This window comes from Pinus tabuliformis, chromosome 9 (genome assembly GCF_031772625.1).
Source record: "Pinus tabuliformis cultivar Carrire ecotype Pingquan chromosome 9, CPIR1, whole genome shotgun sequence".
Taxonomy (NCBI): domain Eukaryota; kingdom Viridiplantae; phylum Streptophyta; class Pinopsida; order Pinales; family Pinaceae; genus Pinus; species Pinus tabuliformis.
The window spans coordinates 1,473,539,149-1,473,611,237 of NC_142307.1; positions in this window are offsets into that span (position 1 = coordinate 1,473,539,149).

Below are 72,089 nucleotides of genomic sequence, written 5' to 3' on the forward strand. Positions count from 1 at the left end.
AACCAACAAGCGTGCATAACAATGACACGGGCTTAAAAAGAAGCCAAAAATAATGTTCGTCGTCACATATGACATGCCAACCAACAAGCATAAGCTTCTATACCAACTAAAAACATAAGGTGATACAAGAAAATTGCATTCAAGGCTCACATCAAAAGCCACATATAAGTTGTTAGAGCCTAGATTTACCTCAGGCTGAAAAGGTAAGATTCTAGGTCCACATCAAACCATGCTCAACCTCGTAGCTAGCCCTACGAGCACAGGAGAGGGCTCTCTCCGGGTCAATATCAGCGAAAGATAATCGATGGGGCTCGAGATGACTGAAATACAAACTAATTTTAGACTAGGTATGAAGTGCAAGGATTTGATTTGATTTTTTGGGAGTTTTGTTGGAAAAAGGGAAAGGCAAATTTGGGTCCGGGGATGAGGCCAAATTTTTGCAGAGTTCCAGTTGGGGAAAGGTAGGCAGTAGTTTTGATGCTTTAGATTAAATGAAATGGATAGAAAAGACCGCTGAGGAGTTGAAGAGGGCAAGAGGCTGCAAGAATCCTCTCCAAACAGATGAAAACATGTAAAACTAAACAAAGTTTAAGGCAAAGCACAACAAATTCATGAATTCTACCTTTATCACTCAATTTGTTTAATTTCTGAAGCAAAGAGAAGGGAAATAGCATACATAAAACATCAATGAACTTACAATTACATGAAGAAAAACACCATCAAAACACAAAAGCACAAGGATCCCAACAAGTGCTGCAAAACCCTGGTCTTTCCTTTGCCCAAAAATGCAGAAATCAGATGTACAATGGAGTGCCAAGCAATCCCAAGTTTCCAACCCTGAAAATGACTAAGAAATTACATGATATAGGCAAGCTTAACTCATTCCCATGCCTCTAGGGGTCGAGCTCATCATTCTAGGAGCTGTTTCAACCATATCTAAACAAGGAACTGAAAAATAGGCAATGAAACAACTTGATTCTATATGTTAAGAAATTGATTCATTCAGTTGTTTTTCACTTTTTAGTGAATGAATCTACTAAAACAAGTAAATATGTGCCAAAATTACATCATGTTCATGAAATTACATCAAGGTAGATCAAGAGTTACATGAAAAAGTGAAACTAGTCAAAACTGGGCGAAATTCTGAGCTGGAGAGTGAAAGTATGCAAAGTGAGTACTCATTGGATGCAGAAATTAATTCCACATCCAATTTCGATTATACCTATAAGGATATAAGTAAAACATATACTTAAAAATAATATTTTTCTTTCTTTCCCTTTGAAAATTCATAACACTTATTTCATTATTTTAACTCTAATTCTATTATTTTCCTTACGAAGCTTATTGTAGACTTCAAATTCCCCTGTGACGTTTCTTTGATAGTGTTGATATTTCGAAATAGACCGCTCCTGACACCAACACCTCAACCTTCTTGGAAGCTAGCGAGAAGTAATGAGAGCGGTATCCCAAGGTTTCTAGCCACACGAGTAGGAATTGAATCCACAACAATATTGGCACATACTCAACCCTCTCACTTATAAAAAAGGTTACAATTGGCTAGGAACAATCCTGCAACTTGCAACCCTGACAAAAGGGATAAAAGTAAAACAACTAACTACCCTAACCCTAAACACCATATAAGAAAATAAACTACAATGTTTCTTAGGCAAGAAAAATTAAAATAATTACACCCCTCCTATTTAAAGGTGAAATACTCTAGATACTTAAATTAATTGATGAAATAAATGGAGGCATCTTTTAAATATTACTTATTTCTTCTATAGTTTAATTGTTAATTTGTGTATTTATCTCATAGGATTAAAATGTTAATAAATTATATGGAATATATAATTAGATTTTAGTGAATAAGATTTCTTTAAAATTAACAATAATAATAAAAAAATGTTAAGTAACATTAAGAAATATATATATATATATATATATTAAATTAAAACATAAATAAATTATGTACAAAAGTGTTGATATTTCGAAATAGACCGTTCCTGACACCAACACCTCAACCTTCTTGGAAGCTAGCGAGAAGTAATGAGAGCGGTATCCCAAGGTTTCTAGCCACACGAGTAGGAATTGAATCCACAACAATATTGGCACATACTCAACCCTCTCACTTATAAAAAAGGTTACAATTGTCTAGGAACAATCCTGCAACTTGCAACCCTGACAAAAGGGATAAAAGTAAAACAACTAACTACCCTAACCCTAAACACCATATAAGAAAATAAACTACAATATTTCTTAGGCAAGAAAAATTAAAATAATTACACCCCTCCTATTTAAAGGTGAAATACTCTAGATACTTAAATTAATTGATGAAATAAATGGAAGCATCTTTTAAATATTACTTATTTCTTCTATAGTTTAATTGTTAATTTGTGTATTTATCTCATAGGATTAAAATGTTAATAAATTATATGGAATATATAATTAGATTTTAGTGAATAAGATCTCTTTAAAATTAACAATAATAATAAAAAAATGTTAAGTAACATTAAGAAATATATATATATATATATATATATATATATATATATATATAAAATTAAAACATAAATAAATTATGTACAAAATATAATACTATATTAAAAGAAATAAGGCTACAGATGAAATTTAAAATAAAATAAAAGAAAATATCATACAAAATCTAAAAGTTAGTTGTAATGATTAACAAATTATATACAAGCACATAAAAAAAAAAGTAAAACAAGATTAATAGCTGCCATGCAGTATCACATAGTCCCTGTCTCTATCGCTAATTAATTGATTCTCCCTACACAAAGCTTTTTGCACAGTTTAAGCTCTCATCATAAACATTTTTTCCCACATAACTTCAACTTCCTCATGACTCTGTCAGTCATTAACAATGGGATTGTGAACATTGGAAACGGATTTATAATTGTGACCATCAATTTCTTTGAGTCGTACTAAAATCATGCCACATGTCATGATGTTTGTGGTTGCGGGAGAATATTTGTTAGACAACTACGTATGCTGCATGGTAAGATGTTGCATGGTAAGTGAAGAGCTTTGCTTGTGCAGAGCTTTCACTATGCGGAAAGTTCCACATAAGCAAAGATTTGCACATCCATCACTGGTTGATCTGGAATAGCTATGCCTCGGCAAAAGGAGTATATCAACTTCATCGATCACTAAAGCTAGAAAAGAGGCTTAGGAGCATCGACTACACGTCCTGATATGCCCTTACTCATTGGAACATCCACTTCTTTTGTTCAGTCAACTAGATCGATCTCAATGAGTTATGCTTTTCGAATCAACTTTTAATTTCAATTGATAATCATTCTTACGCGAGAGTTTTCCACTGTCAGTTTGCTAGCGCCCATTCCATTCAAAAGGTTTCAATCTAGGGAGTGAAATAAGAATGAATAAACTTCCCTATATGGTTCTTTCCAGTCAAACAGATATGGAGTTGTTACAACAGTATCTTCGTGAGCAATGAGAGATGTTGAATGTTGTCATAGAAAGACGCACACTAGAATTGGGCAAAGTCAACCCTCAACTTCATTGTGTGTCTATCTCATGCCCAATGATCACGCTCTGTTAAGATTTGCTTGATCTACTGGTTCATGAATTAGTTCAATGGTAGACAACGCCCAATATTAGTTGCAACAATTTGAAAGTTTTCAATGAATATACGAGAGAGACAATATAGTTGTCCATGGAATGTGTATGAGAGAGAGACAATATAATCAAGTAATAACATAAAAAAAGTCATCCTACATGACATATTTATAATCTTTTGCAAGGTTGTAAGTCGTTACACTTATTACTTATATTGTTGTTGACTCTACCATCGCCCACTTTGAAAAGTCAGGTTCCTAATCTTTGTTCTATGAGGCTAACCACTACTCCCCTACATACGAACCTATTAAGCTACAGTCATTCTCCGGGTGTAGGAGCAGAGAAATTAGGTTACCTTGTTAATCTAGTAGTAGATGATCTATGAAACAATATTGTATCATTTATATCATAGCTACCAAGTTCAAATTCAGATTCAGATTCAAAACGATACGATAAAAATTTGAATGAAAAATTTTCAATTCGAAAAAAATTCGGCATTATACATTATAAATATTTAGAAATATATAGCTTTCCTTCTATCACACTAAGATATTTTGTTCATTTTCTTTCCATTAATTTTGAATTTTAAATCATTTCTATCAATTTTGACTAATACAAACAATTAAAAAATGACAATTCACCAAAGAAAACCACACTTTACTCTTCCTTCCAAAATTTATCTTATTTTCAAAACTCAAAAGTTCAATCCAAATCCTTCCCTATTTTTAAAATCTATCTAAATTCATTTAGAAATTAATACATATTTAAAAATTAAATATTAAAAACTTATATAAGATTTCTCTTTTAGTATAAACAAATTTAATGTTCATACATCCGATTCGCTGACGGCACAACTAAAATTCATTCTTTCTTGCCTTAACTTTCTTAACCCTTGAAGGAAACAATGAAATTGAAAAATAAAAAAAATTAGGAAGTTTATGCACTTGCCATCCTCCCGCAATTTATTTTGGGTTTAGAGCATATCGCTCTACTCATTTCATGTAGATATGAACAAATCCAAACCTGAATTTCTTTCATGCAAACAATTAACTACTTATACCATAAATCGAACCGAATATTTTCTGGATTATTCGATATACGAATCCAATTGTCGAATTATCGTATTTTTTTCTCAAATTCAAGCGAATTTGGTAACTATGCTTTATATCATGATTCACTTTGATTACTTTTATGTGCCAGTTCCATCTTTCCTGCCATCACTTTGACCAACATTTTTACTAGAAAGAATGGCCTCCACTAACCCCGAAACCAACAAAATTTTTGTTCTCAAGAGCCTGCCAATCCTCAAATTGATTGATTATGCGCTTGTATCGGTACATCAACACCCTGCCACAACAAAGTTCCCATCTCACACTTTCCAATTTTAATCTCATGGTCATTCTTGCAAATTATGCAATTTTTTTTAAATTACAAATAAATAAATAAATAATCAATCAAACAATGACTCGACTTGAAAATATACAAAAACTTGGGATCACAAATGATCTGAGCATTGAATGGAGTGAAAATCATATGATTGTGTGTTGGCGGTGTTGGACCCACCAACATTCAAGGGATCTCCGCGATATGAAGTTCCAACTAGACCTCACATTGTTTGGAATAGGAGTCCCAACAGTGGTGGTAATGTTATGCCTTGAATGCGAAAACACATAGAGTGAAGTATGGTAACTTTGGGTGAGAGTAAGTGTATGACCCTGCAGAGAGTCAAGTAAGATGCATGAAGGTTCCAAGACACGAATGGAAAAGGAAGTGCACCCCTTGAAATCTTGTAATAGTACGCAACTTGAAAGGAACACATGAGGATAATGACATCACAGGCTAAGATGTGTAAATAGTCTACAAGTTAAAGTGATGAGTTAATACAACAACACACATTCAACAAGATTTACAAATGCAAACGAAATAGTTCATAAGCATAAGCGTAAGTTAAATAACATACATTGCAAATACAACAAGAATAGTCTTTCTATATTCACAACATATGCATGAAAGCATGTTGGCTCTGATTTTATTATTATAAGTGAAAGTTCCATTCATACATACACCATTGACAGACCACTAGCCCTAATAGTGGAACATTAAAGTCAAGAACACTTGATCCTCCAATGAAGTATACTCTTTCTATGCTACAGAGAAGCCTAAACTCTTCACAATACTCCCAAGCTCCTTCTAAACATAAGCCTAGCCAAAATCTTGGCTCCCAAAAAGCCTTTACATGAGTTATGAGATTCTATTTATAACAAGAGGGGGTGACTCTTCAACTCCCCTTGGTGACCTTTGGACTACCCTCATGACTCCTTAACTTCTTTAAAAAATTGACTTATTACATTACATCATGACTCTTCATATTCCAATATTACATTTTACACTTGTACCCATATAAGACAAAATAGGGTAGAGATAACTTGACAGCCTAACAAGACACAATGCTATGATGTTTGAGTTTGGTAGAACTATAGCTCAACAACCTCCACTTGCTCCTTCTCGGTCACATATTGGTGCTAAGACTGATACTGTGTGATGATGTCCCCAAACTGCGTGATGGTGTTTGGATGGAAGTAGAATAGCCTCCATGGCATCCAGGTACAATGTCTTGGAACCAGTTTCAATTTCGTTATGAAGCATGAGAAACATTGTTCTGTTTTGAACAGGATCACTGATGTACTTATACATGTTCTGTTTGTTCAGCTCTAAATCCTCCTTAGTGGCAATTTGTCTCAGCTACTCCAAGTATTCTTCTATCTCCTGCTAGAATTGGTTCCTGGATTTATCTTTGGTGAGTGAACCGACTGATGGGATCTGGTGTGTTTTCACCAAGAAATCCTACATATGAGTCTTGAATGCTACCAATAAATGAGGTGAGCTACCTGTTGTTTTGAATCAACATCCGAACTTTCTCTTTCTCCAGCTTTTCCTGTGGCTTCATCTTCTTCACTAAGTCAAGTGATGCCCCTTTATATCCCATTGTCCACTCTTTCACATAGGTAATGGCAACTTGTATGTTCTTGAAACTTTTAACAAAATCTTTACTCTGCTAATGTAAGCCATGCAAATGAACAATTTCTTTATGTACGGTGACAAACCCCTCATAAAGCTTCTGCATGGTTTCTTTGAGTGTTAATACTTCAACAAGTATTGTTGCTTTCATCTCCTCTAAGTAAACCTGTACAGAAACTGCATTTTGTGCTGCTACGTGGATTTGTTCTACCTCTTGCCTAGCAGCATGGGTTCTGTGCCAATTTCTCATTCTCAACCGTGAAATACTAAATGTTTGATCTTGTTTCTCCTGCATAGGCCAAGTTGGCTTCGACAATGGCATTTGGATGTTTTCTTTTGTTCGACACTATCACCCTTTCTCTAACAAATGTAGGTGATGCATGATCATCTAGAAAATGATTTCTCCCTACTTGCACAATCCTCTTTTGGAACTCATCGAATGGTAGATTGTACACATCCATCACCGAATCATCATCAATGGAAACAACGCCCCCTTCCTCGCTCAGGGCTGTCTATACTGTTGGAGGTGGTGGAGAATGAGTGATGACCTATGGTGCGCTTGGGATTAGATCAACATCTTTATTCTACAGCTCCTATTCCATCTCCATGTAGGTCACTTCAATCAAGTGCTCAATCTGATGAGAAAGCTACCGGTCTTGTATCTTTTCACCTTCCTCCTCAGCTTCTGGTTGGTTCTGCTCCTTCTCTTCAACTTCTATCAACGTTGTTTGCTATGTCATTGCACCTTGCCTTTTTTCTTCCTCCCGCTTCTGCTTCTCTTCTTATTCTCTCCTCCTCAACTCATGTTCTTCCTTCAACTTCTGCTCTGTCTCCTGCAACTTCAGTTCTTCTTCTTGCAACGTCTATTTTTCTCTCTTCCTCTTCTCTGCTCTATGTATCCTTTACTTCCTCTTTGCTTCTACTGCCAAAGTTGATTTCATGATAATGGGATTTACTTTCATCTTGCAGCTTTGTTCTTCCTCTGGATTGTTGACAATCTTCCTCTTTCCCTTGTCCTGCATGGGATTGTTGCCTTCTACTGCTGTTTCTTCTGGAGTTGCTTCTATTTGTGGAGCAACCTATGAATTCCCTGCTAAAATGACTGACTCATGAATTTTGGAGGCATTGTAGCAATACCTCCATGGATCCTCCCATGGCCAATGGAATGCCTCGTCGATCCATGGAAAGTAAACTCTCACACAATGGTCTTTAGAAATACCACGGGGACCATACGGATTAAAGTCCTGTATACTGAATGAAAACTTCATTATCTACTTTCCCTTGGCATCCACGAATTTCAAGTTCTTTATCTCGTATAATCCGATTTGCAAAGGAAGAGCAGATGATGGTTCTTTCTTCTTCCCATGCAACACTGATGATAACCCTGTGGCGAGATGATACGACACTTCTTGCATGAAAAGCTTGTCGGTGGCATACCTTGGTAAAACATGTGGAGGTTTCTCTCCGCCAAACACTCTAAGGTAGGTGCCACCTACTGAGGCATACCAATCTTCAATGTTTTTTATCGCCTCCATTGTGCCTCGTGAAATGCAAGGTGGATCTTCCTCAAAGATGAGCTTGTACAATGGGATGATGAAGTGGTCAGTGAGTTGTGCCATTAATCATTGATAACTTCAATCCGAAATCAACTTGTAATAGATATGTATGACATGTTACCGTGGCGTCCATGTCTAGTTCATGCCAAGGAACTGCCGTTGTGCATAAATTTCATCTAGTAAATATGCAAACATATCAAACCTTCCTCTCTCACCATCGGGAGGAATCCGAGCCTATTCTACAAGAGCCTTCAACTATTGAGCCAATAGATCTAACCAATTGAACGCCTTCCCCTCATTCACTACCTGGTCCAATAATAATTCCCACCCTTCAGGAAAGATTTTCGTTTTCTACTGGCGATGGATCCTGCAAGCTAAGATAGCCAAGAGATGGTAGGCATTTTTGAGGGATTTGTCTTGTATACATGGGTGGGTGTTTGTCAAAACTTCGATGGCTCTTTCACCTAGCCTTTGAAAATGTATCTTATGTTCACATAGCTGTGGGTGGACTAGAAAAGTGAGTCCATGCGCTCTACTGGCTCGAGAAAGTGATACATGCGTTGATAGTCTTCTGCCCGGAAGGTGGCAAGCTTCTGTTTGGTGGCACTGCTCAATGTCATCATCTTCCCATTAATGTGTGAGACAATCCAATGGATGACATATGCATACGGGAATCCTGGATACCTGCATGCAACCTTGTATAATCCTGATTTCCAGATGCTGAGATACACCCGCTGATCCTCTAATCTACAACAAAGTCCTTTGAAAAAGCATATTTATCCTACTTCCATGTCAGTGGCGATCCCTTTTCTATAAACAACTAAGTATTTTCATACACTGGAAAGTCTATTGGCACTTGCTCAAATGCTTCCCTAGTACTTCTTTCAGTGGTTTCTTTTGAAGAAACTCTCTTAGGTGTCATGGAAACAGTGACTGCTGGAGAGGTTCTTAGCAACTATTGTACTTATGAGACAGAAAAAACATTCATGGAAAACAAACATCAATCTTTACCAAATCTACTTTCAAGGAATGTTCAAGTAACAAACCAAGCATCTGATGGGGAGGATTGCACAATTCTCATGGACAAGAGGGACTGGATTCCTGTGGGAAATGTGCACTATGCAGTCCCAGCAGCCAGGGTTGAAGCTTGTGGCTTGAAACTATGCAATGCATAGTTCATCTCGGGCAGTGGTCTAGGAGAGATTGCACATTGCGCAGTCTCAGTGGTCAAGGTGACAGGCTGGCTCCTAGAACTGCACATTGTGCAGTTGGAGCTAGCTTGTACTATACACTACGCAATTCCAGAGGCCAACCTTGTGGCTTGAGCCTTAGGATTGTGTTGTGCTTAGTTGGGAAAAGTGAAAACCGGCCAAGGAAAGTGCAAATCTGCCTAAGGGAAGTGTGGAAAATGAGCAAATCTTATATATAGTGTGAGCTTGAGTGAAAATCTAACTAAGTATGATTAAATCCATGTATATCAAGGACATAAATTAATCAAACAGAATGAAAATCAAGTATGTGAGGGGAATACCGCAATGACGACCATTAGTACAAAAACAGGAAAACAAATGCGACACTTGTGCAAGGCAAACTAAAACTTAAAAAACACTTATACAAGTTAAAACAATTTGAAACAACAACAACTATGAAGATAAATAAGTAAAACAATACTCACACAAGCAAAACAATGGAAAACAATAGAAAAAATGGCAAAAGACGACAAAAGAGAAACTCACACATAAAAGTGATGACGAATGCACCGAAGGTTCCTCGATATCCTCAGGAATGCTAGAGATCCAAGATAGAATGTGAACATGAGCTCTAGAAGAGTCGATTAAATAGATTTGAGTGAATTAGGATTTATGACACACATGCCTAAAATCAAGGAAAAAGCTACACTTGGCAAAAATTTCTAAAAATAATGAAAGTGCCTCCTTCGGGATACTAAAAATAGATCCCTATTTTTAGGGATGTTTTTTTAGGTTTTTAGGTTTTTTTTTTTTTTTGGGAAACTTGCCATGCACACTGCCAATAAATATTGCACAGTTATGGGGAACTGGGAAACTTTCCGGCTCAATGCACTGTGTAGTTTCTGAGATCAGTGATGGATTGCACAGTTTTTGGGCTTAATGTTAGGCTTCCTTCCATGACTATGCAATTTCTGAACTCAAGGCTGACTCTCAGTCAAAACTGCGCAATTCCCATCATCAAGGTTACTTTCCCTCAAGCATTGCATATTTTATGGAGGTAAGCCCAAAACTGCTGTGAGACCAAGTTGGGAGATCAACTTGTGACTTACAAGGATCAACTAAGTGTGAAATCAAGAAAGCACAAGAACAAATGAAGGGATAAGTCTCAGTTGAAGCATGAATACCTGGATCAGTGTAAGATGAAATCACGTGGATAAAAAGGAAGGCTCCAAAATCGAATCATATGCAAAATTTTGGAGGGTGCTTGTAGCTACTATAACATTGTTAAACAACTACACAAATCCGTACCAATGCAACTGTCCAATTGTCATTTAAACAATTTGCTCTCCGTTATTACCTTAAAAAAAATTACAACAATACCACCCGTGGTTAAAATTTAAAAACAAAGTGGCCTTATATCATTGTTTTGACAATATTAATTATAATCAAAATGTCTTTACAATATTATAATGCATACATAGTTAATATTATATTTAGTCCTTGACTGCACATGCATATAGTTATTAATGTTATAACTATGTAATGAAAGCCTGGTATGCATACATATTTATTAATATTAAAGACTTAATAGTTATAACTAATATTAAGATATATTTAGTTAATATTATCCATCAACATAATATTGATAGAACTATGCCATTTTCGAATAGAAAAAGAGTAAGTACCACCACGCTGAACTGGAACTAGAACACATAAAATTAATATTATATTATAGTTATTATAGTTATTATGTGTAGTTATATGTCACTTTTTTTCATTATAATTGATGAAAATGCTCCATAACAATACCTAGTAATACCTTTGTGTACGGAGGAGTCAATGTGTAGAGGTAATATTTGTGTGCAGAAGAGCCCATGTGCGGAGGCGCGAATGTGTTAAGGCAGAAACTAGGGGTGGGGCCTCCTCTGCACTCCATACACATAGTTATATAAATTATATAAAATAGAATAATTACAATAATATTCATATGATGTAAAAGATAGTAATATTTGTGTGTGCATAGATGCGGAGCTCAAAGGTAGAAATGAGTGGGTGGGGCCTCCTCTACACATGAGTACTCCATGATTGTACCTCCCTTCTCCAGGGAGGAAGGCTGGGAGTTATTTAGAAAAGGAGATTTTACACCTCGGGTTGGTTAGGAGAGTAACATAGATGAGGTTACAACTAGAGAAGTTGCCTTGAAGTGCAAAGCCTTGTAGTTGGCTATAACTATAGTAGATGCAACGATGAGTTGCAAAAAGAAAAATGATGAGTGGAGACATGCTTTGGCTATAATGAAAAATGTAGAGCCTTCCTTCTTAACCAATCACATAGGATCATTGATGTAGAGCTTTATCACTTGTTAAGATAGAGTTATAACGATTTGTCTGATCCTAAGCTACATATTTTCTTCCTATATTGTGTTGCATTTCTTGAGGATACATACATTCCTATGAACGATCTCATGGAAATGTGGAGTGAAGAAGGGTTGATCATTCAAAAAGAAAAAACCAATTTCATGGATATTTGGCGCAAGTACATAGATGTACTATTAAGCAGGTATTTGGTTTAGTGTAATGAAAACTTGGGTAATAAGTATAGGTTTTTACATGTAGATGATGTTCTTCGTGATATGGTAATTCATATCGGTCAAAGGGAGGCACAATGGTTACTTGAAGCAGGGCACAAATTGAAAAATTTCCCTAGTGGAGGAAACATTGGGGATTGCAAAAGAATATCACTGCATAGCAACTATGTTTGTGATCTACCTACCAACTGATTTTAAATGCTCACATATTCTTAGTTTGATATTAGCCTACAATGAAAATTTGAGACAGGTTCTAAATGGAGAGAACATCACATCCCTCAGTGTTCTTGATCTGTCATGGACCTCCATAAGTTCATTGCCAACATCAGCAGGGTAGCGATAATCAATCTTGGTGGACCAGTGAAATCCAGTAAATTGCAAATGTCACTTCCAAAATGAAAAAAAATAATTATTTTAATGGATTTTTTTTGGAAAAAGGTTGCTTCCTCTGCATATCAACATGTTCATTGTGTGGAAGTCCTTGTGCGGAGGTTCTCTGCATAATAAACCTCCACACAATGAACATGTTGATGTGCAGAAGAACCATTTTTTTTTTCAAAAAAAAGTAATTTATAGAGGAAGCAACCTTTTTCCAAAAAAATAATCCATTAAAATATTTGTTTTCTGTTTTGTCACGACCAATGCCAATTTTTGTTTTTTTGCTTTTTCACGGAGAAATGAGGCCCGACTTTAAGATGGAAACTCATTTAAACAATGGATATTTTTTGTTTCAAATAAATTGCAATCGATTTTTTTTCTCTACAAATGAAATATATTTTTTTGCGTATAATATATTAAAGTTTCCTCCCCCTTGCCCCCGTGTTAGAGCACTCAACAATGGAATGACCACTCACAAAATTAGTTTTTTTTTTTTAAATGAATTGTCAAGCACTGAAAAATACAAAAAATAAAAATGCCCTCCACCAGGGGAATCATGTCCCATAATAGCTCTCTAATCTAATAAAAAACTAGAAATAATTTTTTTAGGAAATTAGAAAATTAATTTTGAATTTACGGAAAATAGAAATATTCAGCATTTTCATGAAACTTTGGTTAAAATTGCAAAAAAATAGTGAAATAATGCAGAATCAACGTATTTTGACCACGAGGCGAATGCTATAGTCCCTAATGAGGCAGTGACTAATAAAGTAAAAATTATTTAACATACAAACTTAAACATATATGCATATGTAAAAACTCGAGACTGTACAAGGTAACAAATATATAAAAAGAGATACAATTCAAATTCGAATATATATATATATATATATATATATATATATATATATATAGAAACCAAAATGCCAGAAGAAATATCGAGGTAGGGTATGACCAACAAAGCAATTCTTTTTATTATGCTTCGAATTCTCAATACATTGCTCTACGAGATGGTATATGTGTGTATGAGAGAAAGTGATATAGATTCAAGTTTAAACTAATCAATAACATGAATAAAGATCACATCCCTGCAAAACCATCACATAGTTAATACCAGTTTAATGATACAAACAATGGAAATAATGAAAAAAAAAGATTTGCATCTTCATTCAGATATTAATTAATATAACTCTGCATTCACATCCTAGGAAGCACTCGAAAAGAACACTTGCAAACCAACAATTGATGTCATACACGCATATATCAATGCACACAAAATGGACTTAGAAAATAAAAGGGGAAAACCTCACTAATTGGTTAGGCCCTCTCTCAGAAAAAGGGCAACATTTGGATATGTAGGCTAGGAATCCTTTCTTCAAAGTGACTGCTTTCTTTAATAGATTTTTAAAAATTGATGGATGGCTTCGATCCTTATTGAGAAATTGGCTCAAAGAATAGATGAACTAGATTAATTGCACCAATTAATGTCTTTGGTAACTATTTGGGATTTTTACTAAACTTTACTTGATTCCTCATTATTACACAAAGTATGCATATATATATTTATTTATTATGCTACTGCTTAATGTGCTTAATGTGGTAATCAACATTCCTTTTCCAGTTTGTTATAAAGAGTTATTGTTTTAACTTGTGATGCATTTGAATTATCTCCTCTTGAACCAAGCTATTTCCAAATATACATTTTTAGAATTGCACATATCAAATTCATTCCAATTTATATTACTTTTCATATTTCTGAATTTCCCATTTAAATACCCCTCATCATTTTGCTGAGACTTCCTGGTGAAGTAATGAATCTTCCCATAAAACATGATACATATTGATGTGTTGGAGTCTCGTTAAATTACCAAAGGATTCATGTGTTGATTTTCTCAATGTAGTGATGAGAAGTAAATTCATTCAAGGTGCTTTAGTTTTCCTATGGACTTTGAAATCCTTGAAAGGGGAGCAAAGGAGCATGAGCCTGAGATTTTTCATGCCATAATGTTGTTAATGCCATCCCTTGCACATGCAAAACCTTTAGATTCTTCATTGGGGAAATGTAGCCGGGCACTTGGAATAGTGAATCCATATGAGATTTTGGTAAGTGAATCCTTCTCAAAAAAATCTTCTAAGAGATTTTCTTCAGTATTAAGAGCTTGCAACTTTCTAGTATGAATACCACGAGAAAGAGTATTATGCAGTCTATCACAAAAATTCATCACACCGTTTCCCAATAACTCATGAATATACCTATTTTCATGAGGAGCCTAAACGCAACATTATCTGCTTGTAAAAGAAAATTTAAAATCGAAACCATACAAACCACATGTCACACGGGTGACTACAACATATAAATACTGGTGCAACCATCTTTTGATGATGACAACATTCTATTGGTGCACTAGGCTTTGATAGTAATAGAGTTATAAAATAATTACAACACCAAAAGGTCCGAGAACTTGACAAGAGAGACAATATTTTACCACGTAAATTGTATTTCGATAACCAATACCTTGAATACATTTCCCAATTTGAACTAAGAAGCTCATTTCTTTTCAAATTAAGCATATTTTTCTTTTCTTTTGATAAAGAATTTGTGATATGCATCTTTGCTTCAACTAAGAAGACATTTTTCTTGTTTTGCCAGACTTAAATATATACTCTTTTTTTCTTTTTTCTTTTTTCTTTTAAAAATAAAATTAGGTGCCAGCTTCTTTTTTTCCATCTCTCGTAAATCACATGAAAATATATTTGTCAAGCTAGGCCATGATTATGATAACGGGGTTGGGACATAGTGGATGTAAGAGCTATGAGGTGAAGAGGGTAGATTGCGAAATTGAAGTGAAAATTTTAGATCATATGAGTTGAGAGATGTTAGTCGAGCTTAGGTACATAATTTCGATGGAAATAGTCATTAACAACTTTCCAACCAACATAGCACATCACTTATAGTAGCGTGCAAGCAAATATTTCAAAGAAACCGAGGTGTGAAAAACCAAGAACATGGAAAGGATGAAGCAAGATGGTCAAAGTATAAAACATCACGAATGAGGACAAAGGTCATCAGTGCGGCAGAAGACAAGTCTTTAGGGGTCTGCACATGCGCAAGCCAATATGCTTAGAATGAAAGAAATAAGGAGGAGGTAGAAAAATCCATCAGTTTGACAAGGATTACTTTTAAGCGATGGCCTCCACATGAGAGAATCAAAATCAGTTCTAGCAGGCTTTGTAAGGATGAGAACATGAGGTATTTAAAGTTTTGTTGTTCTCTTGTTCTCATTAAAAACTAGTGTGTCAATGATAAGTAATGCATAAATATGTCTTCCTTTTCACCTATGACTCATCTAAACTTGACTGATGTTTCCACTTCTTTGTGATGACAGGGAATGAGGTTGAAGATAATGGAAAAGGCGTGCTAAAAGGAAAAATAAAGGTGATGATAACTGCAAGGATTAAAAAAAAATCAAAACATGTGACTAAAGAATGACAAAACCAAAAATAAATAAGGCTCAAAATCATGTCAAAGCAAAGGAAAACAAAACTTAAAAGGTAAAAAAAGCATATTTTTTAATGTGGTTTTTAAGGATTTTTATTTATTTATAATTTTTTAATTTTAATAAGGTTTTATTTATGTACATGATTAAGACTCAAGACATACTCATGTTTAAACGGGACGAAATTTAGCATAAAGGAAAAAATCTCGAGTCTTACATGCAATGATCGTGGCTTGATGAGCACTAATTAATCAAGGAAAATCATCCTACCAACCAACAAGCGTGTATAACAATGACACGGGCTTAAAAAGAAGCCAAAAATAATGTTTGTCATCACATATGACATGCCAACCAACAAGCATAAGCTTCTATACCAACTAAAAACATAAGGTGATACAAGAAAATTGCATTCAAGGCTCACATCAAAAGCCACATCTAAGCCATGTCGAACATTCCTCCTATCATGAAAAAAATAAGATCCACATGCATGAGATGTTTCAAACCCGAACACTTCATATTCAACACACACGACTGTTGAAACTTCTCTAAAGTCAAAAGTATAGTTTTCATTCTCAAGTCCATCAAATAATGTTTTGTCTTCCATTTCAAGAAAACGTTTCTTAAAATTAAGGTGCAACCTTTCATAAGAAAGGACCTCCTTCTCGAGTTTGTAAAATAAAAACTCATCATTCATATCAAGGAGGCATTTCCCATATTCATGATTTGACCATTCATCACTACAATCATTATACAAGACATCAAACATAAGGTAGAAGAGGTTGGAAACAATCTGGGAATGAACATCATGGCATGAACATTGCATGACAGGTGATGGGAAAATCACAATCTTGAGATTGAATTTGATCACCTTTGAATGTAAAATAATCTAGGTTAGGAAAAACAAAATGGTTGTCATGTGCGATGATTCGATTGTGATCATCATTCAACTCGCACTTTTGATAATAAAAAAATGGCATAAGAATCATAATCATGTTTCAAATGAAATGGTTCATTGAAGGACTTAGGCAGAGACTGGCTAGAAACACCATGCTCAATACGACATATGTGATCCTTGATATCTTGAATGATAAGCATTAAATAATAGAGATCAGGATACACGCCACTAAGATTAAGAGAGGACCTAGTTCTATAGATATACTATTTGTAATCAATGAAAGTGATCAAGGATTGTTCAAGGTTTTGAATGTTCTTTTCCTCCAGCTACCATTGGTAAAGAGGAGGTATGAGATCATAATAATGTAGATAGGAAACCAAATTGGTTGATCGAATAAACTCAGGGATAAGAATGTGAAGCTTGACAAACTTGAAATTGAAAGCACAAACACTTTCACCCTTTTCCATGCATAACTCATTAAAGTTTCTAAGATGATCATAGGGATCCTCTAGCTTACCAAAGGCCCAGGTAAACCAATAGGAAATTTCATGCCAGGTGGAAAAACATTCATTAGGTAGGCCAACAAACAAGGAAGAAACATGTCCTTGAAGGTAGTTCAAAAACAAAAGCATACAATTGTCATTTTCATTGACCCTAAGTATTATACATGCATTGGAGAATGCGCAAAAATGCTCATTCACGGTAATATTTCCATCACCATAAAACAAGGGTAGATGTTGTTTGAAGTTGTGAAGTAAAGTCTTAACCGAATGTGAAAGCTTTAAAGGTGAAGGTGTAAGCCAAGGGTACATGTTTTTATCTTCCTCCCAAGTAAAGGTTCCATGGCAGTGAACAATATTGTCAGGATTAGAAGAATAAGTGGTTGATAAGGCACGACAAGGTAAAAATTAGTTAATGACAATCATACTTGACTAAAGAAAATGAAATGAAAACCAAAAGGGAGCGAAACTAAACACTCCCCAGTATGGTCACCAAGAGGATGTTGATGTCTCAAAAGGGACCGCTCTAGACACCAACACCTTGAACTTCTCAATGGCTAGTGAGAAGTAATGGGAACGATATCCAAGGGTTTATATCCAACCGAGTAGTGACTAAATCCACACCAAGACTAGTGTGGACTCAACCCTCTCGTTTGTCAAAAAAGTTACAGTTGGCTAGGAACAGTCATGTAGCTTGCAACCCTAACAAAAGGGAGAAAAGTAAAACAAATAACTAACCTAACCCTAAACACCATATAATAAAATAGACTACAATGTTTCTTATGCAATAAAAATTAAATAAATTATACCCCTCCTATTTAAAAGTAAAATATTCTAGGTACTTGAATTAATTGATCAAATAGGTGGAGGAATCTTTTAAATATTAATTATTTCTTGTATAGTTTAATTGCTGCTTTGTGTTTTTATATTGTGAAATTAAAATCTTAAATCAATTATATTGAATATATAATTAAATTTTAGTGAGTAATATTTCTTTAAAAGCAATAATAAAACATTAAAAAATATGATAGCAATACAAATGTTTTAAAATTAAAACATAAATAAATTATGTACAAAAGATAAAACTAGATTAAAAGAAATAAGGCTATGGATGAAATTTAAAATAGAATAAAACAAAATATCATACAAAGCCTAAAATTTAGTTGTAATGATTTAGCAAATTATATAAAAAAACAAAAAAATGGTAAAATAAAATAAAATTGATTTAACATCACAACTTAAACATATATACATATGTAAAAACTCAAGAATTTACAAGGTAACACATTTATACAAAGATTAAAATAAAATTTGAATATTATTATTATTATTTAAATAAACCAAAATTCTAGAAGAAATATCGAGGTGGGTATGACTAAAAAGGGAATTTTTTTTATTATGCTTCAAAATCTCTATGCATTGCTCTACATAATGGTATATGCATGTATGAGAGAAAGTGATATAAATTCAAGTTTAAATTAATCAACAACATGAAGGAAGACCAAATCTCTACAAAACCATCACATAATTAATACCGGTTTAATAATAAAAACAATGGAAATAATGCAAAAAAATGGATCTATACCTTCATCTGGCTATTAATCAATAGAACTCTGCATTCATGTCCTAGGAAGAACTCAAAAGGACCACTTGCAAACGAAAAATTTGTCATACAAGCACATATCAATGCACGAAAAATGAATTTAGAAAATAAAAAGGGAAAACTCACTCTCTGGTCGGGTCCTCACTCAAAAAAGGGGCAACATTTGGGTTGGAGGCTAGGAATCCTTTCTTCAAAGTGGCTGCTTTTTTTATGGATTTTTTGAGATGAATGGAGGGCTTCGATCCTTCTTGAGAAATTGGCTCAATGGATGGATGAACTTGGTTAGTTGCACCAATTAACATCTTTGGAAACTATATGGGATTTTTACTAAACTTTACTTGATTCCTCATTATTATACAAAGTATGCATATATATTTATTTATTACGCTGCTACTTAATGTGGTAATCAATATTCCTTTCCTAATTTATTATAAAGAGTCCCTATTTTGACTTGTGATGTCTTTGTCTTATCTCCTCTTGAACCAAGATATTTCCAAATATACATTTGCAGAATTGTACAATATCAAATGCATTCCAATTTAGATGACCTGACATATTTATGAATTTCCCATTTAAATACCCCTCACGATTTTCTGAGAATTCCCAATGAAGTAATTAATCTTCCCATAAGATCAATCTTCTATGGATGCAGGAACATGTATTTGTTGCTCCAAACATGAGATAAATTGATGTGATGGAGGATTGTTAAATTACCGAAGGATTCATATAGTGACAACAAAATGACACCTTCCACGATTTTCCTGATGCAGTGGTGAGAAGTAAATATGTTCAAGGTGCTTTAGTTTCCTTATGAAATTTGGAATCCTTGAAAGGGGAGAAATAATTTCCAACTCCCGTAACTGCAAAGGAGCCTGATATTTTTCCTGTCTCAATGTTGATAATGTTGTCCCTTGCACATGCAAAACCTTTAGCTTCTTGATTGTGGAAATGTAAGGACACTTGGACTAACGAAGCCATATGAGATTCACTAAGTGCATCCTAAAGAGATTCTCTTCAGTATTGAGAGCTTGCACCTTCCTGGTATGAATACCATGGAAAAGGGTATCGTGCAGTCTATTGCAAAAATTCATCATGCCATTTCAAAACAGCTCATGAATCCTCCTTTGGAAATAAGTCAAATCTGACTATAAGGATGGATTATACTTCAAATCATTATTTTTCATAACACTAGGAAACATCCTAATTCCACCCACTTCACTGATGATTAGATGAATATTGCACCAATAAATAATCAATTTTCATATTTTTCGTGGGAGACCAAAGATAACGCATGAATCCTTAGCCCTGCACAACATATCTTCCCAAATATTGAAGGTGGTCATGCATAAGTATACAATTTTCATTGTTCACTTTGACAAGAAACTTGTTGTTTGTTGACGAGAGGATGAGTAACCACTTCTACTCAAATCTCAAGCCATGGTCAATTAAAACATGAAAACCAGTGTATTTTTGCACTAGAGACTAAACACAATTCTTTATACGAAATAAAATTAAAGATTATTTATATTAAATAACTTCAAGGGCCCATTAGATTCACAATATCTTGTTTTGATAAAAATAACCAACATCCCAATCCTCAGTGGGGGATGACAACGTCATGAGTACAACCATTATTGTTCTCATACTGGACCAGAGTGGAGGGTTCTCTTGAGTACAAGCTCTAGCAAGTTGCACCATCTTCCAATCTGAATCGAGCATATAATTGTTTCCAAGTATGGGAACAATTAGACTTCGAGCCATTTCACGTCCATTAGGATCCTTCAATTGAACCAAAATTTATTTTGTGGCCTACATATCCATTTTCTTTATGGTTGCCTTCAAATGTGCTTCTATCCTTTCAAGCATTTCATGTAGAATATCTCCATATGAGAGTGTTGAACTCCAAGATATAATTATTATTTCACAAGAGGATTCCTTTTGTTTCCTTCGAGTATTCCACCTTGTTAAACATATCCTCAAAAATTGAGTTAAATTTGAAAATCCAATGATGTTTACAAAGAGTGTGAAGAATGATATTGTATATAACCAAACTGCAGTTCACCCATTTGCAATCATCTAATTGAAAAGCATAGGAAATTCATCCACTCATCCTCTCATCTCTAACATACAAATAAGGATTGTATAGGTATATTCATCCAGCTTGCAGTGGCGCTTCTTCATTATCATGAGAAGCTTGAACACATTTTCAACTTGCACCCTCCCACAACATTACCTGCTTGTAAAACAAAATTTAAAATCGAAACCATACATCCCACATTTCATACGGGTGAATCAATATATTATATATATGTAATTACCGGTGCCAATAGATTTCGATGATGACAACACTCTCTTGGTGCACATTAGACTTTGGTAGTAATAGAGTTACAAAATAATTCTAACACCAAAATGTTTGAGAACTTGATGGGAGAGACAATATTTTGCCACTTAAATTGTATTTCGATAACCAAAACCGTGGATACATTTCCCAATCCAAACTAAGAAGGTCCTTTCTTTTTGAACTGAGCATCTTTTTCTTTTCTTTTGATATGGATTGAGCACATTTTTCTTTTCTTTTGATAAAGAACTTGTGATATGCATATTTGATTCAACTAAGAAGAACTTTTTTCATTTTGGAATACTTAAATATAGACTTTCATTTTTCTTTTTAAAAGAAAATTAGGTGCCAAGTTCTTTTTCCATCTCTTGTCAATAACATGAAAATCTATTTGACAAACTAGGCCATGATTATGAAAACAGGGTTGAGGGCCATAGTGGATGAAAACACTATGAGGTGAAGAGGGTATATTGTGAAATTGAGGCACAAAATTTAGAGGATATGAGGCAAGAGATGTTAGTTGAGTTCAAATACATAACGTTGACAAAAACAATCATCAAAAGATAGCATATGGCTAAATTCTAAATACGTTTCATGAATTCATGATTGACCTACGTCTTTGTGTACTCATGTATTGACATATCTTTAACAATAAAATTTTGAAAATCAATTCCATCGTTACAATCCTCTTTGAGAAAGGAAAAACCTTATTTAATTTCATGGTTAATTGTGCTTTACTAGAATTATCAATTATATGGGCTGCCAAATAACAAGGATAATAACCATTTTGTAATTTTGAAAATGTTAATGACAATGAAGATGATGATTACCATCCACTAAGACCAACTTTGGTTGATAGATACCTAAAGAAATGTAATGAATAATCTATTTTCTATAACAATTTATTTCTATGACGAAAAAATGTTATAGGAAAACTTTTGTAGCTCTCTTTGGTTTTCGTGACTTAATCATTTAAGAAGATCATTATTGTTCCAACTATTGTAGAATTGACCCTAATATGCAAATGAAGGAAATTATAAGATAAATTGTTTTTCATCCTCTACTTTCATAGTATCTTAAATGTTACAAATTCTTTCTTCACATGGTGTTCTAAGAGCACCTCCATTACACAATATGTTTCATCTTGTTAAATGGTTGGTCTTACAATTTTTTTCCCCTGGAGAAAAAACATATATTTCTATTAAAAAAATAGAGAGGTTATGTTTATAAATGCTTATAACATTGCAAAAATATCTAGAAAGATTCGATATAGGTTTGATCAACCATAATTATGCCTATATGAAAATATAAAAGTAGTACTCTACCATATTTTTCAAAATATATCCTCTAAAAGATATACCAATTCATCTGTTGGAACCAATATCACTATTGAGGGGGGGGGGGGGGGGTGAATCAGTAGTGATAACAGTTTCACAATAATAAAAAATTTCTCCAATGTATTAATCAATTCATTACTTAATAAATAAGCATTAGATATGAACATGCGATGTTAGGTCCCTATACTACTAGTGTAGCCCATTATTATTATTAGTGCAACCCCCTTATTGTATTGTTGTGCTCATGTAATCCCCATGTTGTTGTTATTGTGCCCCATAGAAGCCCACTATTGTTATTGTTGTGCCCCTACAATATTAGTGTTATGTAGGCTCTGATTATATTGGGACCACTTAGACTCCTATATATAGAAAGGAGGAATTATCATTTGTATCATCCAAGAATTGTTCATTTGTGTAATGTAAATAAGGTTTTCCCCTCGAAGAGTCTGATTTTGAAGTTGTTGGTCTATCTTTTCTATCTTTTTGTGAGTTAGTTTCATAACATTTGGTATCAAAGCTTTGGATTTTAGGGTTTCTCTTCTCCAAACAGGTCATCGTGGAATTTTCGCCATAACATTTTTTCTGCGATGTTTCAGAAGCTAAAAAAACCCCATTTGAGCCGAAATGTCGATGATTCTCGGACCCGAAATTCAAATCTTGTCTCGCTATATTTTAGGAGATATGATCTAAGGAATGTAGGGGCTACACCAGTATTAGAAAGAACAACGCGGTGTAATTTCACAATTATGTTCGCTAGAGGTTCCCATGTTGAAATCATCTATTTCTCTAGAACTCCAAAAAGCCTTGGACAATCATTCCAAGGTATTTGTGACTCCCAAAGGCCTCCCACCTATTCGTGATCATGATCATGCTATTCATTTTCCAGGAAGTGTTCCTCCAAACATCAGGCCTTACAAATATCCCTATGCACAAAAGAGTGAAAATGAACATATGGTTGCAGAAATGCTAGAGGCTGGTATAATTCAACCTAGTCAAAGTTATTCCTCTGCTCCAGTAATATTGGTGCACAAGAAGGATGGATCATGGTGAATGTGTTTGGATTATAGGGAGCTCAACAAGATCACTATTAAAGATAAATTTCCCATTCCTCTCATTGATGAATTATTGGATGAATTGCATGAAGCAATTTACTTCATCAAGTTGGACCTTCATGCAGGATACCATCAAATCGGAATGAAGAGTGAGGACATTCTGAAAACAACATTTATAACTCATGTGGGTCATTATGAATTTTTGGTCATGCCTTTTGGCCTTACCAATGCACCTTCTACATTTCAAGGTTTGATGAATTCCATTTTCAAACCCTTCCGTAGAAAATTTGTGTTGATATTTTTTGATGATATACTAATCTAAAGCAAGTCTTGGAAGGATCATGTTCAAGATGTTGATAGAGTTCTCAGACTATTGGAGGAGAAACAATTATATGCAAAAATCTCCAAATGTTTATTTGGGGTACAAGAGGTGGAATACTTAGGTCATATTGTATCTCATGAAGGTGTTAAGATAGACCCTCAACAACAACAAGTTCTCCAACTCTTAAATTTATAACCTCACTTTGGCATAGAATAGAATGAAAAAATAGGGAGATCAACATCGCAGCGAAAGAAGTTTAGATGTAGGCAACTGGGTATTTCTACGGCTACAACCATACAAACAAATGTCCCTCAAGCAAGCTAAGAAGGATGATAAATTATCACCAAAGTAATATGATACTTACAAGGTGTTGCAAACTATTGGTACTATGGCATATAGATTGGAGCTTCCTGCATCTTCCCGAGTGCCCCCAGCTCTCCATGTTTCATGCTTAAAGAAGGTTATAGGTGACAAGCTCCCAGTTCAAACAATATTGTTAGAACTTGACAAGGAAGGAAAAATCATATTGGAACCCGAAGTAGTCACAGAAACTAGAACCCGACATCTACGAAATCGATCAATTTCAGAGTATCTTATCAAGTGGAATAATTTACCCGCTGAAGATTTCACATGGGAGGACAAGAATTTTATACAGAAGCTTCCAGAACTACTCAAGCATTGAGGACAACACTTTTTGAAGGAAAGGGGCATGTTAGGTCCCTATAATACTGGTGTAGCCCCTTATTGTTATTAGTGAAACCCCCTTATTGTATTGTTGTGCCCATGTAGTCCCCATGTTGTTATTAGTGTGCCCAATAGAATCCCACTATTGTTATTGTTGTGCCCCTACAATATTACTGTTATGTAGGCTCTGATTATATTGGGACCACTTAGACTCATTTATATAGAAATGAGATATGGTCATTTGTATCATCCAAGAATTGTTCATTTTTGTAATGTAAAGGAGGCTTCCCCCTCGAAGAGGTTGATTTTGAAGTCATTGATCTATATTTTCTATCTTTTTGTGAGTTGGTTTCATAACATGCAACTTCAACTAGAATCAACACATGAGAGCCATAAAATATGAAATAAACATGCGTAATGAAACACAAATCATCACATCACATAGGAACATAGGATATCTTATGGAAAACCCCCTCCAGGTCAAAAACCACCTTTGTTGTTGTTGTTGTGTTGTTCAATATATTTTATTATTTGTCAAGAAAATCATTACATAGAGAATACAATATGGAAACTATTTGAAAGGAACTTTGATCTCCATCTCATGACTCTACATACACCCATCTGATCAACAATCCTTGCCCAACACCCATTGGAATTATGAAGAAATTTGTTCTCATTACTTTTTTTGTTGGAGCACCCACCCCATTTCTCTATGTGGTTCACATTTCATACATTTTCAAACTATAAACCTTGAGTTGCTCAACTTGAACATCACAACAAAAATATCTTCATAACACATAATAAAAAACTCTCAATACAAAACATGAATAATTGAATCAAACTCAAATCATATCCATCTCTCAATTTCATAGATCATCCTCAATTCACATAGCCTCAATACATTTTCTACAAATAAACTAGATGCAGAAACTCAATGATGCAATATATAACTACCATATAAAAACATGACACACTATTGTAGCCAATATATCACAATCATATGAGCAACATATATAAACTCAAACACAAATTCTTCCTTACAGTCACAAATGCATTAGCAAACTCCTTTGTAACCCTGCCACTTTTCTTCTGCATATAAATAGTCTTCAGCCATGCATACTTCCATCTCTGCTACAACTATACCTCCATGCATACTTCTGTCTTTGCTACAACTATACCTCCATGCACACTTTGCTACAAAAAATTCACATTCCTCACCACTAGCTCTCCAATACACTATGACAATTTTCTCACACAAGAAAACCAACCAAATGAGCAACCTTTCTCCATATATTTGTAATTTCTGAAGATGATTAAATCAAGTAATTCCAATTCAGTAGTGGAGCTTTTTTCATATTATGGAAGTGGTTTGGTTCATCACTTATTGACTTGATCTAGCCACCAACTTCATTTGCTAATTAATATTCTCCCTTAACCATATTCTAGATGTTCAATAACCCCTTCCGACCTTTACATGACGATCCCTGAACAAGACAAGCTAAAAAAACAAATAAACACCTAATGTGCATAAGTAATGCAGAGAAATTTTAGCTCTAAGTCTTTTCCACACACATAGCCTTATACAAACTCGACTTGAGATCCTCAGTGTCTCCCACAAGCCTTCCTGCCAACGATTGTAAATTTTCAATCGCTCTCATGAGCCTTCATCCAAGTGACTAGGGCAGAGGATGACCAAAATTAACTTTCCTTAGATCATAGTCTTCCCAAAATTCTTCCATAGATTTATTATCATCATTAAGTCCTCATGAAGCCACTATAACCTCTGCAACACTTCAGAAAACCAATGCCACATCACCACAACATTACAAGTCAAAATCGGTTGACTTGAATGTTATCCATAAGTTGTAATAACACCTAAGCCATCAAACTACTCCACAACTATTCCAACACCTGCATCAACTTCAAATCATCAATGATAGGCTGAACAAGACCCTACAATCATATAGTTCAAATACATGCACCAACATCTGCAACCACTTAACTGAGGTCTGCAATCAATGCAAAAACCAAGTACCTCTGCATCACATGAAATCAACAACTCATGCCATCAGGTTGACATGAATTCCAAGCATCAACACTGCATCACAACATCAATGCCAACAATATCCCCCTTTGGCATTGATGGAAACCCTAGCTAATTCATCCAAACAACCTTTGAAAATATGAACTCCTCATCTTCTCCCCCTTTGACATCAATGGAAAAGGGACAAACATCAAACAATAACATTCTAATGAAAAACCAAGGGATACATATCAGATCAACAACAAACACTCTCACTCCTTTGTGAGTGCATGATAAAAGGTAGCATCAATAACTCACTGTCTCCTGAAGCAGCAATAGCAATCTCAAGGAATAAGTCCATCTAGATCAACAACACTGTCAAGGCAACAATATTCTATGGCTCTCAGAAATAGTAATATAGAGTAAACAATAATAGTAAACTCCCCATCAATATCACTATCAACCAAGGCAACAATAACATGAGCAATACTTTCTCCATCAACATCACCATCAACAACAACAAAACAAATGATCACCATCATGCAACATGAATACACTACATCCATTAGTAATAACATAGTGCAGACAACAACAACAACATCCTCGCATGCAACAACATATCATAACCGATAACAGTCGTAGCAAGGCATATGATGACCATCATCAACAATATAGTGTGAGAAAAAACACATAATTTCCTCCATGTGACAAGTAGGAGGCTACTCCAAAAGAACCAAGGACTATGACTCAGAAATATTGCAATGAAAGTACAAAGATTCATAATCCTATTACATGGCTACAAGAATGATAGATTGTGACTGTACAATGCTTCCTCAAGGCTGAAATATGACTCCTCACTTATACATGAACATCACTCATATGACTCCACCAATGACACAAAAAATGATACATGATATTACATGGCTACATATTAATTCTGAAAGCCCACACATGGCTGCAAAACATAACATATACCAGATGACATAAGGCTGAAATAAATCTCATGATTCTTTCTCTCAAGACAATATTGACTCATGACCATACATATAATCCATTTCATGGATCACTCAATCAACACAATGAAGATAAGCAATGATAATACAAGGCTTCGGCCCATGATCAAAATCTAAAAGTGAATAACTGCATGCCAAAAATACTGTGCAAAACTCTCTCAAAAAATTTGCGAGAACATGTCTTGAACTAACAATCAACAACATCAATAATTAGCAGCCCCAACAACACACGCCTTGTAACAACCCTGGTCAAAAATAATAACTATGGTCATGGGACACATATTCCAAGCTAAATGTTGGGAAAAAACATAAGTGATGGGGATCACTTGTGATTAATTAATGGCTATGGAAATTGGAAAAGGCAATGGAAAAGGCTTTGGAAAGGTACATTGGCATTAATTGGCATTTTATATATGAAAATAATGGAAATTAGGAGAAAAGGAAGGTGAAAGGTTATAGGTTGCATGTGAGGAAGAAAATGAAGGAAAATAATGGAAAATTGAAGAAAATAGAGGCCTCATTAATAAAAATGCTTCTGAGGATAAGTTTGTATTTGTATATATATATATATATGTTAGCTTGAAGCTCTCTATTCTACTCTCTCTCTCTCTCTCTCATACTCTTGGACACTTATATTTTTCTTGGAGCCCTCTTGGAGGAGTGTGGTATACTTGGTATTTGGAGCAAGAAGGCAAAGGAAGAGAAGGAAAGCGCAAGAGGACATCAAGATCAACAACTACAATGATTTTTTCTTGGAGGTACCAAGTTACATGTATGGTTTCCTTGCTAGTTTTGGCATGCATGGCACATGCATGTGGTTTATTGGTTATGGTTTGTGATTGGCATGGAGGATTGCCTGGATTGACGGTGGATTATCCTGGCCTTACCATTTCCTGGATAACCATGGTGTTGTGGGTGTCTTTCCTTTTGTTTTCTGGTTGGCTCTCATGTTCCTTATGGCTATGGGTTGAGTTACTAGCTCCTGGAAGCCTGGGTTGGAAAAACACTCTGGAAGCCTTATAACAACTTGGGTTGAGTTACTAGTCCTAAAAGACCTGGCTAGAAAAACGCTCTAGAAGCCCAACAACAACTGTGGTTTGAGTTATTAGTCCTAGAAGCCCTGGTTGGAACAAACGCTCTAAATCCCTGGACAACTTGGGTAGAGACCAATCTAGTGATGTTTAGTGATGTTCGACCGTGAGGTGGAATCATTGGTTGAGGGATGAGGTGGTTTGTTAGGTCCCTATAATACTAGTGTATTCCATTATTATTATTGTCATTGTAGCCCCTTATTGTTATTGTTGTGCCCATGTTGTCCTCATATTGTTATTGTTGTGCCCCATAGAAGCCCACTATTGTTATTGTGTGCCCTTACATTATTATTGCTATGTCGACTTTGACTATATTGTGACCCCTTAGACTCCTATATATAGAAAGGAGGTATTTTCATTTGTATCATACAATAATTGTTCATTTTTGTAATGTAAAGGAGGTTCCCCCCTCGAAGAGGCTGATTTTGAAGTCGTTTCTCTATATTTTCTTCTATTTTATGAGCTGGTTGCATAACAATTGGTCTCATAGCTTTGGATTCTAGGTTTTTGCTGCTTCAAATAGGTCATCCTAGAATTTTCGCTATAAATTTTTTTTTATGATGTTTCAAAAGCTAAAATTAAAACCCATTTTACCCGAAAGCTTGATGAACCTAGGGTCCAAATTTCAAATCTTTTCGCACTATATTTGTGAGGATATGATCCAAGGAAGTGAGGGTTTTTGCAGGTTCCCGAATTATATCTCAAATAGGTGACTTGGGGAAAATCGTCATAACGTTCTCTCTGAGCGTAAGATTGAAATTTCGTAAAACTTTACAGAAATAGGACAGAATGTATTTTTCTGTGCATCAGTTGCAGGTCTGAAGGTTGAAACAATGACATTTGGAATTTCTTACAAGTTCGCTCTACTTAACCAGTCTATCATCAGGTCATCGTGGGAGATTTGGAATAATGATTTCTTCGAGAATCCAATCGTGATTGGACTTGCAGGGTTGGAACAAGGACTCAGAGGGATACCATAGGATGAAATTTCGTACCTTGGAGATATTAACTTATAGAGATACAATAGATTCGATATCAAGCTCCTACAAAGCCAAAAAAGGTGTGTAGTCTTTTTAAAATTTTGCATAAGTTTGGTTTGAAAAATTAGTTTGAAAGAATTCAAAGGATATAGTGAAGCATGATTATCATTAATTGATGCCCCGAATGTTATAGACAATTTTGTGCCTTACAGCAACAGGCATGAATTGTCAATAATCCAAGGGATCCAAAGTTCCCTAAACATGATGTTCCTACCCCTAGAGGAACAAGGTCAGCAAACCAACAGCTCTCAGATCAGTTCTCCACCTAAAAACACTCAAAAACAAGCAATCCTGAAATCAAAGCAGGTGCTCCACTAGGCTTTTGCGCTGAAACTCAGATCCTCCATGGTGTACCTGCGTTGCAAAGCAAGTGGAACAAAGGCCACCTGCGCTGAGCGAGATGGGACAAGTGGCACACTGAGTCATTGCTCCAAAAATGACACTTGGATCAGGGATTTCGCCTTGTGATGAGTCAGAGGCTCTGTTTCTCCAAGTGGAAGCAAGGTTCTCCAAGTGGACTCAAGAACTGAAGATCAACTAAAGATTAACTGAAGAGAGAGAGGACACAAGGCAGCTACACATCAGTTGCAAGCTGACTCATCCTTTCTCAATTCATCTATATATTGAGCTCTCTCCTATGAGCTCAGGAGGCTGGAATTTTGTGCAAAGTAATGCTATGCTGTTGGTTTCACTATAGAGCTATTGGGTGATTGCTTGAGGGAGGTGAAGAGGAGAAATTCTCTCTGCTGGGAGGTGTTGCTGGATTAGGACCTTCAATGGTTGTAACACTCTCAGAACCTTTACTTCTTCATTAATAAAAGCTATTGAGGTTCTTCTATATGCATTTGTTCCAATGATGTTTTGTGATAATTGTATATTTGGTTTATGCTAATCCGTGAATCAGTTATGATTGCATGCCTCTTGTAGTCTCCTTCTTTGTCATTTTGCAGGATCTCATTGTAGCTGGGCCGGCAAAAGAGCAAAGAGCTGGGAGCAAGCGGCCATAGAGAAGAGTTTGGATTCGACATTAAGCGCAAGGAAACGGTTAGTGCATTTATCCACTCTCTTTTGCTTTCATAAAGAAGTAAACCTTAAGTAGTTTTCTTTACAGTTGTTGCTGAGGTACTATCACCCTTAGAGTGGGATAGGGTCATCCGAGTCGGATACTTTTCCCTACAACAAACTGGCGACTCCACTGGGGATCGTATCTGTTTGATTGTTTGTAGTATTTTGCTATTCATTTCCTGAACGAAAGAGTACCAAATCGAAAAGCTTTTGACTATATCAAAAGCGAAGTAGAGGGCAGCTACTCTAGCTCATTTCTGAGCATGTTCATGATTTGAAGAGCTGATCTACAAGGATCCTTGTAAGCTCTTAGTGATAGCTTTTCATCCTCCTAATCATCCCTTTGAGTGTGCTTGACTGATTGCTTCTGATTTGAGAAAAAACTGTGCATTTTTGAGAAAATTGTGACCCGGAAACTGTGAAAACGCAACTTTCGTTTTCCAAAGCAGGTAGTACACAGGCTACCTACTTTGCAACGCAAGTCCCGAAGGGGCTACCTGTGCTGAGAGCCAGACTGGCTGTGCAGCACCTGCGTTGGCCTAATTTTGCCTAGTGCAGTTGGGGTTTCCTCCCTTTCTCTTGCCTGTTTTCACTATAGATTTGGCAGCCAGTTACCAGTCTTGTACCAATTCTGAAACCAGCCTTACTTGCCATCATTCCGCCTCTGTTATATAACGAAATTGTACTTGTTCTTTGTATTTCTTACTCATTTACAATTTCCCATAACGAAGAGTAAACTAGTCTTGCTTTTGGCCTCTTAGATCTGAACCTGTGTTAGGCATTTTGCTGGTCTAAAGAGTTAGCTTGTTTGATGTCCATAGCTGATTAGTCATTTTACTTTCGTCATTATGGTTTGATTTCATGCATTTCCAGTGATTAAGCAAGTAAATCTTAAGGTGTCTTTTGATTTTGGACAAACTTGTTTGTTTTCGCTTAAAATCAAAATCAAAGTTATATAACAACTTTCTTTTTGTAACCCATCTACATTAAGAAAGGGAAAAGAAAATACATGCATTGTGCATTTTGCATTTGACTGTTTGCTTGACGATTTAGGAAAAATTTGCATTTAGTGTGTGCTCTTTGATCTGTGTGAAAAGATTTGCCTTTCTTTTCCCTCAGTAGTTAAGGTTTTCAAAGTTGAAAGATTGAAAAGTTTGCTTCTCATCTTAGACTGCATTCAGGAATTTGTTACATACATCTCGTGTTGATACTTAAAGGCAAACTGCTAAGCAAGATCAACATTAAAATAAATCCAATTTACATAACAACGCTTTGTAACATAACGCAAACACATAGAGGTCTAGGTAGAGACGTGTTCCGGCGTCGTTAAACATAGTGACTGTCGATCTCTACGAAGGTGGGTGATTCCTCCTGAGAGTCGGTGGCACTAATACGGACTTGTGCTCCCACGTACCGTCGCGTATATATTGGGAGACCCCTATAGGCAATTATCCTTTATCCATAGGAAGCCGTGTCGACCGCCCTAGTGATCGTGATGCAGTGAACACAGCATTCACGAAGATCGACCACCCGTACCGTAAAACGTATTCTGTGGTTTCGCGAAAAGTTTGGCACACCCTCTGCCTAGAACTCCAGAGTAGTTTCTTTTGGCCTTTTTCAAACTCTATAACTGAAAAACTCCATCCGAGCATTTGTCACTTCGGGCTCGTTAAAACATCGAAGGAGACTAGAGTCATCTTTAGCTTTTTCTCGACTCTTAAAACATGAAAAAGCAAAGTTGTGTCTAAAGCGTCGTTAATAAAATTTATTTTAAATCGGAACATAATCACCTGTTATTCCCACGTTGATCTTTCAGTTGAAAAGTATGGAGCCCACCAACCAAGGAAGTAACCTTGGCGGAAGTCCCAATCCCCTCTCCTCTTGGGGAGATGTTGGTGCGCCTCATATGGCCACATTGTCACTTCCAGGATTGACAATTGGCCTACCCGTATGGCTCTTTTCAACTAATGTAGTGCAGATCGCCACTAATCCTGAGCAGTCGAATCAACAGTCAGACCAGTCTAGAACTACCCACCAGCCTTCCACTTCTTACAATACTTCCTCTGATCCTTCATCTTCGCAAGGTAGAGCCGGCAAAAGTCAGCCTCCCATGGAGAAGAAAGAAAAGAAGAAGAGAGAAAAGAAGCAGAAGGGGCCTATGGCGAAGGCGACTGGGGGCAAGCAAAAGACATCTGACAAAAATCCACACACTGCACCGACCGGGCCTAAATCGCCATGTGTCATTTGCAAAAGGACCCACTTCCATCGTGATTGTCCTTGTATTCCCCGGATACTAAGGGACTGGTCCCCAAGGTTGCACAATCCGGTAGCATCAACCTCTGGTGGTCATGTTGATTGCAGTCCGTCAACTAGCGAGAGTGAAGGACGAAGAGGGAAACCAAGATCACCCTGTATGCTGTGTGAAGGCGATCACGCCATCCACCGATGTCCATTCTTAGATGAGGCGAAGAGAGTTTTGGAAGATCGTCCGGTATCACCGTTACGACTTCCTCCTGGATACCAAAAACTCGTGCCTAATCCCTCGATAGTTGAAAATCCAGCTGGCCCGCTCAAGTGGTCAGCTGAAGTGTCGGTCATTGAGAATGAACCTGCTGAATCCAGACCAGACGAAAGTCTAAAGGTCGAAACGGCAGTTGACCCGGTTCTTCCTTCAGAGGTTTCATCCTCAAATGACTCCGTCATTGAAGACCCATCTTCAAATGACACCCTCACTGAAGAGGATAAGGATGACACCGTCCATATTCTTTTCATCAACACAGACTCTGATGAGCATCAGGGCAATGCGCCCATTCCTTTATCGCAGGAAGGAACATCGTCAGGGTCGTATCCGGCCGTGTATTCGGTCCCACCACCAAGCAACCTAGTTGTATCCTTTGATTGGAATCAACTAGGCAGACCCCGGTTACCAGCCAGTATCCCATTCAGAATCATCGTCCAAATCTACAGAATGGTGATGGCTGGAACTATCATTGATGAAGGGGCATCTGTGAGTATCCTTTCCTCTATTGCTTGGAAAGCACTGGGTTGCCCGGCGCTTTTACCTGAGATAAGAAATCTATCAGGTTTTGATAAAGGAACCAGTCACCCGTTAGGGATTCTCCCCAATGTTCCAGTTACATTGAAAGGGAAGACAGTTCATATGAACATCATGGTCGTCCAGGGACCCTTGGTTTATAACTTACTCCTTGGACGAGACTATATATATTGCATGGAGGCAATAGTGTCCTCGCTCTTTAGAGTCATGTGTTTTCCGCACGAAGGAAGAATGGTCAAGCTCGTAGACCAACTTTCACTTCCAGGATCACGCATCGCAAATAGTCAAATACCATCCCTTAACGGTTTATTCACTCAAGGAATGCCACCACCCCCGGTTCTACTTCCCGATGAATGCGAGTAATTCGGAAAGAAAGAACTGGGACCCAGGGGGCATGCACCCTGGCCTGCCTTGGGCAGAGAAAACCTTGGGTATAAAGTTAATTTCCGCAGAAGAATGGACTAGTCCGTACCCCGTCCGAAAAAGGAAGAGAGGGTTGTTCTAGGATAAAATTCTTTTGTCAAAGTTATGTGAGCGAAAAGATCGTCTCCCTTTGTCTAAAAAAGTAGGCTCTCCTAAGGAGGAGATCCATTTGTGGCAGCAAGTAGCCACCATCTTTGAATGTCAAGCCTCACCCATTAAAACAATATGTTTTGAAGGATAAGTAGGGGCAGTCTCCAAAGAAAGAGATGAAATTGCTGAAACAAGTAGTCACCATCCTTAGCAACCTAATGATAGACACCGCCGAAAAAAGAGTTTAGTCTGCGGCAGCAAACAAAACCATTTTTCGGATAATAAGTAAGAGGGCCTCCCTCCGTAACACCAATGTTTTATCTGTTGCGATCTTGCAAAATCAAAAAGTGAACTGATGGGAAGACAAGTACCGTCGGCACCGAAAAATAACGAGAAGACAAGTATCGTTAAAAATATAGCAAGACGACAATTAGAAAAACAGAGGTGGGACAGGGGAGGGGCAGCCTTGAAATTATACTTTATACCTGGGGGCATGCAAGCCTTTTGGAGTGCAAGCACGGGACGACTATTTATTTTTTTAAATTTTTAGGTCCTCCCTTTAAACCTGTAGGTCTAACCCGTTAAACTCGTAGGATTAGCCGTTTCCAGCTTGCATAAAGAAAGGATGAAGGGCAAAAGTTAAAACCTGCCAAATTGGAGTAATTAGTGAGGTATCGCTCCTTAAATAAGATTACCTCACCTAAGGCATTCCTTGTATTAAGACTGGTAATTCGAGCAGTTTTAGCAATGTTCATGCTCGTTAAAAAATAAACGCAAGAATTCGAGCAGTTTTTGTACAGAGTTCATGCTCGTTAAAAAATAAACATAAATTGTGAGCAATCTTTCCCTACAGTTCAAGCTCATCCAAAAAAAAAAAAAAAAAAAAATGAACCGGTAAATGACCTTGAGAAATGTAACCTTTGATAGCCATGTTAAAAGCCCTTGGTCGTGTTTATATGCCATCACCTCCATCCGTTCATTTGGCCAATCGTTCATCTCCATATGTTTGTTTACCCATTTTGAGGAACAGCTGCGAAGAGTGATTTCACTTAGCCATCCTTGTGACACTGCCGTGATTGGAAAATTCCAACCTGTACCTGGAATCTGCTGCTATCCCTGTTTATCACTCGTTCCTCAAAAGACGAGTCTTCTTTGAGCTCTTTTCACTGACTCGTAAAATATGAAAAGTTTGCCGAGTTTTGGCCTTCCAGCTCGTTAAAAGGACCGGAAGAGCTATCCCTCCTCTAGATTTTAATCTTTTTGGACCTGAGGGATTATTGCACAAAAAGATCGAGCGCTTGTTTTGTTCGGCTCGTTAAAGAAATCGAAAATTCATCCCTTTTGTATTGTTTTATACTTTTTCGGACTTAAGGGATTAGATGACGAAAAAGGAATTTTGGAGTTAACTTTACGTACCTTTTCAGACTCTCTAAAAATGAAAAGGACCGAGTTTTCCTTGTCGTTAGACTCGTTAAAATGATTAAATAGCGACAAACTTGTCTTTAGACGAGAACGAGTTTCCCTATCGCTAGGCTCGTTAAAACATAGCGATGGGCTTGCCCGAAGGGCAGGTTATAGAACAAGCATATGTTATCCTCCTCAAGCTTGACAAAAATAAAGAGGTACTGGTCAGCAATGACTGGGGAAAAATTGGGAGAACCTCACAGCATTAATGGTAGCAAGTCGCTCTTGAACATGACACTTTGTCCTCCGTATCACATCGGGTTGGGTTGTTTCATTCACCGGTCTCATAACCATGGTCCTCGCCACACCATCCACAATTGGGGTAATGCTACCAATCCATCACATCAATGTCGTTATATGTTCAAGAGATGTGGTTCTGCAAAGAGTCAACCGTGTCCCATCCACTGCCATACATTATCCTTCATCCACTTCATGGCCGCCACCCTGAATCATACATCACAGTTTGTTTTCACCTCATCACAATCACTAGCTCCGTTCCGTGTCACTGATGTGGGATTCATTAAGGCCCTCCTTTGACGGATCACTCCTTGTCGACATCAGCTCATTATCCGAGGAGTTGATCTAGGAACAACCCCTTCAGTACTTTGAAGCTTGCATGCCTCAATGGCAAGTTTCTCACTTCCGGCGACAGGTATACATCAATGACCTTCGACCAGAAGATTTTGCATGGTGGTCGACGCCAAGTCCTTTATTCCCACCATGTAAATTGTACTGCCGTACCTTGAGGGTCATCATCCTTATCGGTGATTCCTCTCGCGCTTGTTAACGGTTTACATCATTGACCGGTAATCAAGCGATGTCTTTCCATGTTCGACTTCAAGAAATTCTCACATGGATCGACTTGTACATCGAGTGAAGATCGGAAGAGATTGAAGACCCCGGATCTAGTTTCATCCATCCGGGCTGCGATATATATTCAGGACATAAAGACATTTGATATGTACATCATTACAGCAGATGATCATCCTTCTCAAAGGATGATAATTTCAGCAGAGAATTATCGGTCTACAATCAGACGATCGTCTGTTCTATGTACGAAAATGTATTTATAAAGCTGAGCATGGGAATGCCCGCCTCAGCTAGATCATGAAAATGTATGAAAAATAATGTATTGTATTGTATCTTATTACAGGACACTTCTCAGCAGATTGAATGAACTTCGGATCCTCTCAATAAAGCATTTCACCCGATAAACGACCTCATACTTTAGGGGGCATCTGTTATAGACAATTTTGTGCCTTACAGCAACAGGCATGAATTGTCAATAATCCAAGGGATCCAAAGTTCCCTAAACATGATGTTCCTACCCCTAGAGGAACAAGGTCAGCAAACCAACAGCTCTCAGATCAGTTCTCCACCTAAAAACACTCAAAAACAAGCAATCCTGAAATCAAAGCAGGTGCTCCACTAGGCTTCTGCGCTGAAACTCAGATCCTCCATGGTGTACCTGCGTTGCAAAGCAAGTGGAACAAAGGCCACCTGCGCTGAGCGAGATGGGACAAGTGGCACACTGAGTCATTGCTCCAAAAATGACACTTGGATCAGGGATTTCGCCTTGTGATGAGTCAGAGGCTCTGTTTCTCCAAGTGGAAGCAAGGTTCTCCAAGTGGACTCAAGAACTGAAGATCAACTAAAGATTAACTGAAGAGAGAGAGGACACAAGGCAGCTACACATCAGTTGCAAGCTGACTCATCCTTTCTCAATTCATCTATATATTGAGCTCTCTCCTATGAGCTCAGGAGGCTGGAATTTTGTGCAAAGTAATGCTATGCTGTTGGTTTCACTATAGAGCTATTGGGTGATTGCTTGAGGGAGGTGAAGAGGAGAAATTCTCTCTGCTGGGAGGTGTTGCTGGATTAGGACCTTCAATGGTTGTAACACTCTCAGAACCTTTACTTCTTCATTAATAAAAGCTATTGAGGTTCTTCTATATGCATTTGTTCCAATGATGTTTTGTGATAATTGTATATTTGGTTTATGCTAATCCGTGAATCAGTTATGATTGCATGCCTCTTGTAGTCTCCTTCTTTGTCATTTTGCAGGATCTCATTGTAGCTGGGCCGGCAAAAGAGCAAAGAGCTGGGAGCAAGCGGCCATAGAGAAGAGTTTGGATTCGACATTAAGCGCAAGGCAACGGTTAGTGCATTTATCCACTCTCTTTTGCTTTCATAAAGAAGTAAACCTTAAGTAGTTTTCTTTACAGTTGTTGTTGAGGTACTATCACCCTTAGAGTGGGATAGGGTCATCCGAGTCGGATACTTTTCCCTACAACACCGAAGAAAGAAAATGGAAACACCTAGTAAGCAACCTGGAAGTTCTAGCATGACTCATAAAGAAGAGGAAGAAATGCAACATGATATATCAAAATTACAAGACCAAGTGAAACAAATTTCACTCTCACAAAAAGTAACAAAAACTAAGATGCATGGTCTAAAGAAATGCGTGGAAGATAAGATGGATGGTTTAAATAATGGCATGGAAGCTAAGATGGTTTCTTTAAAGAATGGCGTAGAAGCTAAGATGGATGGTTTAGATTTAAACATTGAAGATTTGAAGAAAGACATGGAAGGTTTGAAAGGAGGTTTGGCAAAGTTGCTACAGTAAATGCTTCCTAATGGAGATAAGGTAGTAGAGGAAACTCATGATGAGAACAAAAGAATTTTTAGTCATGATTTCATAGACTCTAATGTTGGATTAAAGACCCACCATGTTCCAAAGATCGATATGAGGAAGTTTGATGGCAAGGATCCTGTAACATGGATACTATAGATGGAGCAATATTTCGATCTCCATAATGTGAAAAACACACAAAAGGTACGGATTGCAACTTTATATTTAGAACCTAATCAATTTGTATGGTATCGATGGTTTTTGTCTCGTAAACAAATTGTCACTTGGGCAATTTTTACAGAATAAATAATAGCACATTTTGACGATACAAAAAGAAACACCTTTTTTAGCCAATTGATAAATCTCAAACAAAAAGGTTCAATGGTGGAGCACATTGAGGACTTCCAAAAATTGAATATAAGGGTAAAAGATATTCCAAAGGAGCATAGAATTGATGTGTTCATAAAGACATTAAAGGATAACATCCAACATGAGGTTCGCCTTTGGGAACCTGATTCATTAAAGAAGGCATTCAGGTTGGTAAGAAAAATTGAAAGCAAAATTATGGCAACAATGAATCCTACCAATCACAACTATAAATATGGAAATGTTGTTGCTCCTAGCCTTCCACAGCCTACAAGGTTGACACCACAATAATCGAAAGAAAAAATGGCAAAAGGGCTTTGTTACAACTGTGATAGCAAATACATTAAAGGTCATAAGTGTCCTGAGAAGAAATCATTTTACATAAATTGTGAAGAGGAAGAAGAAAAGGAACAAGAAACATCAAAAGAATAGGATACACACCAGGAACAAGGCCTAGAAAAAGAAGAAATGAATCCAACCATATCTTGTAATGCATTGGTCGGAATAACCACTCCTCAAACTATCAAGATAGAAAGAAATATCAAGAAGAAAAAGGTAATAGTGTTGATTGATTTGGGTAGTACCCATAATTTTATTCGTTGTAAGATAGAAAAGGAATTGAATTGCTTCATATATCCAGCACCAGAGTGTCAAGTGATGGTTGCAAATGGAAGAACCATAAATTTCTCTGGAAAGTGCCATAATATCAATTTATCCATGGGAGAATATGTGTTGAATAGTCAAATTCTTTCCATTCCAATGGGTGGTGCTCATGTTGTACTAGGAGTCCAATGGCTACAATATTTGGGTATGATAGCTTTTAATTTTCAAGAACTTTTCTTGAAAAAAAATTCAAAAGGAAAGGTAGTTCAATTAAGGGGTATCACAGGGAAATCAGGAAATATAATCAGCTCTAATGGCATGAAAAATCTTCTAAAGAAAGAACACCATGGCGTAATTGCACAATTATGTTCGCTAGAGGTTCCCACGTCGAAATCATCTATTTCTCCAGATCTCCAAAAAAGTCTTGGACAATCATCCTAAGGTATTTAAGACTCCCAAAGGCCTCCCACCTATTCGTGATCATGATCATGCTATTTATTTGATTCTAGGAAGTGTTCCTCCAAACATTAGGCCTTACAGATATCCCTATGCCCAAAAGAGTGAAATTGAACGTATGGTTGCAAAAATGCTAGAGGTTGGTATAATTCAACCTAGTCAAAGTTCTTTCTCTACTCCAATAGTATTGGTGCACAAGAAGGATGGATCATGGCGCATGTGTTTGGATTATAGGGATCTCAACAAGCTCACTATTAAAGATAAATTTCCCATTCCTGTCATTGATGAATTATTGGATGTATTACATGGAGCAATTTACTTCACCAAGTTGGACCTTCGTTCAGGATATCATCAAATCAGAATGAACACTAAAGACATTCTAAAAACAACATTTAGAACTCATGAGGGTCATTATGAATTTTTGGTCATGCATTTTGGCTTTACCAATGCACCTTCTACATTTCAAGGTTTGATGAATTCCATTTTCAAACCCTTCCTTAGAAAATTTTTGTTAGTATTTTTTGATGATATACCAATCTACAACAAGTCTTGGAAGGATCCTATTCAACATGCTGATAGAGTGCTCAAACTATTAGAGGAGAAACAATTATATGAAAAAACTTCCAAATGTTTCTTTAGAGTACAAGAGGTGGGATATTTGGGTCATATTGTATCTCATGAAGGTGTTAACGTAGGCCCTAGCAAAATTAAATCCACTAAGGAATGGAAAATCCCCACATTCATAAAGCATCTGCGAGGATTTCTCGGGTTGACAGGGTATTATCGCAAGTTTATTAAGAATTATGGGAGAATAGAAACACCTCTAACAACATTACTAAAGAAAGATGCATTTTCTTGGACTCCATAAGCAACGAAAGCCTTTGAACATCTAAAAGAGGAATGTGCCAAGCACCGATCTTAGCTATGCCAGACTTCATAAAAACCTTTATTATGGAATGTGATGCCTTAGGAAATGGAATTGGTGTTGTTTTAATGCAAGAAGAAAGACCAATTGCTTTTGAAAGTCGTCCAATCAAAGGAAAGTATTTACACAAAGCTATTTATGAGAAGGAAATGTTGGGAATACTACATGCACTTAAGAAATGGAGACCTTACCTAATGGGAAGACACTTCAAGGTAAAAACATATCATGATAGTCTTAAATACTTTTTATAACAAAGATTATCTTCAGATGAGCAGCAAAAATGGGTCACAAAGATGTTGGGTTATGACTTTGAAATCATCTAGAAAAAAGGGAAGAAAATTGTTGTTACATGTGCACTCTCAAGAAAGGATGAGGATGTGGAAGCATTTCTTAGCACCATTTCTATTATCCAACCAGATTAGATAAACAAAGCAAGGGATGAATGGAAGAATGACGAAGAAGTGTGGGCACTCATTCAAACTTTACAACAAGACCCAGTACATCTAATACATTTAGCTAGAAAAATGATTCATTATGGTACAAAGATCGCTTATACCTCTGTAAGAATTCCCAACTCAAACAAAAGATTCGTATGGAATTGCACACCTCTCCCTTAGGAGGGCACTCAGGATTTTTAAAAACTTGCCACAAGGTTAAGAAGAATTTCTTTTGGGATGGCCTTAAATATGATATTCAAAATTTTGTGGTAGAATGTTTGGTTTGCCAACAAAATAAACTTGAAACAATTAAGACCCCAGGTATATTACAACCTTTATCCATCCCAAGTCAACATTGGGAGGAGGTTTCAATGGATTTTATCACAAGTTTACTCAAGTTCAAAGGAAAGAGTGTCATCATGGTGGTAGTTGATAGACTTACCAAGTATGCATACTTTTGTGCATTATCTCATCCCTTTAAAACCAGTACAATTGCTACTATATTTATGGAAACAATTCAAAAGCTACAAGGAAACCCAAATATTATTGTAAGCAATAGAGATACCATTTTCATTGGAATTTTTTTGATCAGGTGCTCAGTGTTTAGCTCAAAATAAAAGTTCTCATATTGGCTCCAAAACTATACTACTGCATCCATCTCATCAAGATGATCGCAACGCAATTCATTTCACCGAAAACGGAGTCCAGACAAAGGAGAAAAGGCATGTTGTTCGTTTTCCTAAACAACTAAAAAATTGCAGAATAGGACAAAATGATGACATGGTAGTCGAGTCAACAGTCCATTCAGCAAGGGGAATTTTCTCCAGTTTTCTCCCAATGGGGCTGTGACAAGTATCACCTTCGGATTCGCTAGTTTGGTTGTCAGAAAGTGAAAATTTCCTAGTTGGCTCCAAAGTGGAATTTGAATTTGTTTTTATTTTAATATTATATATAAAATTATATTTGAATTTGTTTTTATTTTAATATTATATATAAAATTATTATTTATATTATATAGTTTTTTAATTATCAAATTCAATACAAATCCGCATACATTACGATGGCGCAATTTAAATATTATATAATATTGTTTCAAACTATATATATATATATATATCAATGGACAAATAATTCAAGTGACACAATATCTAAATTGTTTGGTAAAAGACATGGGGGATGGGCGGAGGTGGGTCTGAACCCGTGACCTACCCCACCGAATGCTACACCATACCAACGGACCATCAACAGAACCTTTAAAATGTAATGTCATGAATTTATATTTAATGTTTCAGTTAAGTCCGACGACGGGGTCGTGGGAGCTAGCCCTGCGGGCCAGCCCCCACCCCATGTGACCACAATTGCGTGACCGAGGGCCAGTGAATGGAAGCACTTAGCGCTAATCATGTTTTATCAAACTAATTCTGTTTAAAGCCTTAATTAAGGCCGCTTAAATTTTGGATTAAGTTGGAGGCAGATTTGGAGATGTGCCAAATTCGGCGGAAACTGCTAGTTTTGGCAGACTTAACTAGAGTCTCTCCAGATTTAGCGGGGATTCCTAGGAAAAAATTGAATGCAGCATAACTTGAGAAATTTTCGACCAAATTGAGATCAGAAAGAAGTTTTATTGGCTAATTTGGACCTTCTGAACACATTGGTGAAGGTATCAGAAGCCATAGATATTTCTAAACAAAATTTTTGTCACATTGAGATAATACATAGGCCCAAGCCATGGAAGCTGGACCAAGGAGATGTAGCCCAGGAGGGGTGAACTCCTATATCAAAACATTGTGTTAATGTGTCTGTTTAATGGTTTGCTGCATTGTACATGATTGTTGTTCATTATTAGTTTTAGAAGCTATTTTTCTCATGATTGTTTAACTCAAGGAAATTTACCTATTTGTAAGCACCAACAACTAAGGAAACCTCAGCACAAAAAGAAAGAAGAAATCACGTGTTTATAAATCTATGATTGTTATTAGCACAACAAAACTAATCATACAAAAACATATCAAGTTGGTATGAGAGCCCAAGGTTGAATTGCTTGATTTCTTGAGTTCGTGAAATTAGGGTTTTAATGATTGCAAAATTGTGATGCTTACAAGGTTAAAGTTGCAAAGAGGAAAAGGGAATCTATTGGTTGCAACTCCTGAGGTAATGATCCAGGTGGCTCCAGAGACACATACATGATAAAGAGGGCTTATGGAAGCTCAAAAATCAAATTGATCGGAATTCTTTCGAACCAAGATCAAAGCGTAGATCTTGTCATCCTTATCACAACAGTGTGAACGATTCGTCAATCCGAGCTCGTATGAGGGAGAACGAAACAATCAAAGTTTTGGTTGACTTTTGCTCACTGGGTAGGCTTAATGGAGACACAATTTGGAATTTTTCCGACGAATGGAATCCGGCCAACTCCGGCCGGGTTCCAGGTGAAATTGTCGCCTCATTAAATTGTCTCCTTTGGTCCAAATTCCGAATTTTTAAAAATGGCCTTCTTTTAATAAAATTCAAAAAAATATATATTATGAGGTGGCAGGCCATGACCCCTGCCACTTCCCTTCCCAAATGGATTACAAAAATCAAAATTTTTACGGGTCGACGAACCATGACCCCCGCCGGCCCTCCCTTAACCACCACCACATAAATAAAAAATAATAATTATGGGTCGGCGGCCATGACCCCGCCGAACCCTCTGGGCACCACATTATACACACACTTAACCAAACATTAAAGAGGTGGGCGGGCCACCTCCGGTGGACCCGGCCCACACCCCATTACCATAACCATCTGTTACAGAGGCTGGCGGGCATCGAGCCCATGCTAGCGACATGGGCTGGCCCACCACCATGCAGCGGCTCCATGTTACATAAACAACAAACCAAACAAACCCTTCGCCAATAATACGACCCTCCACGAAACCTTCTGATGCAGGAGCATTCAACCCAAGAGAAAATCATTGTAATTAAGTAGGCATAGGGGGTCATGTATTTTTAGGAAGTTGGATTCCTGAGTGATAAATTAATGTAATATTAGGCTTTTCAGGAGCATTCAACCCAAGAGAAAATCATTGTAATTAAGTAGACATAGGGGGGTAATGTGTTTTAGGGAAGATAGTTTCCTAAGTCTCAAGTTAGTGTAATATTTATTCTTTAAAGTGATTTAATTAGATAATATGAGATGTTTGTAAATGCTCTCGAATAAATGAGAACATGAGTGGGAAATAATGACCAAAGAGTCTAAAGTCAATTATGACTCTTTAAGAAGTTCCATGATTTGAGGAACTAAGGAGAGCTCTTAGGAATTTAATGGAGATTAGAAGTGGATATAGAGGATAGAGGATTTAGGAGTCAGTTCAGTAAATTTAGGAGTCAAACCAAGATTAGTTCAACGAACCTTTCTGGTATAAATGTAAGCCTACGGGTAGAGTGCAAGGTGGAGGCCACTGATAGTTGAAGATCAGGCCTGTGAGAGACACAGAGTCTCGATTATAATCATTTGTTTATACTTATGTATGCAGAGGTTTATTCCTAGCTGTGTAAATGTGTGAAATGAGTATTTTATGAATGAATTACATATGAATTTGTAGGTTCTTTATCAAGGTTGCAGGTAGAATTCTGTAGAACATGCAGAGGAGAGAATGATTAAGAGGAATCATCACGGGTCTTAGAATCCAATTGAAGAAACAGGGTGAAGCTCTGGAGAGAGGTAGCGAAGTGAGAATTCGAAGAGGATTTAAGCTCAGAGAAGTTGAGCAGTGGAAGTGGAAGAATGAAAGCCTTTGAAGAAACCTGAAGAAAAACTTGAACCATAGAGAAACACTAAAGGAACAGCGTAAATTCTAAGTAAAAAGGAAGAACGGAGAAGTGAGGCTTCAATACACAGGAGTCGTTGGATCGATATGATCAACGGACAGGATCATATCGTGGAGACAGAGGAAATTAATATCGCATCGGTGGGTTTACATATAGGAGTGGTATTTCGAGCGAGCGAGGAGTGGTAAGTGGTATTGAGGGCCAAACACCCAATTCCACTCACCATTCAACACGTAGCTCAAAGGTGGTGAGGGGAAACCACTTTATTGGATGGTTAAACCCCGTGCTCATTGTCTGTCCGAAATAAACAGCAACCGTCAGATTTGAAGAAGGAAGATCGGCGGTGGAGGTTCGTCATTCTGTTTTTTTAAATTGGGAAAAAGTCCTACCGTCGAATCGAGTCTAGATCGACGGTCATAATTTGATTGCTTATCACATTAGGCCGAGCTGAAGGACTGGAAGATAGTGGATAGGCCGATATGCAATTTAGCGTCAACCATCGGATCAACTGTAGGATTGACGATTGTGATTTAGTTGCTAATCGCATATCACAAAGGTCAAGCGCCAGCGGTTATTGGAGTATCGATATGCCGATGGACCGGGAGTGCAGACCTGATGACATATGAATGCGAGTATATAAATATTTGAAGTCTGGCAAGGACCGAGGGAAAAGGCAAAAAGGTATGTTTTGCATGGTTTTTCCTTTGTAATGGTTTATAAAGAAAATAGTGCCAATGGAAGGATTTATGCGATAAGTATAACATAACCAATGTTAAAGAAGGAAAAGGTTATATATATGTGGTTAAGAGGTAACAAAGGTTTAGAAGGGGAATAAGTCCTGATATTAATGATAATGAAAGTTATGAGGGGTTTTAAAGTCCCGATAGGAAGGAATTAATGAAAGGCTTTAATAAAGTCTTATGTGAAGGCTTGAGGGTTGATTAAAATATCGATAAGTGGTTATTGCCTAAGGGTTAGGCTACGTTGGGTTTTTAATAAATTGTTCCATAGAGATTAAGAGAAGGGTCCTTAACCATTGATAGGGGATATTTTGACTCCTTAGTGAGCTAAATACCTGGGACAAGTGTGCTTATGCATTTAATAAGCATATTGTGGATGTAAGCGGGGGTAGCCCTGCGTCATTTGGTATCAGAGCAGAATAAAGAAGCTCTGTGTGAACATTTCTTTGAAAGAATTGAGAACAGAGTTCTGTGTTAAGGTGTTTATGCAGGCAAGAGGAAGGATCATATTCTAATCTACCAGACAGTAAGCACACAGAGGGGATGTGGTTGCGGATGAAGAATCTCAGAAAAGGATAGCAAGAGAAGCTGTGAGAGGAGAACCAGATGTGTTCTTGAAGGTAGAGTAAGGAAAACACTCTGAAGAAGAAGTGGCAGTGAACCTGAAGAATCCAACAAGAGATTGGACAGAGAGGATAGCTGAAGTGTTCTCAAGAGAGAGTGAAAGATTGCAGAAGCCTAGAAGGAGAAAAGATGTTGCTCAAGAGGAGGTCCCAGATAGAGGACCCGTGCTTACCAAAATACTGAGTGAGGAGAGCTTAGTGAGGTAAGATTGCAGTGAGGAGGACTAGTTGTTGCAAAGGCTTGTTGCAGATAAATGAGGAGCTTATGAAGAAAGAGGAGAATAAGATGACTACTGATCGTCATAATAGAGGTTTAGAGAGAAGCCACATCAGAAGAAAGATGAAGAAAGAGGATACCGAGGCAAATGGAAAGAGGATGAGTCAAGAGGAAATTGACAAAGAGATTGCAGAGTTAAAAGAACAACTCGATGCATTACGAAGAATACTTGAGGAAAGCCAAAGACTAGGTTAGGTCTTGAGGAAGAAGCCAGTGAAGTGGCATAAGTTGCAGAGAAAGCTACAGCAGAGACAAGTGAGGTGGTTGTTGAGTGATAAAAGGTGTCTTTTTAACTCCTATTTATCCTACATTAATTATCAATCCGGGTAAGATTTTCTATTTCAAGAATGTACACAGTTTGTGGCGGCTATTTATTCAAGAGTAATGTTTCTAAATTGCAGTACAATGCTTTCAAATACAAGAGTAAACAGATGCTTGAAATAAAACTTGCAATTAAAAGAAACTCAATGCTCTGAAACTAAATCATTCACTCAGGAAATTAACAACAATTATCAGTCAAGGATACAGTAGCAATAACTCTTTCCTCTTTTAACTGATGTAAATTAAATCAAACATAAATAAGATCCTCAATCTGAGAACTCTGACAGTAATAGCCAATGTCCTTTACAGTTGTTGATCTCACACGCCACACTAAATAACCAATTGGGAATGACAATGAATTAAATCAATAATGTTGCTGATAGAAATGGGATAATTATGCTAACTATAATAATGTTGAAAGGCAAAACCAAATGATTGTAGAAAGGAAATGAACAACAATGCTATTTAGTAGAAATGAACAGCGGAACTTATGAAACTGTAATGAACAACAAAGTTAATTTACTTGAATGAACAGTGAAGCTTTGTAATGAAAATGAATAGCATAATATAGTTGTAGAGAATAATAATCTTATTATGACAAGAAGGAATAGCAATGCAATTCAGTTACAACATATATAATGGAGCAATTCATTAAATCTAGAAACAAGAAATAGTAAAGCAATGCGATTCCAATAAAAAAAGATCAAACCAAACCATCACACAACAGATATCGTAAAGGAATGGTATAGAATAGCAAGTGGATCCACTAGGGCCGGGCCCTTAGCCGCTAGTGAAGCACCGCCAAACTACTTCAGTATAGAAGAAAGAACAATAATCGGATTATGTATTAATCATATGCAAAAATGGTTACAGCCAGTTGTACTCTGTTTTAATCAACGAGATTCGATGATAAAAGTAAAAGTACAACAGTAATTTTTGAATAATGATGAATCTCCATTCTTTACAATCGTTGTCCCTTTTATAATGGCCAGGCAGATAAAACAGGAATAACAGATAGACTAGTAACAACAATCCCTCAGGATCAAGAGATCCAGAGGGATCCGCTCAATCTTCTAACTTTAGTTAACTCTTTGTCTTTTGCACTGATGTTGTGATCTCCTCCGTTCTTATCATTAACTGCATGCTCCAATCTTGACTTGTTGTCTGGATACGGCTTCCTGGTGAAGGAACAACAGTTACTTCACTTTGTCTTTTTCCCTAGAAAGGTAATTACAATAATTAGCTAAATTGCAATAACCAATAACTCCCTTGTTTTTGCTATAATTCTTTGATATATTAACATCTTAGAATATAAAGGAGATATGATTAAGGAAATAAATGTTGAATTCATACCTTTTCCATAGCTCAACACACTCCCCTGCTTACCCTTTTTCATGCCCTCATGAAAACCATGTAGTTTGTGTGCAAACCAGTCAAACAATAGGCTCAAGAGGGAATGTCATGAGGTGGTCTAAAACAATGATTTTTAGCCAAAACTTCAAAGATGGGCCCTGTCTGCCCTTCAAACAATTCATATATAGCTTTATACCCTTCTGCAGGATACCAGATAATAGGGCTTCGAAACCTACAACCTAGCCAATACGGGCCTTCCCTCAAGATGAGGTTACTATAGGTAACTAGGCGATCTGCAACTAATTTAAAGTTTTTGTAGTTAAATGGCTCTTTGTCCCATATATTCCGATTGGAAGTCTTCCATCTAAATTTAGCTGCTGCCAAGGAATTGTCTTTGATAGAGAGGAAATATTATATCCCTTGCTGGACAATTCCTTTGTGGATGGGTCCCAAGGTCTAGATTACTCCCTCCTTTTGCATTAGACTTTTATGTTTAGCCAGCAGTTGTAATGGGTTTTTCGGTTCACCCCTGACCCAAAGGTCTAACCCATTTTCTTGCCTCTGAAAAGTGTTATGGGCTTTGAGCCACTTCAACTGGTTAACAACAAATGAAATGAACACTTGAAACTATACATCACCCACAAAAGGACTGGGATTCTTCTCCATTTCTTCTTCCAATATAAAATTATGTAAAAAAAACTCACAGAGTAATCGTTGAAATTTTACTCCATGGTGTTTACAACAGTTTATAAAATCCTCAACAGTTTTTAATCCTATAGTTTTCCCTACCCTAACAGCCTTAATTTTTAATTGTAAATACCTTTCTAATAAAAATAAAGCATAGTTCTTGGCAGGGGACCTGCATGCTAAAACATCTGTGTAAAGGGAACATAGAGTATCCATCTAACACATGGTTGTTTCCAGTCTGCTCTTTATCTTTTCAACTTTTTCTTCTGCCCTCTGATATTTATCAAAGGCTTTGTTTTCTGATGCGTTGATGTCCCTTAATTGTTTCTGTAATTCTTGGTATCTCTGCTGAGGAACAGTCTCTTCCTCAATATTCTCTATAGTCAGCTGAGCCTGTGCCAGGTCCTCTTGGAGCTTTGTTATACCAGGGTTGTTGCCTATCAACACATCTTTGGCTTGGAGATCTATTTGGGCACTTTTATTACAAGACTGAGTGCCTATAGTCTGCATCCCCTTATCATGGAATGGAATGCATGAGGTCTGCATTCTTTTATTATGGACAAGCAGATTTTCTGTCTGGGTGGCCGCATTGTTGGAGGATAGTGCCTCTGTTTGAACAACTATATTGTAGAAATGTGCATTTTCTGTTTGGGCAGCTACTTCTGTAACAGTTGCATGTTGTTCCTTATCGTTTTGAATGAGTATGGGCTCGGTTTGAGTCTCTGTGGCCCTTGTATCATGGAATTCAGTTTGAATAGCTGCATTCACTATTTTCGGGGTTCTTCTTGAGATTTTCCCCCTTTTTAGTGCCCTTATCTTTTGTCTGAGTTGTTTCACTAAATTTTGCAGCTTTTGTTGTTCCTTTCACAACCTCTTAATTTCACTTTTCTTCTTCTTGGGAGGAACAACTATTTCCTTAACCGTTTCTATTCTTTGTAGACTCGGCTGCTCAGTTGGGTTTTGTTCTCTAAGGGTTGTGTCTTTGCCATTACTAGCTTCCATTTCCTCTGTTTGGAACATATCTTCTATGTTCGCATTGTCCTAACTAGGTTCTTCTGGAGAGGTAACCCTAGTTTGGTTTGCCACTTCGTGAGTGGCTTCTGCTCCTGCTTCTACTTCATCACTTATTTCTTCTGATATACTCTTGTTGTAGGCAGAGTTTTCTTGTGATTGCTCTGCTTAAATATTAAGGTTGAGTGGAATTTGGGGCTGAATATATTCACTCATATTGGCCAAAATCTGGCCAATTCGTCCTCCTGTAATGGGTTTTGTGGTGGACTTGCGCTGGGGGTTAAGGGAAGTTCCGCTTCCTCCCTTTCTTCTTCGCTAGTATGCTCTGTTTCTTCCTCAAGTTCAGATTCTTGGTTGTCTCTTCCTTCTCGTTGTAAGGGTTGTTCATTTTCAGAGCTAGGTAATTCTAAGGGTTGGTTGCTACTACCTTGGAGGTTCTCAGCTGTTCCCCTGCTTGTTCTTAATTTGGAAGGGTGTCTATGTTTTTGTGGTATGCTTGTTGTGCTGGCGGTTCTTTTTCCTTTTGGGGCAGGTAATGCTAATCCCCCATCTATAAAAAACACCAATTCTTCCCAACCAGCTTATTGTTGAGCAAGGCCATAACTTACTATCAATAGAATTAAACAATGGTGGCTCACTACAACATCTATATGGCAGGATTTTTTTATGCTCTGAGCAGCGTCATGCAACAAAAAATTTAAATATGCAGGAAAATTTACGACACATTTCTGTTTTAGTACTGCTAGTAATTTGAGGTGGCATGGTCTTACCACATCCTTTCTTCCGTCGCATGTAATGTAGCTCTGCACTACTCTAGCCAATTCTATCCATGGTTCTCCCAGAGATGAAGGCTGGACTCCTTTTCCTTTGACAATCAGGTTTTGTCCCTCGTCCCGAAAGGTGGCCATGGCATCTTGAAGTCTCAATTTTTTATTTGTCCATATGGGCCTGACTGCTGGTAGTCTAGATACCTTAGCTATTACTGTATCAATAACTGTTATTCATCTTCTTCTTAGTATGGAATGATCATCCTGCAAATTCTGCAAAAAATTGATAGCCACAGTTTCATGTGGTTGCTGCAGTCGTGTAAAATATGCAACCCATCCAACCCTTACTAAAATTTCTCGTGTAGCATCAGAAATTGCTAGTACCTGTCACTCGCTGCGTACTGATCATCCTCCCATTTCATCTAAGTTCTGCACACTATTATTTTTACACAACAATACACAGAGATAACAATGGAACAACAAACTGTGCATATCGGATAATACCCTTTTTTTAACATCAATACCGTTAAAACTTGCTATTAAGGGATCTGATGCAGTCTAGTACACCCAAATAAAAGATTGATACATATGTAGGAGTATTTTGGAAGTCACCCGCGCCCCCCTGAAAAATGATAGGTCGTCCTCGACCAATTAAATGGAGGAGTGACGTACTTGACGGCAATCGTACAGTGTAAAAAGGGCAAGGTGTACATATTCATGACAAGATCACAAAAAGTATCGAGTTGCTGAAATCAAGGCTTAAGATGAAAATCGTGAATAGATATGGAGATGTTATGGAGTGATGCGAAAAAGGGAAAAGGACAGCGGACATAGGTAAAATGCTATGCGGTCATTATTCCACTTAAATCGTTATGGTTGACTTTTTAAATGACATTTCATGCATAAAAGGTTCAAAAGGAATTGGGAACATAATCTCTCTTGAAATAAAGATAAAGAAATAAGAAAATGGTTTATAATTACTATTGATATTAAAAAATATGACTCCAATACCATCAGCAGAGCTATGTTGCCCACAGGTGTTTATAACCTTGACAAAGTTGCTTTTTCATCCTTTGGAACTATAATCCTTTATGTATGCCTAGGAAAGTGCCTTGTGATGTCAAAATGGAGGCCATTGCGCTGGCTTGGTAACCAAATGATTCACAATGCCATTCACCAGGAAGGAGTGAAAGGTGGACAGGTCGGCTCGTGATGAGACCTCCTGTTCCAAGGACTTTTATTTTTCTGATGTGTCCATTGGATCATATCCCTAGTGCGGTGGCCATAGTGGGAATGCCACTTCACTGCTCCCTTATGATCATGGTAGGCTGGCTCTTGATGAGACCCCCTATCATCCATCTGACAAATCATAGAATTGTTAGTAATCATATATATATATCTATATATATATATATATATATATATATATATATATATTTCTTTCTTTTTCTTTTCTTTTATATAGCACTTCCTATTTTTATATAGAGGATGGTTCAACACTCCTTAAGAGAAGAGATGGTGGAAGAAGTCTGAACATATCAATAGAATAAAATATGCCCTTATTCTTATTCAATAATAATAATCAAAGAGAATTATGAGAATTAGGGAAGAACCAACATGATAAAAATAATCAATCAATTTGAGTTTTAACGAAGATAAGGACAGCAAAGTGATATAGATAGTTGTGTCCTTTCCTTTTTTTTATCAATACAAAGCAATCTCATTAAAGATGATAATTTTTCTTTGATTTGCTTATTTCAGTAACCTCTAATTTTTGTGTCCTTTCATATATTTGTATCTTTGCCTTGAAATGATCATGAAGAGTGAAACATTATTCACAAAAACTCTCAAAAAAGTGTTGTTCTTTAAGAGGAACAACAAAAAAATGCACTCAAAAAGTGTTGTTCCTTAGATGGAATAGATGTTGTTCCTTAAGAGGAACAACAAAAAGATAGTCGCATGCAAAACTGCGGTTCCTTTAAGAGGAATGGCAGAGAGAGAAAAAAATTGCACACGAAATTGCTATTCCTTAAGAGGAATAGCAGTTGTTCCTTAAGCAGAACAGCAAGTAAAACAGACACAAAATAAAGTGTTGATCCTTCAGCGGAACAGCATAAAAACACTCCAAATCGAAACTGTTGTTGCTTAGAAGGAACGACAGAAAGTAAAAAAATGAAACTGTTGCTCCTTTAAAAGGAACGACAGTTGTTCCTTAAGAGGAATAGCGCAAATGTAAGTAGGCGATATTGCTGTTCCTTAAATGGAACGGGTGATGTTCCTTAAGAGGAACAGCAAAATATGAACATGTAGAGTTGTTGTTCCTTAAGAGGGGCGGTTTTTGTTCCTTAAGAGGAACAATAAAAGTAGAAACACGTGAAAGTTTTGTTCCTTAAGAGGAACGGTTGCTATTCCTTAAGAGGAACAGCGGTTGTTCCTTAAGAGGAACGGTTGTTGTTCCTTAAGAGGAACAACGGTTGTTCCTTAAGAGGAACAACGGTTGTTCCTTAAGAGGAACAACGGTTGTTCCTTAAGAGGAACAACGAAAATAGAAACATGTGAAAGTGTTGTTCCTTAAGAGGAACGACTGTTGTTCCTTAAGAGGAACAGCAACGGTTCCTTAAGAGGAACATCAGCGGTTCCTTAAGAGGAACAACAAATATAAAGCGTCAAACAATTGTTCCTTAAGAGGAACGACCGTTGTTCTTTAGGAGAAATAGCAGTTGTTCCTTAAGAGGAACAACAAAAAAACAAAACATACGCAAAACGATTGTTCCTTAAGAGGAACGGCTACTGTTCCTTAAGATGAACGACAGCTGTTCCTTAAGAGGAACAAAAAAAATATATGGACATGCAAAGATGTTGTGCCTTAAGAGGAACGACTATTGTTCCTTAAGAGGAACAACAGATGTTCCTTAAATAGAACAACACTAAAATCTGTACAAAAAATAGTTTATACAAGAAAATTTAAAGAGAAAATTTTATATACAAAATTCAAAAACAAAGGAATTGTTCAGTGGATTAAATTTGAGGAGGGGTTATCTTCCTCAGTGAGAATTTGCATAGTGGAATCTTCCCATACCTGCTGGTAAAAGGATTCCCTGGTAAGCAGTTTGTGATAAAGTCCCACTCGATGACCATTCGCTTTGAAAGAATATCTTGATCCATCAATGGTTGTCAATGTAATGGTGCCATTGTCATGCACTTTCTGTATCTCATAAGGTCCTAACCATCTAGTCTAGAGTTTTCCGGGGAAATCCTGGAACCTGGAATCGTATAGGAGTGCCCAATCTCCTTCGTGGAAGATTTTTTTTTTTTAATAAGGGTGTCATGCCATTTTGCTCTCTGCTGTTGGATTAATTCAGTGTGTTGAAGAGCTGAGAGCCTGATTTCATCTAACTCATTGATTTTTTGTAATCTATTGGCCTGGGCTTCATTTAAATTCAAACCCACATCCTGCACTGTTCTTAATGTTTGAATTTTGAATTCAATTGGGAAGATGGGTTCTTTTCCAAATACTAATTGATATGGTGAATACGCCGTGGTGTTTCTCCACGTTGTTCAGTATGCCCACAAGGCTTCCGGAAATCTTGAAGCCCAGTCACGTCTGTGTGATGCAACTATTTTTGTAATTATTGTCTCAATTACCTTATTAGTGCTTTCTACTTGGCCATTTGCCTATGGGTGGTATGGAGTTGTAATTTTGTGCAGAATGTGGTAATTTTCTAATGTTGCAGCAATCTTATTACCTACAAATTGCCATCCTCCATTTGTAATTATGTCCATAGGGAGGCCATATTGCACAAATAATTGGAAAATAAAATGTATTACTGAATCCTCTGTACCTCTTGGCAGTGCCTTTGCTTCAACCCATTTAGTAACATACTCTTTTGCAACCAGTATATATGTTTTTTGATTTGATGATGGGTTAATAGGACCAATAAAATTGAGCACCCATTGCTCAAATGGCTCGATTACTGACTACGAGTTCAGAGGCATATCATTAGATTGTCCAGGGTGTCCCGCCCTCTGGAAACTATCACAGGCTTGAACAAACTTTTTATCATCTTTAAAAATAGTGGGCCAGTGATACCTTGTTTGTAAAACTTTGTGACTGGTCCTACGGTCTGCAAAATGTCTGCCACACAGCCCATCATGGCATGCTTTTAGAATGTCAAATACTTCATCTTCTCGGACGCATCTTCTGATGTGCATATCTGCCCCTGTATGAAATAAGTAGCCCCCAATCCAAGAGAATCGGGTACTGTGCTGCACTATCTGTTTTCTTTCATTAGGCATTAGATGCTTGGGTAATTTGCCTACTACTAAGTAATTTGAAACGACCGCATACCATGGTGTTCTCACAGTGACGACAAATAAATGTTCACCGGGAAATTGATCTTCGACTACTGCTGCGTTCGCTGGCTTTGGCATTCGTGAGAGAAAATCAGCTACGGGGTTTTCTTTTCCAAGTCAATCATTAATTGTGATGTCAAATTCCTACAAGAGAATCAACCATCTTGTCACTCTTCCCTTTATAACCGGTTTATTTGCTAAATACTTAATGGCAGAGTGATCTGTATATAAAACTACAGGATACCCAATTATATAATATCTAAATTTATTTACAGCATATATTACAGCTAAAAATTCTTTTTCAGTCACAATATAGTTTAATTCAGCAGGAGATAGATTTTTGCTGATATAGTATATTGCATATGGCTTTTTATCTTCTTCTTGTCCAAGAACTGCTCTGATTGCTATGTCTGAAGCATCAGATGAAATTTGGAATGGAAAATCCCAATTTGGGCCCCTTAGCACTAGGGTTGTTGATACAAGCTTTTTTAGATCCTCAAAAGCACGGTCGCACTTATCTGTCCAAATAAAATCAATATTTCCTGTTATTGCATATAAAGGTGCAATAATCTAAGAAAAATGCTTTATAAATCTTCTATAATAACTAGAAAATCCCAAAAAATTGCGTACCTCTGTTTGTGTGGTAGGAGTAGGTATTAACAAAATTATTTGAATTTTAGCCAGATCTACCTGTATTCCAGCTGCTGAAATATAATGACCTAAGATGAGTCCCTTGGTTATCATCATATGACACTTTTCATGGCTCAAACAGAGCCTGGTGGCAATGCATCCGTGCAACACTTTTTCTAATGTTTGTAATGTTGGCTCAAAATCATCCCCATAAGGTGTGAAGTCATCCATATATACTTCGATCCCTTCATTTATTAAATCTGAAAAAATGCTGAGGATGGCCCTCTGAAATGTGGCAGGTGCATTGCATAGCCCAAAGGGTAAGACCCTATAAGCAAATGTTCCCCAAGGACATGTAAAAGTAGTTTTATCCTGATCTTCAGGGGTAATGTGAATCTGATTGTATCCACTGAAGCCATCTAGGAAAGAAAAGAATTTCTTTCCTGCTAATGTGTCTAATACCGATCAATGAATGGAAGGGGGAAGTGGTCTTTTTGGGTTGCTTTGTTCAATTCTCTGTAGTCTACACATATCTGCCACTTTCCATTCTTCTTTGGCACCACTCTAATGCAGAGACCCACTTGTTGTCAGATATTGGGTAAATAAAGTTTACATCTAAAATTTTTTCCAATTCAGCTTTCACAATATCCTTAAGATGAGGGTATAATCTTCGTTGGGGTTGGCGAACAGGTCTAGCATCCTTTTCTGTATAGATGTGGTGCGTACACAACTGGGGATCAATTCCTTTCATGTCCAGGTAATCCCATGCAAAGGCTTCCTTATGTTTTCTTAAGAGTTGAACCAGCTTTTCTTCTTGTTCAGTGGTCAGGTTTTTGTTAATGTTCAAAGTTTTCCCCTGCTCAATCTCTATGGTTTTGCTGTTATAAACGTAGGTGGTTGGTATTAATTGATCATGAGTATCTTTTAGGAGATCTTCTTCTACTTCATTATCAAATGTTGCCTCGATCATGTGACATTGTATATGGGATCTGGTTTCTGATTGGTTAATGTAGGAGTTAACGATGTCGTCCTCTGTTTGGTCTTTAAATTCAAGGGCATCTTCTATGGTTAGTGGTGATCTAATGTTTTCAGTTAGGTATGATACAGGTTGTTTTTTTGTTTTGATTATTGTTAAGCTTGGCTGGGCTAGAGGGTACAAGGCTAAATTCTTTACATTGCTTCCTCTTGCTATAGTCATGTTGCCTTGTTGACAGCCAATGTAAGCATCAGCAGTTGCTAGCCAAGGTCTACCTAGAATTAAGGGGTATCCATCCAGTCGGTTTTTAGGATTAATGATCAGAAAGTCTGCAGGGTACTCCCAAGAGTCTACAGATACCGTTACATCATGTAATGTGCTTTCTGGTCTGACTACCGATCAGTCAGCCAACTCCAATAAGGTTGTGGTTAGGTCTAATGATGTAATTCCAAGTTTTTGACAAGTGGTGGTTGTCGGAATATTTATTGTAGCTCCTAAATCAACTAAGGCATTGGGGAAGGAGCATCCATTGATTTGCACCGTGACTATAGGATTTCCTAGGTCCTCATATTTTACAGGTGCTTCCCTTCCTGATAGTAAGTCAGATAAGGTACTGACTACTTGGACAGTTGGATTAGTTGTCATTTTCCTCTTTGGATTTTTTATACATAATTCTTTGATATTTTTTACGTAAATCGGGATGTCTTGTATAGCCTGGAGGAGTGGAATTTTTATACACAAATTTATTAGTTCTCTCAGAAGATCAAAATCGAGATGTTCTATTGGGCGAGGTATGATCAGTCGTTTTGGGAATGGTGGAGAAGAGGTGGTTGCTTGTTCATGAGTTTGTTGTCTAACCAAATTCTCTTCTTGTGGTATTTGTTCTAAAGGTAACGAATTTTCAACTTGAACATTTTTATCTCCCTGTGATTCTATTATACACCCAGATCTTAATTGAAGATCGTTGCACTCCCTTAACTCGATTTCTGGTTCTGGTCCTTTGATTATTTGCACAGATTGAACCAGTCTATTGTTGGGGTTTGGGTTGGGTTGGGTTGGGAGCTACGGTCTTAAGTTGGTCTGGGGATTTTGTTGCAATGTATAAGGAGCTGACAGTGTAGGTTGAGGGAGAGGAATCATTCCAGCTAGCTGATTCATAGGTCTTTGCTAGTTCGACGGCCAGGTTTGACTCTACGAGGTGGAGGGTGACCATTGTGTTGAATATGCATTATTTTTCCAAAATGGTGGACAGTAAGGAAAGTTCAGCCAATTGGTTTGATTTGTTTGATTTGGCCATGGTGAGATGGGAAATGGCTGCTGTGACCAGCTAGAGAAAGGTGGTTGATTCTGCCACATTCCATTATACTGCTGAGCATTATACTGAGGAGGCTGAAAAGAAGAGGATGGATCAACGGGCATACCTATTTGTCGTGGCTGCCACTGGTGACACTGATTTAGTAGGTAAACCGGTTCTGTTTCTTCTTATGCTTCTTTGTAGACTGCTTTCAGTCCTGAGAGTGATGGGCAACTTTCTGTGGCGTGATCTTTCGTACAAATGGCACAGATTTTGACCGTATCCAGTGGGCACTCTTTGCGGCTATTTTTCTTTCTGCATCTAGGGCAGAATATCGCCAAATTTTGTTTTGATTCTGCTTGCTTTTGTTTAGCTTGCATTATGTCAAACTGTGTTGTCAGAGTCCCTAGAATATCAGTTTTGAACTCTTCTAGTAGATTGCCGATTTCTGCGCGAGTTATACCCCCACCGGAGATCTTGATATCCCTTGTGATCATGTCACGTTTTGCTGGCTTCAGTCTTGTGCTACCTCTTGAACTCCTAATACACAAATCAATGATGTCAGCAAAATTTTCTTGATGTATGTCACCTTTGCCCATAATGTTTAATGTTTCAATCCATTTTTCTTTCATCCCCTTAATTAGTGTAGTTTTTAACACATTGTCAGGCAAGGGTAAAGATGCATAAGGAGATCTCTGGAGATTGTATTGAAAGCGTTCTACATATTCCTCCAGTGTTTCACTAGGTCTTGCTGTCATTTGAAATATTTCATCCTTTAATTCTCTGGATCTGCAATAATCCTGATATTTCTTTAGAAAAGCAGTGTTCACCTAATCCCAGTCGTTTATAACACCTCCACCTAACCCCATAAACCATCGTAAAGCTGCTCCTTTTAATGTGGAGGGAAATAATTTTAGTTTTTGGGGATTGGTGGTATAGTCATACCCCCGGCATAATACATCAAACTCAAACAGAAATGCATCTGGATCCTCTGATGTTAGGCCATGGAATGTAGGAATATTCTGGAGAGGAATGGCCTTCATAGGTGCATTAACTGCAATGTCCACGATGGGATATTGCAGTGTGGAGGTTTGAGGTGTTTGTTGGTTCTAGGCCATTTTATCAAATATGTGCCAATACCCTTCTGGGATTTCCAGAGGGTTATTCCTAGGATGACTAGAAGGAGTAGGAATGAGCTTAACAACACTTCCCTGGTCTGGGATAATGAGTGTTCCTTGCTGAACTACTATCTGGGGGGATCTTAGCTCCTCAGGTTCTTCTGCTTTGTTTTGGATGATCTTGACAGCACTCCCCTTATCTGGGTTGCTGAGTGTTTGAACTATTTCGAGAGGGCATCTTGGCTCTTCTGTTTCCCCTATTTCTCCTCCCCCTTCACGGAGATTACTAGAATTCCCTTCTTGTAAAGAAATTGGGAAAGAATTCTCAATTTCTTGAAAATCTTGCTTAGTCTCTTATGTTTTGCTCTGCACCTCAGCAAAGGCTACAGATGGTGAGCCTGTGGCCCGAAGGGAGCTAGTAAGTTGTCTAGAAGCAACTTTTCTAGGACCCACTGATGGCTAAGATTCGGCTTTCTTAACGATATCGTCCATGAAGGTTGATCGACCAAGGGTCACCGGTCCTTTAGCTTTGTCAGGTTTGGGTAGTGGTTTTGGATTATTTTCAAGTTTTTTCTTCTTAGTCATACACACAACTCAAATATTTATTTCTACCCAAAAAAATTAACAATTCTACTGGAAAGAAGGTGGGGAGTAGGGCTTTTACATGCTCCGTATGCAGGTTCTTACCTTCCGTTTTTAATACCCAATTCTCTCCTAACAGGCACTCATCAGATGCACACTACTCTTTTAAAAAAAAATGGCTACACTCTCCCCAACAACGGTGCCAAAAATGTTGAGTGATAAAAGGTGTCTTTTTAAGTCCTATTTATCCTACATTAATTATCAATCCGAGTAAGATTTTGTATTTCAAGAGTGTACACAGTTTGTGGTGGCTATTTATTCAAGAGTAATGTTTTTAAATTGCAGTACAGTGCTTTCAAATACAAGAGTAAACGGATGCTTGAAATGAAACTTACTTGCAATTAAAAGAAACTCAATGCTCTGAAACTAAATCATTCACTCAGGAAATTAACAGCAATTATCGGTCAAGGATACAGTAGCAATAACTCTTTCCTCTTTTAACTGATGTAAATGAAATCAAACATAAATAAGATCCTCAATCTGAGAACTCTGACAGTAATAGCCAATGTCCTTTACAGTTGTTGATCTCACACACCACACTAAATAACCGATTGGGAATGACAATGAATTAAATCAATAATGTTGTTGATAGAAAAGGGATAATTATGCTAACTATAACAACGCTAAAAGGCAAAACCAAATGATTGTAGAAAGGAAATGAACAGCGGAACTTATGAAACTGTAATGAACAACAAAGTTAATTTACTGGAATGAACAACAAAGCTCTATAATATAAATGAACAACATAACAATATAGTTGCAGAAAATAATAATCTTATTATGACGAGAAGGAACAACAACGCAATTCAGTTACAACATATATAATGGAGCAATTAATTAAATCTAGAAACAAGAAACAGTAAAGAAATGTGATTCCAATAAACAAAGATCAAACTAAACCATCACACAATAGAGATCGTAAAAGAATGGTACAGAATAGCAAGTGGATCCACCAGGGCCGAGCCCTTAGCCGCTAGTGAAGCACCGCCGGACTACTTCGGTATAGAAGAAAGAACAACAACCGGATTATGTATTAATCATATGCAAAAATGGTTACAGCCAGTCGTACTCTGTTTTAATCAACGAGAGTCGATGATCAAAGTAAAAGTACAACCCAAGAGAAAATCATTGTAATTAAGTAGACATAGGGGGTCATGTATTTTTAGGAAGTTGGATTCCTGATTGATAAATTAATGTAATATTAGGCTTTTTGGGAGCATTCAACCCAAGAGAAAATCATTGTAATTAAGTAGACAAAGGGGGGTAATGTCTTTTAGGGGAGATAGTTTCCTAAGTCTCAAGTTAATGTAATATTTAGTCTTTTAAGTGATTTAATTAGATAATGTGAGATGTTTGTAAATGCTCTCGAATAAATGAGAACATGAGTGGGCAATAATGACCAAAGAGTTTAAAGTCAATTAGGACTCTTTAAGCAGTCCCATGATTCGAGGAACTAAGGAGAGCTCTTAGGAATTAAATGGAGATTAGAAGTGGACGTAGAGGATAGAGGAGTTAGGAGTTAGTTCAGTAGATTTAGGAGTCGAAATAGGATTAGTTCAACAAACCTTTATGGTATAAATGTAAGCCTACGGGCAGAGTGCAAGGTGGAGGCCACTGATAGTTCAAGATCAGGCCTGTGAGAGACACAGAGTCTCAAATGTAATCATTTGTTTATACTTATGTATGCAGAGGTTTATTCCTAGCTATGTAAACGTGTGAAATGAGTATTTTATGAATGAATTACATATGAATTCGTAGGTTCTGTAACAGGGTTGTAGGCAGAATTATGTAGAACATGCAGAGGAGAGAATGATTAAGAGGAATCATCACGGGTCTTAGAATCCAATTAAAGAAATAGAGTGAAGCTCTTGATCTGAATTGGATCCTTAAACATTTCCATGACTGTTTCAAATTATGTCAGGCTTCAAAATCTCATGAATAACGAGCTTATCAGAAATGACCTCTGGACAATGGCAATTTGTGGCCAGCACGGAACAACGAGGACCCTCGGTCAAAGCGCACTGATCGTTGGCCCATGGAGACCATGCATGGATGCAAATTGGCAATTAGAAGCCAAAATCTAGAAACAGAGGCAGTTTCTAATCGCGTATCACAGGGCAAAACTCTCAATGAAGGAAAGCCCCGAGTGCTCGGTCATGAGGAAAACAAGAAACTGTGCGGAAATTGTCAGAAGGTGGGTCCCGCGCCCAAAACCGGTAGGATATGGCGTGCACTTCGAGCAATAAGCGGGTTTAGCCGAGTTCAGCGCAATGCCACACACCAGGCGAAGTGTTTCCAGCGGATGAGAGAGAAAATCACTTACATTGCGTGAGTAACAGTCGAGCAACTTACTCGCACGATATAGACGGAGATCGTAGAATCTAGAGGTTCCATATCAACGGCGGAGAATTAACTCGATGGATGACCATATTCGACGGGGAAATAGATTGAGGCACATAAATATTTGAGGTCTGGCATGACCGATGAGCTGGTAGAAGAATCAATTTCGCGGGAAAATCCTGGAGTAACGGAAGTAATGATCATTTAAAGAAAACTGACACTCAGTTCGTAAGGCGACAAGTGGCCACCTCTCTGCGCAACATTACACAGCAATGATGACACAGAGAAGGGGAATTCCAGCGGACCGAGGCAGGTGATCCAGAGAGCCGGGAAGAGGAAACGAACAGTCAGAGAGCAAATTGGCTTTAAGCCACAAACAGACAAAGAGTAGAGGGGATAGAAGTAGGGAAAAGAAGCAAATTGCAGAGAATAGAGAAGCTGAGCTGATCTACAGAGCAAAGGCAGCATTGAGCAGACAGAACAGAGAGAGTCTGAGAGTTTGTGAACTACAGAGAAGGCTTGACAGGTTCAAGAAAATCCTCTATGTAGACCTGCTAGGTATTGAGTACCAAATTGGACTCATACCACAGAGACCAGTCGACGTCAAGATTCAGTAAGGGGAGTCTGTGTACTCTAGAGACTTGCGGGATCCAAGCACAATCCTACTTATAATTCTCTGTTAAGTGAGACTCGAATTGATCTCCTTATTGTAAAATCTCTACTTTAAGACACAATAGAAAATGCCACCACTGAAGGCTGGACCAGGAGACGTAGCCTAGGAGGATTGGGTGAACTCCTTATTACATTTTTTGTGTTTTTTTTTTTTTGTATTTGCTTACTGTGTTTCTCTTACTGTTCCAAGTGCATGTGTATTTCGCAATCTTATCAATCTGTTGGTTAAAATAACATAGGCAGACCCCAACACATGGGTCTGTAATACCTTCATTAATTAACTGATATCATTCACGAGTGATTTTTAGATCAAGTGGTATTAGAGCTCTAGGTTGTTTAAGGTTATACAAGCTTGTGCTGTATTTTGTTGTTGAATGCTTACTAGATCAAAGCTTAAATTAGGAGAAGGAGAGTTGGTTGAGACTAACCTGGAAATTGGAAGAGTCTATCCTCAGAAGAAAATGTCAGAGGAAAGTCCCTTGGGGCCAGACCCTCAATTCATAGATAGTTTCCTGGCCATGAGGTCCATGGTAGAGGAAATGTATAGGGACTTTAGGAAACATAAAGATGAGGACTCATCAGGCTCCAAGCAAGATAAAGGAGAAGAAGAGTCTCTCCTCCATGACCACTCAAAAGGCAAAGGGAAAGAAGAAAGCTTTCTCACACCTCCTAATAGCCCTGAACATAAAAAGAAGACATCTTTGATCAAATTAGATGTTAAATTTGATTTACCAATATATGATGGAGAGTTGAATGCAGAGAAGCTGGATAATTGGATCAGACAAATTGATGTTTATTGCAGAGTGCAGAGTATCGACTCAGACAAGAGTAAGATTCAGCTGGCCAGCCTACACCTTGGAGGCACTGCCTTGGTATGGTGGGAAGGTGGGACACAAGCTGACATGAAGAAACATGGTAAGATTCTTTCTGTCTAGAGTGAATTTGTTTCTGCAATCAAAAAGCAGTTCTATCCACTAGCTTACATGCAGCAAGCTATAATGAGCTGGCAAACTATTCGCCAATTGAAAGGCCAAAGTGTACAGGGTTACACCCAAGAATTTAGGAAGAGAGCTTTGATTCTAGGAATTTCATTAGACTCACCTGAGACTCTGTTGAAGTACATAGGTGGTCTACACAACTACATGAGGCACACTATCCTCATGTTTAATCCAACTAGTATAGATGAGGTATCTGTCCAAGCTACACATCTAGAAGCTAGAGGAAAGAATGGGAACCCAGAAGTTGGAGGATCATCCAAGCCCATTGCAAGCAAGAATAAGGAGAAAAGAAAATAAAAATGGAAAGAGAGGAAGGCCAACACTGCATAGAAAAGAAATTCTTCATGCACTCACTGTAAGAAGGATGGGCATGATGATGAGCACTATTGGATTCTGCATCCGGAGCTGAGACCTAAGAAGTTCGAGAGCAAGAAGAAGAAGATTGCTGCAGCTATTCAGAAAGATTTGGGGTCGGACTCAGGAGATGAAACAACCATTGCAACCACAGGTATAAAAGGTTGTCCGCTTTAGGGAATGCAGAAATCAAGAAGCAGGTGCAAGAGTTGCTCGAGAAGGGATTCATCAGACCTAGCACATCACCATGTGGGTCTCCAATCGTTTTGGTGAGAAAGAAAGATGGATCGTGGAGAATGTGGATTGATTACCAAGCACTGAATAAGATAACGATAAAAAATCGTTACCCCCTTCCTCGCATAGATGACCTATTAGATCAATTAAAAGAAGCTGTTTATTTTTCCGAGTTAGACTTGCGTAGTGGATATCATTAGGTCAGAGTTGCTAAACAATATGCATGGAAGACTGCTTTCAAAACAAAGCAGTGACACCTTGAAAGAAAAGATTAGTACAACACCAGTACTAGCATTGCCTGATCTTCAAAGACCATTTGAGATCCAAACGGATGCCAGTGACTATGCCATGGGAGTAGTGTTGATACAACATGGTAAACCCATATGTTATCATTCTGAGACATTTAATTCTACAGTAGTTAACTATCCAACATATGATAAAGAATTGTATGCATTAGTACAGAGCGTGAAAAAGTGGAAACATTACTTAATGGGCAAAGAGACAGTCATACATATTGATCATCAACCACTTCAATATGTACACTCCCAAATTAAGTTGCAGCAATCAAGACACTATAGGTGGATGGGTTTTCTACAATAGTTTCATTTAGTCATCAGATATAAAAAGGGAATACACAATAAAGTTGCAGATATGTTGTCTAGACCTATTATAAATGCATCCACTATACTTAAGCATAATTCAGTACTGCATGAGATCTACATTGAACAATATGCTCAAGATATAGATTTCAAAGATGTATATGCAACTTTAAGTCAAGGAAAACGAGTAGAAGAATTGGATTATCACATTAAGGACCAACTCTTGTATCATTGTGGGAAGCTATGCATTCCGCAAACTGAAAGAGTAAAGATAATTCGGTAAGCACACACTTCTCTAATATCAGGTCACTTTGGTATAAGTAAAACAGTTGCAGAGCTGTAAAGATTTTGTTATTGGCCAAAAATGAATGAGACAGTTTCTAGATATGTAAGAGGGTGTACCATGTGTGCTAAAAGCAAGCCCAGTAATAAAAAACTAGGCTTGTACACTCCACTACCAGTTCCTTCTCATACTTGGGAAAGTGTTTCCATGGACTTTGTTGTAGGACTGCCTAAATCTAGGAAAGGTCATGACTATTTATATGTTGTTGTGGAGAGGTTCAACAAAATGTGTATTTTGATACCTTGTAATAAACAAATTACAGCTGAACAAAATTCAAAGTTATTCTTTCAGCATGTATGGGTTCATTTTGGATTACCCACTTCCATTGTATCTGATCGAGACACCCGATTTGTTGAGAAGTTTTGGTCGAGTCCGTGGGAACTGATGGACACCAAACTGAAGAAAAGCATAGCCTTTCATCCACAGACAGATGGCCAGATAGAAGTAGTCAACAGGACAGTGATCCAGTTGCTCATAGGCTATTGCAGCAAGCATCCTAAACTTTGGGATGAACATTTGTGTTATGTGCAGCATGCTTACAACCGAGAAAAACATTCTTCTACACAGAGATCTCCTTTTGAGACCTGTTTCAGTTTCACACCAAGGTCTCCCTTGGATTTTGTCTTGGTAAAGACATAGCAGTTGGTGGACACAGTGATGTGGACAAGGAAACCAAGTTCATTGAACAAATCCAAGAGATTCACTAGGCAGTACAAGAATAGCTGGAAAAGAGCCAAGCAAAATACAAGGCAAGGCATGACAAGCATCGGGTGGAGCATAGTTTCCAAGTTGGTGATCAAGTCTGGCTATATATAAGCAAAGACAGAATGCAAGGTGAAGGTAAAAAGCTAAAGCCAATAAGGTATGGACCTTTCAAGATACTTGAGAAAATTGGTGAGAATGCTTTTTGCCTTGATTTACCAGCTTACATGCACATCTACTTAGTCGTTAATGCAAATAGCTTGAGACTATTTGAACCTTCATTAATTGAAGATACCGAAAAATAGAGTCAATTGCCTTCTATTGATGATCTGTTACTTGAATATCTCAATGAATTGCAGGAAGACATAGTTCTGTATGGGAAGGTGAAGACGACACGCAGGGGAGATGTTGAGTACCTCAGGATTGGACTCAAGGGGTCAAAGCCAAGCAGTGCAAAATGGATAGAGATTGGAAAAGTGAGATAGCTATACCCTCACTTAGTCGATGCTTGAAAACCATCTTTTGGGGGTCCAAAAGCTTTTTCAGTGGGAAGGTCTTTTGGTGGTCCAAAAGCTTTTTCAGTGGGAAGGTCGTGATTTGAATTGGATCCTTAAACATTTCCATGACTATTTCAAATTATGTCAAGCTTCAAAATCTCATGAATAACGAGCTTATCAGAAATGACCTCTTGACAATGGCAATTTGTGGCCAGCATGGAACAACGATGACCCTCAGTCAAAGCGCGTTGACCATTGGCCCATGGAGACTGCGCATGGACGCGAATTGGTAATCGGAAGCCCAGATCTAGAAACAGAGGTAGTTTCTAATCACGTATCGCAGGGCAAAACTCTCAATGAAGGAAAGCCCCGAGCGCTCGGTCACGAGGAAAACAGGAAACCGTGCAGAAATCGTCAGAAGGTGAGTCTCATGCCTAAAACTGGCAAGATATTGCTTGACTTCGAGTGGTAAGTGGGTTTGGACGAGTTCAACACGATGCCACACACCAGGCGACGCGTGTCCAACAGATGAGAGAGAAAATTGCTTACATCACATGAGTAACGGTCGAGCAACTTACCCGTGCGATATAGATGGAGACCATAGGATCTAGAGGCTCTAGATCAATGGCAGAGAATTAACCCGATGGATGACTAGATTTGACAGGGAAATAGACTAAGGCACATAAAGATTTGAGGTTCGGCATGACCGATGAGCTGGCAGAAGAATCAGTTTCGCGGGCAAATCTTGGAGTAACGGAAATAACGACCATTTAAATAAAACTAACACTCTGTTCGTAAGGTGACAAGTGGCCACCTCTCTGTGCAGTGTTACACAACGATGATGACACAAAGCAGGGGAATTCCAGCGGACTGAGGCAGGCGATCCAGAGAGCCGAGAAGAGGAAACGAACAGTCAGAGAGCAGATTGGCTTTAAGCCACGAACAGACAAAGAGCAGAGGGGACAAAAGTAGGGAAAAAGAAGTGAATTGCAGAGAACAGAGAAGTCGAGCTGACTTTCAGAGCAAAGGCAGCATCGAGCAGACAAAACAGAGAGAGCCCGAGAGTCTGTGAACTCCAGAGAAGGCTTGAGAGGTTCAAGCAACTCCTCTGGGTAGACCTATCAAGTATTAAGTACCAAATTGGACTCATACCACAAAGACCAGTCGAGGTCAAGATTCAGTAAGGGGAGTCTGTGTACTCTAGAGACTTGGGGGATCCAAGCACAATCCTATTGATAATTCTCTGTTAAGTGAGACTCAAATTGAGCTCCTTATTTTAAAATGTATGCTTTAAGACACAATAGAAAAGGCCACCACTGAAGGTTGGACCAGGAGACGTAGCCCAGGAGGATTGGGTGAACTCCTTATTAAATTTGTTTTGTTTTTTTTTGTATTTGCTTACTATGTTTCTCTTACTATTCCAAGTGCCTGTGTATTTTCAATCTTATCGATCTATTGCCTAAAATAACATAGGTACACCCCAGCACATGGGTTTGTAATACCTTCATTAATTAACTCAGATCATTCACGAGTGATTTTCAAATCAGCTCTGGAGAGAGGTAGTGAAGTGAGAATTCGCAGAGGAGTTAAGCTCAGAGAAGTTGAGTAGTGCAAGTGAAAGAATGAAAGACTTTGATGAAACCTGAAGAAAAACCTGAACCATAGAGAAACGTTGAAGGAACAACGTAAGTTCTAAGTGAAAAGGAAGAACAGAGAAGTGAGGCTTCAATACACAGGAGTCGTTGGATCGATATGATCAACGGATAGGATCATATTGCAGAGACAGAGGAAATTAATATCTCATCGATGGGTTTACATATAAGAGTGGTATTTCGGGCGAGCAAGGAGTGGTAAGTGGTATTGAGGGCCGAACACCCGATTCCACTCACCATTCAACATGTAGCTCAAAGGTGGTGAGGGGAAACTGCTCTATCGGGCGGTTAAACCCCATGCTTGTTGTCTACCCAAAAGAAATAGGAACCATCAGATTTGAAGGAGGAAGATCGACGACGGAGGTTTGTCGTTCTGTTTTGTTAAATTGGGTGAAAGTCCTACCATCAGATCAAGTCTAGATTGATGGTCATAATTTGATCGCTTATCGCATTAGGCCGAGGTGAAGGACTGGTGGATAGTGGATAGGCCGATATGCGATTTAGCGTCAACCGTCGGATCAACTGTAGGATCGACGGTTGTGATTTAGTCGCTAATCGCATATCGCAAAGGTCAAGTGCCAGCAGTTAATGGAGTAGCGATATGCCGATGGACCGGGAGTGCAAACCCGACGACATATGAACGTGGGTATATAAATATTTGAAGTCTGGCAAGGATCGAGGGAAAGGGCAAAAAGGTATGTTTTGCGGGGTTTTTCCTTTGTAATGGTTTAATAAGAAAATAGCGATGATGGAAGGATTTATGCGATAAATATTACATAACCAATGTTAAAGAAGGAAAAGGTTATATATATGTGGTTAAGGGGTAATGAAGGTTGAGAAGGGGAATCAGTCCCGATATTAACGATAATGAAGGTTATGAGGGGTTTTAAAGTCTCGATAGGAAGGACTTAGTGAAAGGCTTTAATAAAGTCTTATGTGAAGGCTTAATGGTTGATTAAAATCTAGATAAGTGGTTATTGCCTAAGGGTTAGGCTCCGTTGGATTTTTAATAAATTATCCCACAGAGATTAAAAGAAGGGTCCTTAACCATTGATAGGGGAGATTTTGACTCCTTGGTGAGCTAAATACCTGGGACAAGTGTGCTTATGCATTTAACAAGCATATTGTGGATGTAAGTGGGGGTAGCCCTGTGTCATTTGGTATCAGAGCAGAATAAAGAAGCTTTGTGTGAACATTTCTTTGAAAGAATTGAGAACAAAGTTCTGTGTTAAGGTGTTTATGTAGGCAAGAGGAAGGATCAGATTCTAATATACCAGACAGTAAGCACACAGAGGAGATGTGGTTGCAGATGAAGCATCTCATAAAAGGACAACAAGAGAAGTTATGAGAGGAGAACCAGATGTGTTCTTGAAGGTAGAGTAAGGAAAATGCTCTGAAGGAGAAGTGGCAATGAACCTGAAGAATCCAATAAGAGATTGGACAGAGAGGACAGTTGAAGTGTTCTCAGGAGAGAGTGAAAGATTGCAGAAGCCTATAAGGAGAAAAGATGTTGCTCAAGAGGAGGTTCCAGACAGAGGACCCGTGCTTACCAAAAGACTGAGTGAGGAGAGCTTAGTGAGGTAAGATTGCAGCGAGGAGGACTAGCTGTTGCAGAGGCTTGTTGTAGATAAATGAGGAGCTCATGAAGAAAGAGGAGAAGAAGATGACTACTGATAGTCATAGCATAGGTTCAGAGAGAAGCCACAACAAAAGAAAGATGAAGAAAGAGGATACCAAGGAAAATGGCAAGAGGATGAGTCAAGAGGAAATTGAAAAATAGATTGCAGAGTTAAAAGAACAACTCAATGCATTAAGGAGAATACTTGAGGAAAGCCAGAGACTAGGTTGGGTCTTGAGGAAGAAGGCAATGAAGTGGCATAAGTTGCAGAAAAAGCTATAGCAAAGACAAGTGAGGTGGCTGATGGAAAAACTCAAAGAAGTTGAGTTAGAAATGGAAGATTCCATTTGTGAACCAGAACAAGGAGAAATTCTGGGAGAAAGTGAAGATGAAGACTTGAAGACAGAAATTTCAAGTGAGGCCAAAGGGTCACATGGTTTTAAATCTAACAATTTGTGTATGTTTGCAGGTGAAACATGTAATGAAGGACAATTTGCTGATATTGTCATAAAAGAGGAAGAAGACAAGAAGAATCTAAATTTTGTTTTGGAAGAAGATGAGATAGATAAGTCTCATATACATTTGGGGGAAAATATCAAGCAACCAAGTGAAGGGCTTGAGGAGATTGAAGAAGAGACAATCGATGAATTTCTTAATCATATGAAGGATTTAGAAAAACAAGGAGATATGATGGTTGAAGCGTCCGGTGAGACCACAGGGTCTTATGTTTAAAAACTGATAGTTTGTGTATGATGGCAGGTATTACTGGAGAAAAGCAACCTATTGAAGATATCTTCAGAGTAGATGAAGATTTAGGAGTAAAAGGTGACAAAGAAAACTTCTCAGAAGAAGAAGAATTTCACTGCATACAGAAGAAAAAGTCTATGGATGAGTCTAAAGAAGCTATCATAGAGATGAGGAATCAAGATCTTATTCTAATGAAGAATGAAGGGATACTGTCTCATAAAGGTAATCAAGTGAGTTTGATTAATTTTTTTGATGCAGAAAAAATGCAGGAGAATGATAATGCAGATGGCGAGACAAGGATAGCTCTTGGAGAAGATAAACAGCAAGAGACTTAAGGCAAACTTGAAGAAGAGACTATATTAGATGAAAACATAGTAAAGGATCATCAATCCAACATGATGATAGGCACAATGGAAATAGCCAATGAAGCTGTTGAGACAACCAGTGAAGAAGAAGGATATTTACTGAAAGATGTTAAGAAAGAAGAAGTCTATGCAAAAGACTTAGCAAAGGAAAAAAGGACATCTGAGGATTTATCAATAACAAAGGAAGGTATGGAGAATTGTGTAAAATTTCCAAATTCTACTCCAATTGAAATTATTGAGTTAAATAGAAAATTAAACTTTTAAAGAAGGGAGTTGGAAAAAACGAGAATAGATGTTCAAAAGAGATTGAATGACAATCACAAGAAAAAAGAGATGGATATGAAAGTTCAGTAGATTGACACTGCAAAGGAAGGAGTTCACTACGGTGGACAAGAGCAGGAAGACATCATTAGAGCAAATGATGTGGAAGAGAGACTAGTTGACGGTCTCATGAGTTCTTTTGAGAATTCAACACAGCATACTGATGTGATGACCAAGCAGAAAGAAACAGAGCAGCAAACTGAATTGCTTCCAAAGGAAGATAAGGCACAGAAGTCTTATGTTTTTTATTTTAACAAGTGTTTTGTGAGCGCAGGTTTTGTTGCAGATGCTGGAGGAAATTTGGCACAGATGAGAAACCAAATAATGATGAAAGAAAAATATTCTATGGAAGAATTTAATCCATGAAACAAAGATGTTCAATTGCTGGAGAGAATGCTGGAAAATCATGATTCAGTGCAAGAGGGTAAGGATGATAGGGAGGCAATCAGAATAAGCAAAGAACAACAGTTTGAAGAGTTAATGGAAAACAGCAACAACCTGAAGCAAGGAGAAAGAGGAAGAAGTAAGAGGCAAAATATGGATCAGTCCAAAGATGTGCTGGAAAAAGAGATTGAAGAGATGTGGCAGTTGATGATGAAGCAATCCAAATGGAAGAAAATGGTAGCAGTAGGAAGAAAGATCAATCAGAACTTAAACCTGATTGACAAAGAGAAGAAAATGGAGCAGAAGACAGCAAAAGTACAGCAGCAGCAAGGGAACAAGCCATTTGGATAGTTACAAAACAAAGTGTGGGATCCAAGAAGACAAAGATCAGAAGACACATGATCAGGAGATCATGAATATTT